Consider the following 72,089-nt stretch of genomic DNA (forward strand, 5'->3'; position numbering starts at 1 on the left):
TGCTGGACAAATTTGAATTGCACGCACATATCACTACCCGATCCGGGTTAACCGCTCTGTGCCTGCTTCTCTTTCTCCGCAGCTCGACCCTCTGGACGCGGCGCTGATGGTGCTGAGGCGCCACACGGCGAGCCACACACCCGATAAACTTGCGGAAGTGCTTCGCGAGACGCTGGACGCCGTGTCGGCCTCCGTGATAGCTACGAAGACCATGCGCGCCAAGGCGGGCCGCGCGTCCTACGTGAACCCGGAGATGCTCAAGAACCCGGACCCTGGAGCGCGAGCGGTCGAGATCTGGATGTCGCGCGCGTTTAGCGTGCTGATGGCCGAACCCGATGTCAGTGGCGCGCGGCCGCCGCTGCCGAAGCAATCCTAGCAGCGCGTCCAGTTCGCTGCCACATTCATTTTGGATAGTAAACGTTTTCTTTTCGCTTGTACCATGTTCGTGCGAGTTTTCTTTTCTTTACATGAAAGAAATTCAAGACAACGTTATGAACTGGAACACAAGCAGAAGAAATGCCCATGCCTGCCAACTATGGTGTTGCTCTGGTTTAGAGTTACAGTACATGGAGTAACCCTATTCTGGTTCTTCTGGTGGTGCCCCGTGTCCAAACCAGTGCCAAGCATCCAGTGGCGTAGCCAGTGGCATATGGTTCGGGGGTTCAACCCACACCCCTCGACGGTCGCGGAATCGAACCCCGGCCGCATTTTCGATGGAGGCGAAAATGCTAGAGGCCCGTGTACTTAAGTTTAGGTGCACGTTAAAGAACCCCAGGTGGTCGAAATTTTTGAAGCCCCCCCCCCCCCCTCCGCTAATCATAGCGTGGTTTTCGGCCGTTAAACCCTGGAAATTCTTATTTAAACCCACACTCTTCGATATTTTTATAATCTTAATTCTATGTGTGCATACCAACACGCACGGACACATGTACGTACATACAGGGGGGTCGGACCATCACCTCCTGCATGTGTGTGTACACAACCACACTTTCCTTCGTGCCAACGACAACGAGACATCTACGCACTGATCCGTGGTCACGGAGCAAGAATTCTTGAGGAGGCGAAACTGCGCTCGCTCGGGCGTCCTAATAAAGTCACGGAATCGGGCACAGCGCTCACGTGCCCTCTGTTGTGAGAGTCCGCTAGTGGAGAAGGAAAAATGTGCGCGTCCCTCTCACGGAGCTCTCCGACGAAGCTCGTCGGTTCAAGGCCATTCGTCACCGATTCGCCGTTCGCGCTTCACGCCCGAATGGATGTGTTTTTGTGCGTCCTCGTCGGCTCCAAATTATAACGGGACTGCGTTAAAGAGCTCGTTTCGCAGAAATACCGGTATCGGCGTCGGTGAGGCCAGCAGTTGAGAAGGCGACGCGCACGGAGCCCGATTACGCTATCGCGTTCTACTCTTAAAGGCGAAGCTCAAGCGCACTCCAAGTTTTTTCGGTAAATTAACGAGAAAAATGGGTCACATGCAGGAAAACTGCCAGCGCGATATATTTTGTACAACGCGCAATCTATCATTTTTGATAACGTGAATTCAATGAGTTAGGTATAATTTATTTCAACGAATGATGGGACCTATTCTATATGCCATCAATTCAGATTTAGGTTGCTGCGGCGGCCGCATTTAGATGGAGGCGAAATGCTAAAGACCCGTGTGCTTACATTTAGGTGCACGTTACAAAACCCCAGGTGGTAGAAATTTCACGTTGTGATTTTTTTGAGAACAGCAGACAAGTAAGTAGCTGGGACAGCGCGGAAAGATTGAAGGCACGTCGTCTCGTAACACTGGCCATTTCGGTTTGTCAGGAAGAACTTCGGCACCAAGCTCGCCATAATAGTAAGGTAATAATAGCGCCGCCTGTCTATGTCACTGTCCGAGAAGTGCTTCTCGCAAACGTAGTCATCAGCTGTCGGTCTCGTCTTGGTATGGCGCGAGCCCACGCTTCCAACCTCACTGGGTCACTAGGAACTTTGAAGGTAATTACTTTCTCCTTGCAGGACGCGTACCCACTGCTGCAGTTCGGCACGAAACATTTCCGCCCCATCCTGAAGAAGCACTGGTCGAAATCTAGAAAGCACTCTCCTTTGTCGCGGCGTGAAAAGCGCGCGCAAACGTCGAGGAGTCGGCGCAGCGCGCGGAAGCCTGAGAGCGCTAAAGAGAAAGAAAACCAGCAAATCGCGAAGGGGCTTCCAACGCTCAAGTTTGCGCAGCGCCGTCCGCCGCCCCAGCGGAGAGAGGGGGAAAACTCCGGTAGCTGGGACGGGTCGCTCTTGCTTGGTTTTCCCATCGCGCGCGCGGAGAACGTGCTCGCCGGGGCTTTTATCTCGCATTTTTCACGCTATGGGTGCCGTTCCTTCGTCGTACGCGAAAGCAGGCACGCAGTCCTGCTGCATTGTGAACTGTCACAAAAGTTTAAAAATGTCGAAGAGCCGAAAACTCCCTGTCATGTTCTACCGTTTCCAATGCAAGCAGTCCGAGGAGCAGAGGCGTCAAGAGTGGATTATGGCAGTTCGCCGCGATGCTTTCGCGGTCTTGTCACCTTGAAGCAGTTTTTGTCGTACACAGTATTACGAACTATTAACGGGGAGAAACGCGATGATCGTGCTCATTTGAAAGGGAAGTGCGTTTGTGAACCGAAGTTATAACAAATAGACAGCCGCTGTACGTTTCGAGATTGCGCGCTGGCTTTCCGAGTCAACCATTGGTAATGTTACAGCAGCGGAGCATTTGGGCTTATTACACCACAGTTTAAATAACGTACCGTGAGTACTAAGTGTTTAATTCAGCTGATTGTGGTACATTTCCCGTCGCGGCTCCCTGTAAACAGAATTAAGCTGTATGTTTGCACTGAGCGTTTATATTGGCCTTGCATGCGACACGCCGTGATTGCTAGAAGGCTGAAGTGTTGCGCTGCTAAAATCGTGGTCATGGGTTCGATTCACGCATACAGCAGCTGCATTTCGATGGGAGCGAAATGCACTAACACCGGCGTACTTAGATTTACGTACACGTTAAAGAAACCCAGGTGGCCGAAATTAATCCGAATCCACACGGCGTGCCTCGTATTATGTCATGCGTTCGGCACGTAATAAAAAGCCTTGCATACCGCTTTGGAAACGAGCTGAAAAAGAACCAAGGTGGCAATTAAATTTTCGATGGCTTCGCGAATTCAGATGCGCTTATTATTGGGCACAAATCTCGGCATAATCATAAAACATGCGCGATCCCAGTGGGGTATTGTATAGTATCAGGGGCGTAGCCAGAAATTTTTTCGGGGGGGGGGGGGGGGGGGGGGTCCAACCATATTTTATGTATGTTTGTGCGTGCGTTTGTATGTGCTGCGTGTACATATACCAAGCAAATTGAAAATTTTCGGAGAGGGTTTGAACCCCCCCCCCCCTTGGCTACGCCCCTGTATAGTATGATGCTGACCAAGCGAGCTGTCGAAACAACCAAAGCGACATTCGAATAAGCGAACACGGTGCGTGATCAGGCGTCGATATTATTCGAAATGAAACACGCCTCTGCAAGAAACATGCATCGTCGAAGTGGGCATGAAATATTTATTTATTTTTTGTTTGCGTATATCATTATGCTGTCAAAGGGAGCTCTAAAAAAATCCAAGGCGACATTAAACTTGCGATCCGACGTTGTTATCATTCGATGCAAACCTCGGCAAAAGTGAAACTCCCACGAAACTGAACACTGCGCATTGCGATGCAGCCAGTGACTCAACAGGGCAGATGTATGCTCTTCACACTGAACTCGTAATAAATTTAAAGCCGCACGACAAACTTGGCATCCAAGCAATTTAAAAGTTATCAATAGAAAACGCACGCGAAAGCGTGGTGGATGTTTGCTGACAGCTCCGAGTAGACACGACTGCCGCAACGAATGTGCGTTTTACCGGTAACATAATTACAGAACTCGCGCAGTCACCTCCCCATTCATGTCAAAGAAATGTGCCCGTTCAGCATCTGCACGCACGTAGCGCTCGCACAAACAGCATCGCCCTTGACGACCTGCTCGGTCCCGAAAAGGTGGTCGATCACCGTCCTCCTCTGGTAAGATTCCCAACGTTAAAAACGTTTTTTTCCATCTCTGGGATCTTTCTAAAACGTCAGAGCAAGCGACACGTGAAGCTGCACGTGCACGGCGAGCAGAGAAAACGCGTGGAAGGGTGCCTGAACGTGCGGAGACAGCGCAGTCAAAAGGCTGGTGTGGGACTAAAGTGGGGACAGGAGCGACCGGTTTTCGCAAGAAAGGCGGCGTAAACGCGTGCGACGCAGCGCCCCCTGGCCGAGCTTGGGAGGCCTATAGGATGTACACTGTCGTCCTTTATGAAAGGGAACACGCGAGCGCGCGGCCTGCGCGCTGCGGCAGCTGCGTACAGCCCCATCAACCGAGAGCTGAAGAAATCACGTCCGCTTTTGGCGGCATCGCCCGCTGCGCGACCGAAGCAGGAGCCTAATCTATCAGTGCTTGTTCACCGGCCATGACTCGTTATTTTATTTGCCAATAGATGACGTCAAAAGCGGGTGCGCTTTCTTTTCGCTGTCGGTTGATGGCACTGTAGGCAGCCGCAGCAGAGCTCAGGAGCGCGCGCTCGCGTGTTCCCTTTCATAAAGGACGACAGTGTACACGCTTCTGTCCGCGTGGCAGCAATTTTGGTGAAAGATCAGCGGCTGCTCAGCCATGTAGCAGATGCGGAGCATTGCGGAGGCAAATGCACTTCGCTCTGACGCCGTCCCCGTCAGAGCGAGTGCATTTCGCAAGTGAAGGACGACGCTGTTTACGACGTGGAGTTTGCACAATTTTCTGTCCGTTCATAATTATATACCCGTTTTATTTGGTTTGCTGTGTGTACTACGCACTCCCTATGTTTGTTACTGGATGCATGGGTAAGGCCGCTTCTCGTGCTCTAGGTTAAGAGGCCCTGGCGCTGTGTCTGCTATTAGTTGGGATACCTTAATTTACTAGCAACCATTCGAGTTATCGTGCGGTACGCAACACTCCAAAAACAAGTGGTCTTCTTGGGCTTCTTTCTTTCCCGCAACAGAAATTGACATCTATCTCGCGTGTCCTTCCTTGCATTATCGCCGTTCTCATAGCCTGTACTCCGAGTTCACGAACAGCGTGCGTACTATCAACGTGACATAGCATTATTAATAGGGAAATGACGAGCCCCCAGCTTTCAGAAAAACTTTTTTGTGTGTGCAACCTGCGGGGGAAGAGCCAATTGCTGTCAAGACATTTTATCTTGGTCCCTATCGAAAGTGCACCGTGTTGTACGGGCTGTACCTGCACACTCAGTAACAACTAGTTCACTGTATCGCCAAAAAAACTAATGGACGTGCACAACGGCTAATGCTTTTTTCTTCTTTTTTCGTAGTTGTCGTGGTCGTGCCCACTCAAGCGTGAGCTTCGCATCCATGCCTGTCGTCTGCTTTTTTCGTGCCATCTGTTTGGGAATCGGTAGAATTTCATTATTGGAGTCGACCCGCCCTTCGTGTTTGCAAGGCCATTGTGACACGAATGCGTGGGAGCCAAAGGGAGCGGAAGGGTCGTAGTGCTCAACAGTTGTACGCTTTTTCCGGCAGGGGAATGGTAAGCGCTGGCGTCGGCGCGCAAAACTTGAGCGGGAGATCCCTATTGGCAGCGAGATCGACCTATAGGTGGTAGCAGCGTCGCCGCGTTAGTGTGGAGAGGCGGTCGGAGGCGCGTATACAAATGCACACAGCGGTGCTTCGTTGTAAGCAGTTTGAGCCGATTGTCGGCGAATAAAATGCGTTGATTGCTGCTTACCGTAAATGATATACACTCCTCGTTGTTGAATCGATGCACGATGTTCATCCAACGTTCCTATTACTAGTGAGAGAAGCGCAATCTGCCAATAAAGGGAAGCTCGCCCTGGATGACATCCTGCGCTTATGTACTATATGACGTTTTTTGTTGTTTCTCTTACGTGTTTAGCTTTTGTTCTGCGTACTACGCACTGTTGTAGCACGAACTGAACTACTTAAGTGTTCACTTCTTGTTCATATTGTACACCAGCCCATATTCCCGTGCAATGAGTTTAGTAGCACTGTTCACGCGAATAAGCATATGCAGGTGAGGGTTGAGCACAGAGCTTTCATCGATTGATTACGTGCACGACAGTGATGCAACGAAGGCCCGGTTATTTTATGGAATAAGTGTCTTTTCTTTTCAAAGTAATAATGTCCGCTGCCTTCCATCAATTTATAGCAACCTCCACACAGACGCTCAAGATAATGTGAAAAAAAGGATGAGAGTTTGCATGAAAATATACGACTAAATGTAAGGCACGCCGTCGGGCTTAGCACACGGGTGTTCTGCATCAATTTCGCTCCAGTTAAAGTTGCGCGCGGCAACTCCGTTTTAAATGCGCTGCCGTGTCATTTCATTGTCTGCTTTTTTTTAGGGACAGTTTGAGTACCGAAGTCTCAGACTTCACTCAATAGAAATATTTCGCTGTAGCAGGACCACGACCGTAAAATAAAAGGACATCTTAAGTGCAGCTAAAGCTCATCATGAACTACAGTGCCGCAGTTATACACCTAACAACAACGCGAAAGTGCATGAGCCTCGTTTTTGTTTATCACCGAGTCGCTAAAACGCTGCATTGACACACAATGTAATGCTCCTCATGTTTGGGACTATGCCGACCGCACTTTACAATGTGCTTGAGCCAGAAAGTGGCATCAACACTGAAATGATTCCGGCGAACGAAGGGTACGGCACCAATACACAGCCCTCTCGAAATTCGCACTCACTGATCTTATTACAATGCGCATGCGCCGAGCAAGCCCATTTGCTTCCGTACACCATGTTAGGTATACGTACAAGCAGTTAAAATCGCGCTAACATAACAGAACAAACCGCCCTTTGAGAACGTGCAGGACGTATGCGCACATGCAAACACGGCGTGGCTAGCAGACGACGCAGGGAGCAATCCACACTAGGCGTGCTTCAGCCAGTAGCCGCCAGGCGGCGACTCCGCTCGATCTCACGGCCAATACAGCACACTCTCGGTGCGTTCGAGAAAAGAACGAGCAAAAACTTACCGCTGAGGTTTGCGAAACAAAAATAAACGTTGGGCCCAAGAAGACTGCAAATAGTTTTGGGACAAACCACACAACATTTTGCTAAAGACGTCAAAGCGACACAAATTAAATATGTCGCTTTCATACGCCTCAAACCAAATTGCAAATAGTTATTTATTTTAACGGAGTAACCACGCGTTCTGCTCCGGCTGCAGCGGAACACAAGCGCGTTTTTTGGCATCGGAAGTGTTCCTGTGAGTTCTGCTGATTGGCTTGTCATTCCCATCTGGGCTATAAAGAAGAAGAACCTCGGTGAAGTTGGGTGAGCAGCGTATAGCTGGGGGGCGCGAACTCTCCCTGATGGTTTTATTTATTCGGGGCGAAGCTTGTATTGACTGACCCGTGTAGCTGCGGGGTTTCAAAAAACTCCTCGCCCACGCTGGGAAGAATAAATGGACAAAATAAATTGTCTTTCCGGGGCTGGGATTTGAGGCCGGAGTGTATAACCGCTCCGCTGTGAAACATCAAAAGCATGCTTAGTACTTTACCGGATGTTGAAAGCAACACGGCACTATGGATTCGCTGTGGGTGGCCGCTGTCGGATACCTAAAGGCAACACTCCCTTGAAGGGGCGACATTCAGGGTCACGAGGAGGCGATACTAGTCCTTCTGTCATCGGACATCATTGCCCGAGTGAATGCACTATTATTTAGCGTCCTTCACTCGGGTCTTGAACTTTGAGGCTAATTTAAAACCTGAGTTTTTTTTGTTTTGTTTTTAACGCCACTTTTGCGTTGATACCATACTGGACACACTCCAAGCTTCCGAAGGAAGCCGAAAAAACAAAACGCCAGGCGCGCACAAACAACACAGTCGCATCGTAAGCTCGAGGGAGCGGCCTTTCTATAGAGGCCGCTCTCTTAGGGCGACTACTGCAGCAACAGTTGCGAGTGCCCACTGCGCCGTAATCGTCGTCATTCGCCAAGTACCCGTGCCTGCGCAATAATTCATTCATATTGCGATGTGGGGAAGCTACTACGCGCCTGTGAGGCAATGGTGCGCACCTGCACGCATTGTTGATGCTGTGGCTGATGATGAATAATTGTGACCCTTTTTAATGGGTGCGAAGCTTTCAACGAGCCACCCGTTACGCAGTTCACATTGTGTGACGCCTAGTGTTACTTAGAGGTCTCTGCTACACCATCTGTTCTTTTTGCGAACACTTTCAAGCACCGGCGTGGCTTGGGTTCAAGTTTCCATCACTGTGCGCGATGGCTGCGACGGACGTCACCAAAAGCGACTGCAAACGAACCGCGCTGGCAATCTAAGTAGGGAGATATGGGGGAAAGAAGTTGCGTCATGACCTGCGCTCTCTTTCGTTCTTCTTCGAACACGCCGCCTGTGGCGCATTACACTCGAGAATCGAAGCGAAAGCGCGGCCGCAAAAAACCGTTTTCGCGCGCGGTTTGAAATGCTCCACATTTGTTTCTGCCATCATGCATGTGCCGTACGTCGCCGCCACTTGGAGAATTCATTCTCTTTTTCCCCGTTTCCTGAGCATTTAATTTCGTACCGAATTCAAGTCATGCATGCAAAAGCAGAAAGAAATAGCTTCTCGCCTCTTCAACCACCGTTTTGGGAATGAATGCACAACTTTATGTAGATATTACACCAGCACAAACTACATAAGCGGACACGCCAGCAGCGGCGAAAGCGAGACACTTTGGGCACGGCCGGACCTCGCTGCTGCTACAACCTTCTTCCGGTGTTTTCGTCAATCGTAATCCAACCAGGTTCTCGAAAACGCGGCCTCGTCGAGGCTGTTTGCCTTGTTGTTCTGCACGGATAGTTTGCAAATGCGCCGATGCGAGCCACCGCCGACGCCTTGCTGCCATGTTGAATTCGCGGCCGGTTGCGTTTACTGTCACGTGAATAAGATAGTGCAGCCAAAGTACGGCTTGGCGATCCGCTTTCGCGTGGCAGAAAAAATGGTCTCGACGGATTTGTTCGCGTCCGGGCGGCGAAGGCAATTGAATTTCCGGTGAGTTTTGCCGCCTTTCGCCCACTTCGAGGCCAAGTGGGCAGAAGCGCGCGCGCCTAGGGTGCCTTGATGCCCACGCGCTCCGCTGAGGGATATGTCAAGGGAGTGACGTGTCCATAGAGCCAATGGGGACCAAGTTTGACACGATGGTAGTGCCGTCTGGATTCTAACGGTAGTTGCAAAAAACAATTAAAATGTTATCTTGCTCTCAACAGAAAAGCTTTTATCATCTTTCACATGCAATTTAGTTTTAAGAACTACGAATATGTTTGTAGCTTTTTTAGCTGTGTATAAATGAAATACGTTCAAACGCACAAGGGGCGCTTTGATATGGCGGCGGGCGTTCCGCATAGCAGACGATGCCGTCGTCGTCTGCTTCTGCGTCGCCGCTGTCCCCCCGCTCGCTCCAGCAGCCCCCTCTCCGCCCTCCCTGAATTTCTCTCGTTTCCATAACGTACACTGTGGTCAATTACGCATTAGGTACTCACCAAGTAGCTCACAATACTAGGGTAGTGCTGCCGCATACAGGTCGAGCGAAATGACAACGCTGATCACACAAACTTGCTGCAATAAATTATTTATTGCGACTGCATCGATGTTACCCCAAACGAACGACAACGTAAGTAGCGTTTTAGCATGTATACCAGTGAATAACATGCATGCATAAAGCATTTATATGCCAAAGAAAGGTACGTACTACGCAATAGCCCCACCACAGATGTCCGGAGCACAGAAGCTGCCCAGCGTTGGATGATAATACACCGAACTGCACAAAGCCTTCGCTGGTATAAAGAACGGTATACCGCTAAAGTCTCTGCACTTCTGCTGCTCAAGATTCGCACCACTTCATTCACAGTATTCAGCAAACTGTCTATAACTGATATAAACATATCCGCGTCCCTTGCACGGCCACCAGTGCTACCAGTGCGGCGTGACGTCACTGTGTGTTTTCTGGTTTGCGCTGCCACTAAAAGTGCGTCACTTTCAAATCTTTTCAGCCTTCGCGCTATACGCGCTTCTGGCAGCCTAAAATTAAATGAGAAACGGTTTTTCATGAATACTGATCTGAAGTCTTACAAATAAAATCGGCGAAAAAAAGGCTTAGATGGCGTTTCGATTACCGCTGCCGGCGGTGCGCTGTCGTCGTTTCGATGGGGGCGACACCTGAAGGCCCGGACGCGAAGCTCGCATCATGCCACCTGCTTGGTATAGTTCACTATTGGCCTCGAGGCCCACCACTAGAAACGCCGGCGCCACCGTCGGCGTGACGTGCTTGGCAGGATCACGTGGTTTCAGCGGCCGCGTCGGCTGCTTGTGGCGCACTGCCGCGTGCTTTGAAAACGAATTTCAAGTCCCACATGCGCTGCGGTCTGTTCAAATTCGGAAGGTTTCTCTCATTTTCTACTCAATTGAAACCATTGTAATAGAGTGGCTGCCTCCGAAGGCGACGAACATATGGGGCTCTACCGCTCGGTGCCGCAGTGCCGCGCTTACGCAAAGGAGCCCAGTGTCAGCTTCACTGTAACCGCGGGACAAGAAACAGCGTGAAGCATGGGTGGTAAAGCTTAAGAACCGGCAAGTACCATCGCTACGAGTTTGTGGCAACAAGCACTTCCGCGCGAAGACTTTTGTTACTGCGTCGGGCCTGCGATGTTCGGTGAGTAGGCAGACAAGCGCAACACTGAGACGATGGCCTCGCGCGCGCTTCCCGCCTGCAAAGGACTGCTTATCTGCCACAGGATGGTAAAAGCGCTACCTTTTACCACGTGCGATTCCATCTCAGAACCCTCCAATGCGAACCTCTTGATCGTCGGCCCGTGCTCAGCGTCCACAAAATCGGCTGCAGAGCGCAAGTCATTGTTTAGATACGTTAAATTAAAACAAAAACGCACAGGGTCCCTTATGCATTCGTTACAGATGACTAGAAGGCGAAAGCCATCTTCTTGTCAGTCGATGTACTGATTCTCCCGCGCCCCCCTCCAAAAGCGTTCTGCGCCTAACGCGGTTTTGCACGGCCTCCGTGACCGATCACGGAGGCAATGCAAAGTGACCAGACGTGTGAATACGTCATCATGTGACGTCACATTATGTGACGTCACAATGACGCTACTATGCGATCTGTGACGTCATGATGACGTCATATGGTGACACCATCACGTGACGATTATTTTTTTGCATCACTCGTGTTGACGACCGCCGACGGGCAACCTTTTTCGTTTGATGAGGCATGCATTGCTTCATAAGCTACATAAATTTTGCATTGCCTCCGTGATCGGCCCACCGGCCAACCCCATGTATTTTCTTGGAGCCTCATTTATTTACGTGGGAAAGATGCCACCCTGTTGGCGTTAGACACGACACTGCTGCCAAAATTGCTGGGGTGCTCGCCAAATAATTACTATCCTGTTTTGCGGCTGCTGGTTGCTGCAATAACTTCTATTTTATTCACCGCTATTTCAAGTTCATGTGGGTCCTAGTTCACAGCCGACGTTTGCAGAACAAGTCCGGCAAAACGTTACTGTATTTTCTTTCTTTCCCTAGGCGTCGCATATGCTACTACATGCTCGGTCTCGTAGACTGGTTCTTCTTCCACCAGCAATCTCGAAGTGGTGAAGCTTTGGTCTATGAATTTGTTGATGACAGAGAGCGGCAAGTTCACTGGAATGCAAACGGAACGATAATTAAGGAGCATTAAAAAAGGCGTCGCATTTGCTCACGTTTTGTGTGAGCACCAAACGAAACGAATGCGCTGAATAAAGAAACAGAAGCAGCGGCATTTGCCCGCTGAGAAGACCGATCAATACGCAGTGCGAGACAACTTGTCAAATGACATTGAAACGTACCCGAATTTAGACCGAAAAAGAAAAAAAAAACACTGAATCGTCGGGACGGCAGATACAAAGTTGCCATGCGCATCGAAGCCGCAGTTGTAAGGAAATTGTTTTTGAACTGCTCTGATAGCGTCCGCGCAACAGTAGTTTGTTTACTCACAAATTCTCATATTTTGCGGCCTAAAGTTCACAGCGCGGTGCCAAAACGCGCTCGTAGCAAAAGCGAAACCATCAGTACGAACATACATGCAGACGCTCATACATGCAGAGGCACCGTCAGTCGTCGCGAACCCGTGCGATCGCTGGCTTGAGGCTTCTTTCTGTTATGCTCCGTTTGTTTATACATGCAGTCTACTCTAACGAGATATTTCACATAGTTTGCACTCAGCGAGTCACTATCTTTCACGCAAGAAGCCGGTTCAGGGGTCTCCAACGCGGTGACAGCGTGAAGCGGGTGCTCGGTTTTCTGCAAAGAGACAGCGACTGGAGACTATCTTGTGCTTTCAGTTCGTCGAAAATGATTATTTTGACATTAAAGACACAGTTCATTTCGAAAGTACTTACAGAAATGCCCTGGAGGGCTTCCGCGAGGTGTTTTTGTAGAGCGCCGACAGCAAAACCTATGGGGAGCGCGCCGGCGGTATCCTGCCTAGCACGCAATCGAGGCGCGTCCGATAGAGGGCGACTCCGTAACTCCTCGAGGCCAATAGCTGAGGGTGAGGACAGCCGCGTCGTCTGCTACGACGGCCGCCATTGCGCCTCCCGCCGCAGCTCGACAGCATGCGAAAACGCTCTTGCGGTGTGCGGATACGTCCGGAAATAAGTGCACGCTAGTGAGCTTTCCCTTTTAAAGACGATAGTCTTTCTTGGGGAACTTAAACGCCGAAATTTTGGTCTGTCTGCCTGCCTGCCCGCCTGCCTGTCTTTCTGTTTGTCTGTCTGTCACCCGATTCAGCCACCCGGCCAAGGTTGAACCACTTGCTTACCGCCCACCCATCTTGAACTGATACAACTGTTCATACTTGTGAACGTTGTCGATTAAAAAGTAAATATTACGCATAGCTGAGGCGCAACATCACCAGGTAAGTATTAGGTGGTGTGTTCCTTTAATAGAAAACACATAGGTACATAATTCTAAAGACCCTAGTTTCTTAAGCTGCGGCTGCGCTGAAAACGTTTCTTTCTTTTTTGAGGCTTGGGCAGCTTTGATTGCTGTTGTTGCCTAAATGTTTATTAAGGGAGCATGTAATTCATGTAAGCTGACGGCCTGTGCATGTGTTACGCGCTAGAGGTAGACGTAGACTTCGTTATGTTGAAACGAATCTCTTCCTTACGCCGGAAAGACCGTCTAAAGCCTTACTTAAATTTCTCGTAAGCTCTGCATTCCAGATACACCAATAATCGTTCAAAGTATTTATATACACGTCAGCAGCAGCAGTATATATGTACCACAACACACACGTTTTAGTGTTGCGAAGCGCGCTTAAGGTGGCTCATTTTGCTAAGTTTGCAAACAATTTTACTCGTTTATGATAAATGCATCATACATGTTGCAACAGAATAAGGGCCGAGGGGCAGTATGGTGCAAATATCCTGCTAAAATGAAATGAACGCTTCTTACCATTATTGTTGCTGACATTTCTCGCTCACAGTCTGTGGCTGCTCTGGTATCGGCACTCGAGTTGCACCTTGAGTCCTTATGAAAACGATGAGTACGTTGTTGTCTAGTATGCCGTAAAGCTTTGCATACGCGCAGTATCTGTGCATTTTTCCTTCTTTTTTTGTATCTGCAGTTCTATTTTTTGCATGCACATATTATGCAGTGTTTCCAATACTGTTTTCCACTTTGCGCGGCAGATGCACGGCGTCGTTTATTTGTCTTTTTTATTAATAATAATATCGGGGGTCTTACGTGCCAAAACCATCATATGATTATGAGGCGCGCCGTAGTGGAAGGCTCCGTGAATTTTTACCACCTGGTGTTCTTTAACCTGCACTGACATCGCAAAGTACACGGGCCTCTAGCATTTCGCCTCCACCTACGTGCGAACGCCGCGGCCGGGATCGAACCCGCGAATTCGGGTCAGCAGTCGAGCACCGTAACCACTATACCACCGCGGCGAACGTATTTTTAAGGCGAAAGCCTAAATGCCTCATCGAACGCGAAATTTGACCGTCGGCGTCCAGTGTCTACGGCGTCAGCGTACCGCGGCGTCGGCGACGAGGGATGCAAAAACCATCGTCACGTGATGACGTCACCACATGACATCATAACTTCACAAAGTTTGGCGTGACGTCACATGATGCCGTTATCACATGACATCGTAGCTTGGTCAAAGTGGGCAGATCACGGAAGCAGTGCAAAACCAGGCGAGGTGCCTCCGATCTTGGAGGCAATGCAAAACCGCGCCAGGTGCGCAAAAAAATGAGAAGATGGCGTTCGCCTTCGAGTCGTCTTGAGTGAATGCATTAGAGACCCTGTGAGTTTTTATTGCACTAACTGGTTTCCATGAGGTACTCATTGTACAACTTGACTTTGTGTATTTCTACTGACATAGCGTGTCTACTGTACACAATGCTGCCCCGTCTTCTTTTTGTTTTCATGCGTCTTCTTTGTATTGACGCTTCGCGAGTACTGTTTGTTTGCGCACGCCTGTGTGATCCTTCATGGCTTACATTATAAATAAATAAATAAATAAATAAATAAATAAATAAATAAATAAATAAATAAATAAATAAATAATGCTTGCTCAAATAATTTAAATACTGAATGTGTGTGTGCGTGTGTGTGTGTGTAAACGCCTGCCGTTCCCCTATCCAGGGTACAGGTCATTTATTTGTGCGCATTAATGCTGCGCTGACAGAAGCAATTACACAAATAAAGTGCTCCATGGCAGAACTTGCTAAGGCCTGCCACTAGTCGCTTCGCAATGATCGTGCATGATTTAAAAACAAAAAAAAATGCGTATTGATTTAGGACAGGACAAAAAGGTATAGCAGTAGAACAGCGCCAGTGAATACAACAGACCAGACGAGGAGGAGGACACGTAACACAAGGCGCACTAACAACTGAAAGTTTATTCAGTATCTGCACAGAATAAATACTGCTTCACATGAATAACAGAGAAAGAAGGTTACAAAAGATATGACAGTGTACAGTGGCGTACCAAACTTGTCACGAGTGGGGGGGGGGGGGGCTCTCGAAGCGCGCGCAACACACACAAACATCTTCTCTCTCTCTCTCTCTCTCTCTATATAATATATATATATATATATATATATATATATCTATTATATATACTATATATAAAAGTATATGCGCCTTCATAAAAACAACTGTTTTTTTTGTCTACGTTTCGACGGGAGCCCCGTCTTCTTCAGGACATAACAATATTTACAGCGTGTGGTGTGTCCTCTTATAGCATGTTGAGAGTGGAAGGGAAATAACGGAGAAAAAAAAGGGGGGGGGGGAACCACAACAACGAGAACAACAAACAAACAACAATAACCAGCAATACAAAAAACGGAAAAAAAAGCAAAGAAAAGTCCGGAAGGTCAGAAGAAGGGTTTTGCCTTGTCGCGACATTGTGTTCGTTTAGGTAGCGACAACAATAGAGCCTCTGCGCACCCATCTTCCCCCAAACGGGCAATGTAATGACCCCGCGCATCTAGTATGGCCCCTTCCGGTGTGGGGCCACGGGTGGCGTTTTTGACGTCCTTCTTCATCGTTTGCCGCGTTAAAGTAATTGGTGGGGTGGACAGTGAGGGCTTTCAGCGTATGCTTTTCCGTGTCGGCCTGGGTGTAAGACCCGAAGTGGCCGGTAGTGTTGCCGCGTCGTCAATATTTATTAATCGCATTGGCTCTTTTTGGAAGAGGAAAAGATGTAGAAAAAGGTAAGGGTTGTAAAGGAAAAAGACCGACTAAAAGCTTGTTCGTGTAATGACAGTTTAAGTGCAGTGCTGTACGATGTACACAACACTGTACGACGTCCGGGACCACTTATCTGTGCATGCCGGCTGTGATTGAAGTGGCAGATGAATCCTGGTTAGTGAGATGCATAAGCTCAAGGCTGCACCGAGGAGCGCTATCATTCAAAACATTGTTATGCTCGTACTGGGCGGCAAGGGGCCGGGGACTGATTAGAGATTGGCGTTTGCGCTTTTTAATGATCGTAATGCGGAGAGGGTTCCCGGGTGTTCATTGATTCCACTTTTTATCGTGTCGAATTTGTATATAAAGTATGATTCACGTTGCTCCCTTTCTCTGGATGTTCGAAAATTGTTTTCCAAGAGTGTAACCTTGATACCCTCGAAACTGTGATCTTTCAATGCGACATGTTAGAAAGTGGAAGGCCAGGCAGGGAACGTACATGTGACCGATGGTTGTTGAACCTAATTCTAAAAGGCGTGTCTGTCTGGCCTACGTATTGCATGTTACATACCCCACATTCCAAAGGTATATGACGTTGTTTGAGTCGCAGTCGAGTGCACCACTTATTTTGTGCTTAAAATTTGAATGTGTGCTTTCCGCCACGGTTGTTGTCTGCATGTGCTTGCATACTTTGCATCTTCCTTTTCCGCAAGGGCGACACCCGATTTGGGGCTTTGTGCCTATCTTTGAATTTATTAAATGATCCCTGATACTTCTTGGCCGCCTGTATACCACACCCGGAGGGGAAGTGAAAATTTTGGATAGTCGCTTGCTCTGTTCCAATATGTTAAAGTGTTTTTTAAAGATCCTATTAATGTTGGGTGGGTTGTTTGTGAAAGTTAATACAAGATTTTTCTTGCGCTGCTGATCGGTATCTTTTTGTTGGTGTAGTAAAGTCTGGCGGTCCAGATTTGCTGCTTTTTTGATCGCGTCATCAATTATAGCTGGTGGGTATTCTTGATGGAGGAGTACCTCGCGCATACGTGCGGTGTTTTTTTGGAAATCCTCAGAGCGAGAGCAGATTCTTTTGAATCTGTGTGCTTGGGAATAGGGAATACTGGTCTTGCAGTGGCGCGGGTGGCAGCTTTTGAAGTGCAGGTACCGTTGCCTGTCCGTAGGTTTTCTGTATACACTAGTGACCAACGCGCCATCCTCTATTCGAAGGTGTACATCCAGGAAGCTTATTTCAGTGTTAGAGTAGGAGTACGTAAAAGAGATGCTGGGGTGTGCTTGGTTAAAGGCATGTGTGAATTTGAGGAGTTCGTTTTCTGAATCAGTCCAAATCATGAATATGTCGTCTAGGTACCGTTTATAGAATGAAGGTCTGATATCACAGCCTGAAAGGAAATTGGACTCTATGTGATGCATGAATATGTTAGCGTAGTTTGGGGCCATTCTTGTGCCCATTGCCGTGCCGCTGATTTGAAGGTAGTACTGGTTGTTAAATTCGAAGCTGTTCAGTTCGAGGACAAGTCGGGTTAAAATTTCAATTACCTTTTTGCTTGGATATGCGTCAGGGTTGTGGTTGCCATATGATTCTACAAGTGCCCTGATACCATCGTCATGTGGTATATTCGTGTAGAGTGAACTAACGTCCAACGTTACCAGGAATGCGCCGTCTGGAAATTTTACGTCCGATATTTCCCGAAGGAAATGGTTTGTGTCGCGCAAGAAAGACTCATGTGTGGGTGGTATGTTTTGATTAAAGAGTCAATATAGCTAGATATGGGTTCAGTAATGTTCCCGTTCCTGATATAATTGGTCGACCAGGGTTTCCCTCTTTGTGAATTTTGGGGAGCATGTAAAAACGACCTGGTGCCGAATGTGCCGTAACAAGTGCTTTTTGAAGCTGTGGATCGATCTCGTCCTCACGTCTAAGCTCCTGAAGAGCTGTCAGAATTATTTCTTTATGTTCGGTTGTAGGGTCCGAATCGAGATGTTTATAGAATTTTTTGTCATTTAGTTGTCGCTTGCCTTCCTCAATGTAATCCGATGTATTAAGAATAACAATCGCGCCACCTTTGTCTGCTGGTTTAATGACGAGATCTTCGCGGTCGCTCAACGCGAGAAGCGCTTCTCTTTCTTTCTTTGAAATATTATTCATACTTGGTTTGTACGCCTTGTACGCATGTATGACATCTTTCTGAACCGCATCTATATAGAGATCCAAATGTCGATCCCTGTTGCCGTCTGGGGTCCATTGTCGGCCACTGTTACCGCGGAAAAGTGGATTATCTTTTTGGGGTTTATCAAAGAAATATTCCTCCAATCGTAAATTTCGTGCGAAGTCGTCTAAATCTTTTAGAAGCGTGAATTCATCGTACTTTCCATTGCTAGGACAGAACGTAAGTCCACGTGATAGTACAGTCAATTCGTCTTTGTTAAGTTCTTTTTCTGAAAGGTTGATGACATTTGCTTCTTTGGGGTGTGCCGGTAGGTCTTTCTGAATGTGGGGCGGTCTGGTATTTTTGTTGCAGGCTACAGCGGGTATTACTTGTTCTGGAAGGTTATCTCGCGCAAATTTCTTTGTTTTAAGCTTTTCTATTTCTCCCGTTTTCTTCTGCTCGAATAAGTCGAGTTCTTTGGCCTCCAATTCCGAAAGAGGCAGGTTAGTTCTTGCATGCCGCTCCTCGTCCATAAGTGTCATTAGAGTCTTTTCACAGTGTTTAATGGTGACCTTAGTTAGCTCCAGTGTGGCGGATCAAGAATTTTGTTCCACTCTCTCATTTCTCCTTTAGAAAAATTATGCATCGAAGGTGATGCTGATAAGCGCAGCCCCTTCGGTGCCGTACCTGCGAGTACATATGCCTTGAGGGTACGCACATGAAGTTCGTGCCGAATCCGTTTGTCGACGAGCTTTCTAAGTTTAAGAAAATTTGGACCTGTTTTATGGCTTATTAAGGCTTATTATGGCTTATTAAGGCTTATTATGGCTTATTAAGGCAAGCGACAACTAAATGACAAAAAATTCTATAAACATCCTCGATTCGGACCCGACAACCCGAACATAAGAAATCATTCTGACAGCTCTTCAGGAGCTTAGACGTGAGGACGAGATCGATCCACAGCTTCAAAAGCACTTGTACTGCACATTCGGCACCAGGTCGTTTTTACATGCTCCCCAAAATTCACAAAGAGGGAAACCCTGGTCGACCAATTATATCAGGAACGGGAACATTAACTGAACCCATATCTAGCTATATTGACTCTTAATCAAAAACATACCACCCACACATGAGTCTTTCTTGCGCGACACAAACCATTTTCCTTCGGGAAATATCGGACGTAAAATTTCCAGACGGCGCATTCCTGGTAACGTTGGACGTTAGTTCACTCTACACGAATATACCACATGACGATGGTATCAGGGCACTTGTAGAATCATATGGCAACCACAACCCTGACGCATATCCAAGCAAAAAGGTAATTGAAATTTTAACCCGACTTGTCCTCGAACTGAACAGCTTCGAATTTAACAACCAGTACTACCTTCAAATCAGCGGCACGGCAATGGGTACAAGAATGGCCCCAAACTACGCTAACATATTCATGCATCACATAGAGTCCAATTTCCTTTCAGGCTGTGATATCAGACCTTCATTCTATAAACGGTACCTAGACGACATATTCATGATTTGGACTGATTCAGAAAACGAACTCCTCAAATTCATACATGCCTTTAACCAAGCACACCCCAGCATCTCTTTACGTACTCCTACTCTAACACTGAATAAGCTTCCTGGATGTACACCTTCGAATAGAGGATGGCGCGTTGGTCACTAGTGTATACAGAAAACCTACGGACAGGCAACGGTACCTGCACTTCAAAAGCTGCCACCCGCGCCACTGCAAGACCAGTATTCCCTATTCCCAAGCACACAGATTCAAAAGAATCTGCTCTCGCTCTGAGGATTTCCAAAAAAACACCGCACGTATGGCGCGAGGTACTCCTCCATCAAGAATACCCACCAGCTATAATTGATGACGCGATCAAAAAAGCAGCAAATCTGGACCGCCAGACTTTACTACACCAACAAAAAGATACCGATCAGCAGCGCAAGAAAAATCTTGTATTAACTTTCACAAACAACCCACCCAACATTAATAGATCTTAAAAAAAACACTTTAACATATTGGAACAGAGCAAGCGACTATCCAAAATTTTCACTTCCCCTCCGGGTGTGGTATACAGGCGGCCAAGAAGTATCAGGGATCATTTAATAAATTCAAAGATAGGCACAAAGCCCCCAAATCGGGTGTCGCCCTTGCGGAAAAGGAAGATGCAAAGTATGCAAGCACATGCAGACAACAACCGTGGCGGAAAGCACACACTCAAATTTTAAGCACAAAATAAGTGGTGCACTCGACTGCGACTCAAACAACGTCATATACCTTTTGGAATGTGGGGTATGTAACATGCAATACGTAGGCCAGACAGACACGCCTTTAGAATTAGGTTCAACAACCATCGGTCACATGTACGTTCCCTGCCTGGCCTTCCACTTTCTAAACATGTCGCATTGAAAGATCACAGTTTCGAGGGTATCAAGGTTACACTCTTGGAAAACAATTTTCGAACATCCAGAGAAAGGGAGCAACGTGAATCATACTTTATATACAAATTCGACACGATTAAAAAGTGGAATCAATGAACACCCGGGAACCCTCTCCGCATTACGATCATTAAAAAGCGCAAACGCCAATCTCTAATCAGTCCCCGGCCCCTTGCCGCCCAGTACGAGCATAACAATGTTTTGAATGATAGCGCTCCTCGGTGCAGCCTTGAGCTTATGCATCTCACTAACCAGGATTCATCTGCCACTTCAATCACAGCCGGCATGCACAGATAAGTGGTCCCGGACGTCGTACAGTGTTGTGTACATCGTACAGCACTGCACTTAAACTGTCATTACACGAACAAGCTTTTAGTCGGTCTTTTTCCTTTACAACCCTTACCTTTTTCTACATCTTTTCCTCTTCCAAAAAGAGCCAATGCGATTAATAAATATTGACGACGCGGCAACACTACCGGCCACTTCGGGTCTTACACCCGGGCCGACACGGAAAAGCATACGCTGAAAGCCCTCACTGTCCACCCCACCAATTACTTTAACGCGGTAAACGAGAAGAAGGACGTCAAAAACGCCACCCGTGGCCCCACACCGGAAGGGGCCCATACTAGATGCGCGGGGTCATTACATTGCCCGTTTGGGGGAAGATGGGTGCGCAGAGGCTCTATTGTTGTCGCTACCTAAACGAACACAATGTCCGCGACAAGCAAAACACTTCTTACTGACCTCCGGACTGTTCTTTGCTTTTTTTCTTTTTTTGTATTCTGTTATTGTTGTTGGTGTCGTTGTCGTGGTCCCCCCCCCCTTTTTGTTCTCCGTTATTTCCCTTCCTTTCTGTCCTTTCCCTTCCACTCTCAACATGCTATAAGAGGACACACACACGCTGTAAATATTATGTCCTGAAGAAGACGGGGCTCCCGTCGAAACGTAGACAAAATAACAGTTGTTTTTATGAAGGCGCATATACTTTTATATATATATATATATATATATATATATATATATATATATATGATATATAGAGAGAGGAGAGAGAGTACAATTTAAAGAATATGTGCCGTCGTAAAAGCATTCTAATTACAGTGGTAGGCTCTCAATGTGTGTATTTCAGTGTGTTTACTGCTTATACGCTTTAACAGGGGTTGGACATGATAACGGTGGTTGGCTGTGATAGTTATCAGGTTATGTTATCAAACACACGCTCTGTAAAAACGTGTCTACTACATTAAACAATATAGGAAAGAAAGCGACTTTTAAGGGTTCGTTTCCTTGGCATTATTTGTTCGTTCTAATTATATTAAACAGTATAGGAACAAGCAAGAGGTCGTACGTGATGTGCGATTCTAGTGGTGCGGTGAGAGAAAACCAAATTTGCCCCAATGCATGTTTTTCTTTGTGAAGCCATCTTAGAATCTGCACGTACTTCTTGGCTCACTCTCACAGTGCCAGTGGGGGTATCCTCATTTCCTCGTCTAGTTGTCTTGTGACTAGATGGTTATAGAAGAGGCCCAGCTTGCAGGTTCAAACAGAACATGTGGCGCATTGTTTCAAAGCGTCAGTCGAGAAAGTAGAGTTGGTTTGTTATGAAAATGAAGAATTGCAACAGATATTTTCTGAATTCTTAGCCTATCTTGGCTTAGGAGCTGATCGAGGAATGAACACAATGTTTGGTGATTGCAATGATTTCTAATGAACTCTCACAGTGATTATGCAAACATAGCAGAGGACTAACAGAAGATGCATAGATGCAATGACTATGCATTCACTGCATTTATACATTGCTATGACCTGGATCTGGTGTGACAGCTGCCGCAGCTTAAGGTGGTAGGCCACTCAAAAAAAATTTTTTAGGAGCAGCCAGCGTATTGAAGGAACTTTTTTATTCAAAACAAGCATGTCTCATTTAACTTACCCATCCAGTTATTGTGCAAAATATTTATTATTTTTGGGAGGTGATCTTTGTCAAAAAAATGCCTTAAAAGCGGTAGTCACGCCAGCCGTGATAAGTGAATAATGGGTCGCTTAATTCAGTAAAGCTTTGGAAATTGCGTAACTAAAAGTTGGAGCTATGTAATGAACTAGGATAAATATTATGCAGCAAGTATCAAGGAAGTAATGTTAAAAAGACAAAAAGGACAGGGAAAAAGAGCAAATTTAGACCGAACCTGTTTGCAAATTTAGCTGTGAATTTAACAATATTCCATCAATTTCTTTTATTAGTTCATTGCACAGATATATACGTTGTAAACTAGTATACAAAAGTTCAGTTCGAAGTACACACTGAGTAAAAAGTTATGAAAGTTGGCGTCACATGACTTGGAGCTTAATTCTTAATTTGAGAAAAACGCAAAGATTTCAGAGCTTGCAAGATGTGTGTGTCCCCCCTGTGCCCGTTTTTAGATATTTAAAAACAATTAGAAACACAAAGTCTTTTATTTAATGACATCCTCTTATGTAACAGTCACAATAAATTTATGAAGTATTTTGAATATCATTATTATAGACGAAAACAACACTTACTTTAGAAAAAAACACAATGTGGTTTCGGCTTCGCTATACGTGCTTGGGGTATGCAAAACTTGCTGTAACTTGCAAAGTAATGGCGATAGGAGGATAATTGTTGTTACAACATATTTTTGAATGTATGGGTGTGCACAAAAAACGAAAAAAAACTAAAAATCGACCTCGTGAAAAAAATTCGCTTTTGAAGGTGGCCTACCACCTTAATATTCTTTCTCGTTTCTCGTCTTGTATCATATGAGCCTACTCTTATCTCATTGTCGCTGTACTCAGTGCAAGGCTGAGTTACTTGACCTGAGTGCGCTTTCAGAAGAAATGCTGAGACCGCTCACCTATTTATGTTAACCAGGCCATGCTATTTTCGATTTGTAAAAAGGTCCCTCTATATTAACTATTGAAGTTTTTATACCTACATGACACATTCGTGTGTGCAAGTAGCTTAGGTAGAGCGTGCTATAAATTAGTGAACATTGGTTGTCCTAACAAGGAAATCTTTGTAGTGAAAGTGATGAAACAAGAACACATACATGGGTGTCGTAAACAGCTACCACAGTCATTAGCCAATCATTCTCGGATGCCATCATTGCTGAGAGCAGGATCATACGTTTCATGGCACTGCTTATTTGTGTGCACTTGGACAATGTACTATGCAGTGTTTAATTGTTGTATGAAATATGGGCAAGTATACTGAAGGGACAGCAGAATGGCCATTGAGACCCGCAACAATAAATGCGAATATTATGTTCACTGCGACAATTTGTGTTATCATCAATGTAAAGATTCGCTTTTTTATAAGTAGTCTACTCTTCAAAACATCTGACAAACAGCTATTGCCAACAATTACATAAGCTATAAGGAATTTCATGCATACATACTTCCACTTAATTGCTCCGTCAAGCTTACCACTTATGCAGAACATTATACACGGTAAGAACTTCAGGCATGCCTGGACACATTTAGTGTTTCTGGTAGAGGGCATCCGTATTTTTCCCAAATCGGGGTATTTCGCGCTACAAAGAAACGGACGCCCCGCCACGGTGGTCTAGTGGTTATGGCGCTCGACTGCTGACTCGAAGGTCGCGGAATCGAATCCCGGCCGCGGCGGCTGCATTTTCGATGGAGGCGAAAATGTCCGACGCCCGTGTACTTAGGTTTGGGTGCACGTTAAAGAACCCCAGGTGGTCGAAATTTCCGGAGCCTTCCACTACGGCGTCTCTCATAATCATATCGTGGTTTTGGGACGTTAAACCCCAGATATTATTATTACGAAGAAACGGGCAGTGATGAAATAACGTGATCGTTACCATGGACGAAAACGTATGTCCTTGGGGAATAGGGAACCATGCATGATGGAGTTATCAGCCAAGAAGTAACAAACCGATTTTAGCCTATGGATCGGCTCATTCTAAACTCGTGAAACAAGGCATCGCTAACATGTGTCTAAATATTGCACTTAAGAAATCATGCCCTCATTGTGTGCAGCAATGATTTGTAGCGTTAGCTACACTTCCCTAGCCGGAGCCGATTTCGCGTGGATCCTCATGAGCCGCGCTGCGCATGCGCGAGGATCAGTGATGTCACACAGCTGGCTCACCGGAGCCGGCATCTCACGCGCTCTCCGCCACCGCTGCGCGCGGCTCGCCTGGGTGTTCGGGAGAAGTGGCGTTGTAGCCGCGGCAGACACAGTGGCGCCGGCGCGCGCGCAGACTCCGCCACCGCCACGTGCGACTCGCTGCTGCTGGTCAGTGCATTCGAGAGGAGTGACGTCGTAGCCATGGCAGACACACTGGCGCCGGCGCACGCACAGCTATTCCCCTTCGCCTGCCTTCGCTGTGCAGTCGCCGTCTGACACTGCGCTGGAGCCGCTTGATAGCGCCTCTGACTGGCATTTGCAGGTAGGTAACGCCATGGAGGAGAGCGCCAATGCTGTTCAACGGCGCAGAAGAGCCGAGAAGCTTATCTCATCGGATCTCGAAGTAGTTGCTGGCAATTAGCGGTTCAGCGTACGAAGAATGAGCAGAAGAAAGCTAATAATTCTAGACAATCTGGAAAGCTAAGAATATTCAGCTGAACCTTTGCTAACGCTACGTATATCCTGGCATAGCCGAGCTAAGCCACTGCAAATTTTTTTAGGACAAGTAAATCGTGTAAAGGGGTCAAGCTACCCTGACCACGTTTTAGTGTCTGTGTCCGAGGTGCTAGTGAAAAGATTAGTTAAGCAATCTTTTTGTGAAGAGAACAGCGGTAAGTCTAACAGGAACAAAAAAACTAGCGGTCATCCCATACATTCATCGCATATCACTCAATTTCAAAGCTGTTCAGAAGGCGGGTGTGGAGGTAGTATTTTCCGCTCCGCAAAAATTATCCAGATCGTGCAGATTGATAGAGCCTTGTTCCAGTGCGCCTCTCGTCTGCGACGTGAACCACAGGGTTAAATTCGTTCAGTGCTAAAAGGGTGTTGTGTACAACATTCCATTTTCATGTGGAAATGTATATGTAGGGCAAACTGGGCGCTGCCTTAACGAGCGTCCAAGAGAACACAGCAATAATTTCGGGCACCGTAACAACGGTCATCTCGAACTCACTGCCAAAGGTATTCCTGCACCCAGAAATTGGAGCAGTGCACAGTCATATATCCCGCAACCATAATCAATCGGTGAGGCTCGTAGTTGAAGCAAAGAAAAGTCACAGTTTCGCCGCAAGGGCGAAGCAATGAATGCGATAGCAAGGAACTAATGCTATACGAAGTGAGGCTCGCAAATGGATACTCTCAGTTTGAACAGCGCTTCTGTTGCAAAGGCGGCCGAAGCAGCAAAGGAAACTAGCGTGCTTCAAGTGTCGAGCTGTGACATTTGATAGTTCGCGCTCATCTTCTGTTTGTTCGTTTAGCGGCGTCCCTGAGCTCGAGTGACATTCGTACGCGCCGTAACATGAGCGCGGACATCACGGTGAAAGCGTGAAACATTCCTCTACCCCTCGCCACGAGAAAACCGCGCGAGCAGACAGCGGAAGGGCAAGCTTCTCCCATGCGCAAATATAAGAAGAAGCGAGCGAGCTCGCCGACGACTTTTAAATGCGCCCGTCGGGCTCCTAGCGCCACCTCGCTGGTAATGAAGAAACGCTTATTATCGCCTGCTGTCTCTGAGTCCGTCCAGCGCTAAAGGGTGTGTATATATAACGCTCGCCGTTAGCTACGTGGAGGATCTGCGTTTCGTGGCGTAGTGGATAGCGCCGCTCGCTGCGGAGCAAGAGGTCCCTGGTTCGATTCCGCGCTTCGGAAGCATTTTTCTGAATTATTTTTCTTTGGGGCCTTTATCTATATATACATACTTATACATATACGGTGCATGACGGCGGCGACGGCGACGGCAAAATCCAGCCGAGACTGTCCATATAATTGCTATCGCAATAAAACTATTTTAGAACGCCCAGAATTGTGTGTCAGCATAGCTTCATTAACATTATCTAAGAAAGAGATTGAATTTTTGAGTGCTCAATAACGTGTAAGGCCCTGCGTCACGTGCTTCAGTGTATATAAGCGACGCTACTCCCTTTTTTTCCAATTAACAAGTTGTATGTTGCGCAGTGTGTGTGCCGTCTCTTCTTCGTCCTCGTCTTTCAAGCGCATCCACTTGAAAAGGGTTAATTGTTGGGCAACTTGGTACATGCTTAAATTCGACAAAAGCCACTAAAACGTCGATAAAGGAAGAAAACTGAGAGGCAGGAGCAGAGGCAGTGAACACAGGGGTGGCGCTAACAACTGACGTTTTTTCGAAGAAGGCGTTTTTTCGAAATAAACGTGAGTTGCTAGTGCCACCACTGTGTTCACTGTCTCTCCTCCTGCCTCTCAGTATTCTTCCTTTTTCGACGTTTTAGTGGCTTTTGTCGAATTTACGCATCCACTTCATCGCCACTGTAACGCTCATGGCCGCATAGCGGCAGAAACGAGACGCACCGCCGTAATCCCTTATGTTCACCAGCTGTCACATAATCTCAAGAAAGTGGCACTCCGCGATAATATTAGGGTAGTCTTTTCAGTGCCTGATAAGCTCGGGAAACTGTGTGATATGAAAAATCCATCTCGAGCTCAAAAAGTTGGTTGCACTAACAAGCATGCAAATATGTCGATTGCGAGAGAGTTGTGATTTGTCGTGTTCCGCTCTCATGTGGAAAGCAATATGCCGGCCAAACCAGCGGGTATGGGAATGACAGACTTCGACAGCTCAATTACAAATCAAATAAACTGGCGCCTGAAGGGTTTCTTGCACTCCACCTTCATGCATGTGGCTGCCGACCTTTTCCATCTTTGCGCAGCGCACAAAGTTGACAAGGTACAAAAGAGAAGAGGACGGGACAATCGCATGTCCCGTCCTCTTCTCTTGTGTGCCTTGTCAATTTTGTGCGCTGCGCAAAGATAATTAAGTTCCAACTCGCCCGCCTATCAGTCCTGCTGCCGACCTTTGTTTCACAACACTGTCATTCTTGTTCGATATAAAAAAGAGATCACAAGTCTGATTCTTGAAGCCGTACCTATTGATGCACCTCGTCAGTTATGCGTTAGTAAGGCATCGATTGCATTGTAGCTTAACGAGTTGGTATTCTTGCGCATGCGTTGACTGACTGTAGTTTCCTCGTTGTGGTTTCGTTTAGGTGGAGTGGCCTTTTTGTGCATGTTCTGAGTGTTCCCATGTGGTCCACTGTCTGGCCTGGAGATGGTGGTATAAAAGCTGTCTGATTTTTCAAGATAAACATGTTGTTCCTACTAGCGCTGTGTGATGTCCTTACGTGCCTTCTCCTGACCGTGTGCCCTTTCGCCCTACATCAAAGCCGTTCAAATGATTCACCAATAAGCCCACACTACGTTGTAGGATCTCATCAAGTTCCCATTTTCGCGCAATTTGCGACAAGCGGTTCTGGCTCAGTGGAGACTTCCGAATTTTTTTGACTACGACATAATCTTATTTCGCGAAACTACACTCTGAAAATTGGCCACGCATCTGCATGCTTCGCTGCAAATGTCGTCGAAAGATGATAGTCTTCTCCCGGCCGTACTACACGAGTGCTGGTCTCATCCGCGGCCAGCCGTCATGCTGTTCCCAGGGCCACTGCCAGGTGGCAGCACCAGATCGTCGGCAGAGGGCTTTTGCATAGCGTCGCATTTTCAGCGCAGCCTTAGAAACACTAGGGTCTTTAGAATTACGTATCTATGTATTTTCTTCTAAAGGAACACACCACCTAATACTTACGTATTGATGTAGCGCCTCAGATATGTGTAATATTTGCTTTTTGATCGACAATGTTCACAAATATGAACGCAGCTACCAGTTCAAAATGGCTGGGTGCTCAGGAAGCGCTTAAACTTTGGCCGGGTGGCTGAATCGTGTGATAGACAGACCAAAATTTCTGCGTTCAAGTATCCCAAGGAAGATTATCGTCTTTATAGGGGAGCGAGAATGGAGCAACGGGCTGTGTCTCCTTCGAAGCAGCGACTTTCTCCTTTGCGGACGCTTCACTCGTCACGCCCTCTTGTGGCAAGCGGCAGCTGAGAAACTTTTCGCCTCATGAAGACACGCAAATTTGGCGAGTTGGTGAGGTTCCATGGTATAAATATAAAACAGCGCTTTCTTAAACACGAGACGAAGGAAGAAGAGACACACACGGCGCTGAACTTGCAAGCGGTTTAATGAAAAAGGGACACGTACTATTTCAAGGCGAGCGCGCATGCTCATTGTCAAAGATGATTCACTTGTCAAACCGTAAGGCAAAGCCTCGTGTGAGCTTAGCCACCCCTGGTTAACAGGCCCATTTCCTTCCAAGAAAACGCCAGAGGAGGTTGCCTAACGCAATCACTTGCTTTCCTTGATATGTGGAATGCCTCAGCTACTTCTCTTGTTTAGCTGTCATTATGAACAAACAAGGTTTCTGTGTCAACAAAAAATGGTACACACTGACACTCAAAACATTGCTTGGACTAGTTACTTGATTTCATTGGTAATGAATTCTTGTGCTCAAGAAGCCTCACATTAATGCACCGGGCTGTTTGCCCTATGTATGTACGGCCGCATGACAAAGGTACCTGGTAAACAACAGCAATTTTTTACTGAACAAACTTGTGAAAATATTTATTAGGCAGCCTGACCTTCTTCCCGATGCCTCTATCTTCCTTTGCACTGCGGCTCCCACCTTGCCTAATTTATTAGCAGCAGAGAACAGCAGAATACCACTATATCTGGCGCCTACTTTCCGAAACTTGTGGGAAAGAGAATGCACGTAAGGCATTACGGCTGCCTTGCCTTTCGATTACGGTCACCCATATTACTGCGCTGCTCTAGGTCGCGTTTCGACGGTTTCAATGTTCTCGTTATTCTACTCACACATTCAACAAGAACAGAGTCATTGAAAGTGGCTTCCATGCAGCGATGCACCTGGGTCTCTAGACTAGTACTCATCTTGTGAGCACAAGACTTCTGCACTCCCATTCCTTCGCAGCCAGAGACCACGCCCTTTTTTGCAAGTTTGGAGTGACAAGGCTTGTAGCTCCGCAGTGGCTTCTCGCTCCTGGGGGTATACTGCCAGCATAGGTGGTCTTGTTGAAAAGTTAGTTCCAGATCTAAATAACGCAGTTTGTGATGCTCCGGAAGTTCATGCGTGAAATTGAGCCCGGACCCATTGTTTCTGAAGACATCAAGCACATATTACACTGCTTCTGGCCCGGGGGACTTGACAATGATATGGAAATCATCAACGTACCTAAATATGCGGACACAATTACCAGCTAACTCATCCTCTACTATCTTGTCAACCTTGCTAAGAAAAATGCTACTCAGCACGGCAGCCGCCTTTTCACCTATACAAACGCCTTTCTTTTGCATAAATGTGTGTCCTTCCGAGTCAATGTACGTATTGTTTAGGTAGAAAGTCAGGAGTTCCAGAAATGACCCTGTCGAGATACCGGAAACATCTTGGAAAAGGCGCTCGTCATTGTCGTTTTCGATGCATTTCTTAACACACTGCATGAGGGTACCGTGCGGAAGAGAAAAAAGATGGTTGGTGCCTCCGTCATAGGAATCGGAATTACACGAAAGTAAAGCGTGTCCTTGCAGTGGTAACTGAATGTTTACTGTACATTGATATAAGAGAGTTTGCACAATGTATATCGATGTCTGGCAGCTATAGCACCGTTTAACGTGGATGCACCCACCTTGATGATTGGTGGTACATCTCCATCCCGACGAATAACGTCCGTGTTAATTGATTAAACAAACCCTTGCGGTAGTTGTATGTAGTAGTTAACGGTGAAAGCGTAATCAGAGAACCAGGTGTGATAGCCAGAAAAGCGTCGCATATTGGACGCAGCATAGAGTTTCCTACAATACTTACTAGAGGGAACTCTGGCGCTAGTGTCTATGGGAGCTGCAGCGCATGACGCTTTAGCCAGCATGGGAATGATGGGTAGTACACAAATTTGTCTAAACTTCGTTCTTTCGGCTCCGTTTGGCTGCGCGTCGCCTGCATCTGCTTTGTCGCAAAACGAAGTTCAGCAAAGGTCAGCAGTTCCACTTCACCGCTTTAACTTTTTTAGGCTCACCAATTTAAATCTGGTCACGAAGTTCACAACGATCAATTCTTTTGCCCGAAAGAACACCAAAACACAGCACTAAACATAGCCACAAGTACGTTTGAAGCCACAATCACGAAGACTAGGCAAATTTGTGTACTACCCATCATTCCCATGGCAGCTGAACGATCGCAGCGCCAGAGTCCCCTCTAGTTAATGTTAGGAAACTCTATGGGCCACAGAACTTGGTCGCCATCACGCGCATGTTAAAATGTGATTGAACACCACGGCCGGACTAGAGGGAAACGCAAACCACGTCGTGCCGCCCCGGATTTTTCTCGGGGCGAGCGCGTGAGCGGGAACGTGTTGTTACAGCCAGGTGAGGCACGCGCGCGTCGCAGACCTATTTTTGGTTTATATTAACTTGATGCTATGAGCAAAGCCGACGCTTTTACGACGCTTGGACTAAGGTCGCCACCTCGCGGTGTGTTAGAGGGACACTAAAGAGAAACAATGAATTGATTTAGATTGATAAAGTGTGCTCGGAGAACTCTTGTGTAGTTTATTTCAGCAATATAGGTTTAATATTAGAGGAGAAAACCAAGTTGAAAGTTTCATTTTTAAATTTCGCGCCGAACTTTGTAATTCGTGACGTAAAAGATTTCAAAGGGCATTTAACGTATTTTGGCGCCACTGGCTCGACGAAATTTCCACAAACTCGTTATGTCAAGTCTCTGGACCCCTCAGAGGACAATGTACTTCGATTTAACCGATTAGGAACTACGTAGGCCCAAGCAGGCGCCGCCAAAAATATGTGACGTCACGGCAAATGGTGCGGGAATTCCAAGGTGGCGTCGCCACCTGTATTTTCTTTTTGCGCGTTTTCTCGCTTGTTGAGCGTCTTCTCGCAGCAAGCGTGGCGTTTTTGGTATCGTGCGAGAAAAATCGTTTTGCTCTTTAGTGCCCCTTTAAAGCATTGACAAAATTAAACTTCTATTGAAAACACGCCGAACGGGACGGACGTGTAACGCGTTGCAGGTGCTAATCGCGGAGGCCACAGTAATGTGGAATTACATTACTTTACCTCGCCATGTTCAGCTCAAACAAGGAACACGAAAACACAAGGAAGTGCACGACACAAGCGCTAACAACTGAAATTTTAATGGAAGAAACGTGTGGTATATAAGCACAAAAAAACCGAACAAAAAATCTTATCCCCCACCAGGCATGTACTCACGTATGTTGTAGATATGTAATCTCAGCTTCTGTGAGAGCGATTGAAGGCTGGCTCACGCATCTGTCTCTTGCTTTTATAATTTCAAACGCTTCAGCATATACATGGCGAGTACGTTCCAACTAGCCCAATTTGCTACCTTACTTTACCTCTGCCAAAGGGCAACACAACACCGCCGACCGGGAGAGTGGTAGACATAAAAGGCGCCTTTGTAAAGCCTCTAGAGTCTGTGACCATGGCGCAGTGGATAGCGTGCCCGGCATTGGTGGTTGCAGACCGAGCGGTCATGGGTTTGACGCCTGCTGAAGGAACATTTTTTTCTTTGCCGTCAGATCGTGTAACTTTTTTCGACGTCATTTCCGTGACGGAAATAAGTCACTGAAGTCTTGATGGACCCCGGCATAAAACATTTTTCGTGTTAAACACCAAATCTTCAACATCAACGCTGAAGCCGGAACATGTTCCTAGGTTATCATTCAATAGGTACCTAGTGATTTGACCTGAGTTTGGAACAATATACGGATGTGCCACATTTAGTGCAGACAAATGTTTGTTAAGGTATGTGGAAACAACCAGTTGCCACATGTCATGTTCGGACGCAATTGCCCTGAAGGGAACACCAGGTGTGTGAGTTTTGGTCGCAAAGAGCTCAAGTACCGATGGCTCAGAACTTTTCACCTTCTTCGCAAGGCCTTCTAAATTCGATTCTAACAGCAACGCCACTGCATTTCGTTTAACAAGGGACGGATTCACCTTGACAGGCCGAAAGTTCTTCAAAACTGAATCTCGGGCCTTCTCGGCGTCGAGTTTCTCAGGCAGGACAACAAGGAAGCCTTTTTTGTCCGATTCGACTGCGCGTAAACGTTTGTCACATAAATATTTAACCAGGGAATGAAACCGTCTCGTCTGTTCCTAAGACGACCTAGCAACTATATCGACGCAGTCTGACACAGATCGCGACTTTTGATCTTCCGAGAGTTTAGCAGACACAACCCGACCGTAATCAAGTTTCTCCACAGTCTTCATACCTGTTTCCAGGCAGAACTTTGGTCCTAAACGCAGTGCCTTTTGCTGTTAGGCATGAGCGGTGACGTCTCCTAGGACCGAGAGCTTCCCTTCGGTAGGCTGCCGCTTTGCTCCTTTTCGGAGCGTTTTAGGTACGCTGATAATTTCCTTGTCATTTCCAAGTCCACCGGGCCAGAAGCAGTGTAATATGTGCTTGATATCTTCAGAAAAAATGAGTCCGCACTCAATTTCGCGAATGAACTTCCGGAGCATCACGAACTGCGTTATTTAGATCTGGAACTAACTTTTCAACAAGAACACCTATGCAGGCAGTATGCCCCCAGAAGCGAGAAGCCACTGCTGAGCTACAAGTCTTGTCCCTCCAAACTTGTAAAAAACGGCATGGTCTCTGGCTGCCTAAGAATGGCAGTAAAGAAGTTTTGTGCTCACAAGATGAGTACTAGTCTAGAGACCCAGGTGCATCGCTGCATGGAAGCCACTTTCAATGACTCTGTTCTTGTTGAATGTGTGAGTAGAATAACGAGAACATCGAAACCGTCGAAACGCGACCTAGAGCAGCGCAGTAATATGGATGACCGTAATCGAAAGGCAGCCGTAATGCCTTACGTGCATTCTCTTTCCCACAAGTTTCGGAAAGTAGGCGCCAGGTATGGTGTTCATGTGCTGTTCTCTGATCCTAATAAAGTGGTCAAGGGGGGAGCCGCAGTTCAAAGGAAGATAGCGGCATCGGAAAGAAGCTCAGGCTGCCGAATAAAACATGTTAACAAGTTTCTTCAGTGCAAAATCGCTGTTGTGTACAAGATACCTTTGTCATGCGTCCGTACATACATAGGGTAAACAGTCCGGCGCATTAATGTGAGGCTTCTTGAGCACAAGAATTCATTACAAAAGAAATCAACTAACTTGTCGAAGCACTGTTTTGGATGTCAGTGTGTACCGTTTTTTGTTGACACAAAAATCTTGTTCTTTCATAACCACAGCTACACAAGAGAAGTAGTTGAGAGATTCCACATATCAAGGAAAGCAAGTAATTGCGTTAGCCAACCTCCCATGGAGTTATCTTGGAAGGAAATGGGCCTTTTAACCAGGGGTGACCAGGGAGCTCACACGAGGCTTTGCCTTACGGTTTGACAAGTGGATCACCTTTGACAATGAGCATGCGCGCTCGCCTTGAAAAAAGTACGTGTTGTCTTTTCATTAATCCAGTTGCAAGTTCAGCGCTGTGTGTGTCTCTTCTTCCTTGGTCTCGTGTTTAAGAAACCGCTCTTTTATATTTTTACCACTGATTTTCTCCTCAACCACGTGGCCTCGCGCGCGCGCATGCGCACGCCGAGTTACATCGTGATTCCGTACTGCGGAGAGCGGCCGCCCTCTGAGCTACGGGTATTTATTTCGAATCCTTTCGCGCTCAGTCGGCAGCCTCAGACTATCCGGCACTACCCCACCTCGTCCAGTCGCGTGCGATTACTTGCACGTAGGATTGATGCGAGCAATCCATGAGTGACGTTCATTGTTTCGTTTTATGTGTGGAGTAACGTCTGTGACGCTTGTTTTCGTTTTCTTTTTTTTTTTATCGCTCGGCGTGTGCGCGATGCGCCGCATACTTTCGCGTGCCTCGTGTTGTTTGTTTACGCTTGCGCACGATGTGCTTGTCATACAGTAAGTCCTGCTTCACAAAACAGTGTTGTTTTATTCAACTCCTTAGACTGTACACCAATAATTAGATTTTTTCGGCTTCAAAATACTTGGCAAGCGCACGCGTTTCTAGTTTTGGACGGCACTTATAGCACTTATCAATTCAACAAGCAATATAAAGAAGCATGAAAATTAATTTTTTTTCAGCATTTTAGCTAACGTGATACCACTGGACAGTGCAGGCGTGAAAGTGCGATAATATATAGTTGCTGGAGCTTTACGTGTCGAAACCACCATATGTTTATGAGGCACGCCGTCGTGTGGGACTACAAATTAATTTCGATGAACTGGGGTTTTTTAACTTGCACCCAAACATAAGCACGTGGGTGTCCTTTGCCTTTCGCCCCCATCAAAATGCGGCCGCCATGGCCGTATTTTAACGTTAAACTGCATCATAATTGCACATATTTGCAAAAAAGGTCAATGCTTTCTGTCAATTAAGCCAAAATTCTCAATCACATGCGTTTTCCATTACGCATGGCACCACTGAGAATTAGGACGGACTTATGCATGCGTGCAGTATGTATCTCTCGTTCTCAGGATTTTGCTTTGGCGTGCGAAACTCAACACAAAATGCACTTCTAATGACAGCTGAGCACAGTAGGTAATCACTAAGACTCTCACTCACCTTTGTGAAAAGAGTATTCCATATCCAACGCAAGATTAAGCGCTGCCATAAAAACAACGACACAGTTGTCGCACAATGACCACAATTTGACACGCCAGGCGAATACCTTGACGTAACTATAGCAGAGTAGTATGTAGGCACAGCGTGCTAAAACATTACAGAAAACTTGGTGTTGGTAGCGTTCTTTTCTATAATGCGCGCGGTGTAGCTCTAGTTCCTCTACTCAAGTAATTGAGCTGCCACGACGCCAAGAGCCACTGACATCGCTTTTGAAAGAACACCGTCTGGTGCGAGGCCATCTTGGCTTTGTTGTCTTGTTTCTTCGCACGACTCGCGTTTTAACGTACGGTATACACAACTGAGACGGCTGTTGGCGCATCAGAAGCATTGTCATTGACGGGCTGGCAGTTGAACGAATCCATGGCCCATCGTCATACTTGTGGTCAACGCGTAAAGAGAATGTTAACAGATGTTAACTCCAGACCACCCAACAAAGTCGACGCGACGAAGGCGACAGAATCTGGCCTGCATGCTGCGCCCTCCCACAGTAAAAATAAAAATAAAAGAAATCAGAGAGGGAAATTTTATCTGAGGCCGCTGTCGAGAGATGGCGCTACTTTCAAAATGTCGTTGCATATGTAGTGAAGAATAATGACGACGACGAAGCAGCCAAGAAAGCAAGCCACAGCGTTTGTGGTAGCCACCCGACCCGTGCTTGCGCTTGCTTGGATTTTGGCCCCTCGACGTTCCTCGTCGTTCCTTCCCATTTGTATGTGAATGAACCACGGGACATTTGGTGGAGGTGCGTGGATTCCCCGTATGAACCTGGAACTTCGCTCCCGCAAGCTCCCCCCAGTCCGTGACACCAACATGGCCAACGAGACCCCTCCCCATGCTGGACCTTCGGCCATCCACGTCACCTGCGGCGCCGTGAATCCCCAGCGAGATCCACCCATCTTCTCCGGCTCAGGTGAATCGGATGCGGAAGATTGGTTGTTGGGGTACGAAAGATTCGGCGCCAGTAACAAATGGGGTGACCAAATGAAGCTTGGCTACGTCTAGTTTTTTTCTCGCGGACGTCGCGCAGCTGTGGTATCACATCCACGAGGTTGAAACTCCAACTTGGGCAGTTTCAAGACTTCTGCTACAGAAATCTTTGGGCGGCCTACAGTTCGCAAGCTTCACGACGAGCTGCGCTTGCGTCAACGTGCGCAGCAACCTGGCGAGAACTACACGGGCTACATCGAGGATGTCCTGAATCTGTGTAACCGCGTCAACTCCGCCATGACTGAGGAGCAGAAAATCAGGCACATTTTAAAGGGCATCGAGGACGGCGCCTTTCAGATGCTGCTCGCGAGAAATCCTATTCAATAAGGATTCAATGGGGGCTAGTTGGTACTGCATCGTTCTTGTTCCTGCGCTAAAAAATGTAACAGGGGGACGACACGGGAACACAGACGTGCGCAACTTTCGTAATTGTGCACGTCTGTGTTCCCGTGTCGTCCCCCTGTTACATTTTTTAGCGCAGAACAAGAACGAGAAATCCTACCACGATCGCGGCACTCATCTCACTCTGTCAGAGCTGAGACGAGTTGCGTAGGCAGCGCGCGATCGCCCGTCAAGCCCTCACGACGCCCGACACGTTCTCAAGCTTGCAGCTAGCTCTCTGTCCACGATCAAGGACTTCATCCGTGAGGTGGCAGCGCGCCAGCTATCATTACTGCCGCTCACACACGAGCCTGCGCGGGCTTTGGCTCCGGACCAACAACACGCCATTCGGACCCAAGTTGCTGACGCCCTCCCACCGATTCTCCAACAACCACCCGTCACTGCGTCGCTTACCTACGCCGCCATCACTGCTCGCCCGCAGAAGCCTATGCCATATTCTTGATATGCCAGCCACCCCATCTCTTGCTGACAACCGTGAACGCTGCGTCGCACACCTTCGTGAGACCTTCAACTCCATTCTACCGCCGCCCAGACGCGTGGAGAACGCCGGAAAATAGGCCCGTCTGCTTCGCCTGTGGTATCGTTGGACACGTCGCCCACTACTGTCGCCAATGTCCTCCATTTGACGCCGTGGGCAGGATTGTTGCGTCGTCGTCAAGGACGCCACTAAGGTACACCCTTGACGATCAACGACCCTACGCCCACCACCGATCGACACCCCATCGACGACACTCCCCGTCACCCATGCGTCACCGACCTACTACGGTAGAGGGAAACTGATCGCTGCAGTTCCGGAGGCAAGAGTCCAACTGCCCAAGGCCTCCATCTTTTTCGCCGCAAAATGTTATCGACGTCAATGTTGAAGGGACCGCCGCACAAGCGCTTATTGACACAGGGGCCGCCGTTTCCGTAATCTGCGGGAACCTGTGCCGCAAGTTAAAAAAGGTGACCAGATCGCTCTCGGGGCTAATGTTCCGCATGGCCAGCTCACAGTACATAGCACCTTCGGCTGTGTGCACCACGCGTGTCACTATTCAAGGTGAACTCTACGTCATGGAGTTTTTCGTGCTAGCGTCATGCTCCCACAACGTTATTCTCGGCTGGGACTTCCTTTCGCGTCATTGTGCCCTTATAGACTGCTCCCGTTCAGAAGTCGCCCTTACGCCGCTGCAAATGCTGCTTCGGTGGATCCCCTTCCCGACGTTTACAAACTTGTCGCGGCTGCGGACACAGATATAGCCCCGAAGCTGTCCACCCTGGTAGCCCTGACATGCAAGGCCGCTCCAGACCGAACTGTTCTGTTCGTCCCGTCCGAGGTATTTCTCCACCGCCATGGCTTGCGACTGCCGTTTGCCGTATCCACCGTTGAATCGGGTGCTACAATTGTGCTCGTTGCCAACTCATTTACATCCTCAGTTACATTACTTCGCGGGGAATGTTTGGGCAACGTACAAGACGTTGACCTACTGCGCTCTCTGGAATTTGCTGCAAAGCAACCCGACCTCCAGCCGAATTCCATGACACCACCGGTTGCCACTCCTTCCGCTCCAGACCTTTTCCACCCTTCTGTTGCCGCTGATCTATCGCCGGCACATCGACGCGAACTCTTAGCCCTTATTCGAGAGTTCCGCTCTTCCTTTGATTGCGCTCAACCATATTTGGGTCGTAAAACAAGCATCACGCACCACATTGACACCGGTTCTAATGCTTCCTTACGCCAACGTTTATATCGAGTTTCAGCGGAAGAGCGGCGTATTATCAACAAACCAGTCGACGATACGCTCAAGCGCGGTGTCATCAAGCCATTCCAGAGCCCCTGGTCGTCCCCTGTTGTGCTTCTGCACAAAAAAACGCCAGTCATGTATTGCGTTTGCACTCGCGTATGTATGCGTGTGCGTGCGTGTCTTTCCCGCGTGTGTATGCACGCGTGTATACATGTGCGTGCGTATAGGTGTCTGACAGCGACATTGGCACAGAAAGGCGTTGGGCCCACTCATTTCGGCCAAATCAATTTAAGCAAACCACCCCATTCCTTCTTGACTGCCTTCTTTGAGCTCATCAAGACAATTATGAAAGAAATTCTAGACTATACTTTATGCTGCTTATATTATATGCGCTTAATACACCTCCGCGTTACGACAGCCAAATCGGCGACGGAGAGGTAAACCGCTCAGCCGCAAGCTGGTATACTCATTTGTTTCGAAGCTCTTCTGCTTGTATATATCGAACCTTCTTAAAAAACGCCAGCCCTGCGCGGAAAGCGCAGCACAGTCACAGCGAAAGCTCGAAGAGCGGCATTTCTAGAGCCCGTTATAAACTCTCGTGGCTACTGATTGGGATTCTGTCGCTTTCTTTATGGAGGACTATAGTGGCTGTGGATCCGCTGTAGATTTCTTCCCTTATGTTTATACAGGCTCATGATTACTGAATTGGATACGGAAAGTAGAAGAGTAGGTCTGAAAATTAATATGCATAAAACTAAAGTAATGTGAAACAATCTCGGCAGAGAACAGCGCTTTGCGATAGGTGGCGAGACACTGGAAGTTGTAAAGGAGTACGTCTATTCAGGACAGGTAGTAACCGCGCAGCCTAACCATGAGAGTGAAATAACTGGAAGAATAAGGATGGGATGGGGCTCATTCGGCAAGCATTATCAAGTCATGAATGGTAGTCTACCACTATCTCTGAAGAGGAAGGTATATAACAGCTGCATCGTACCGGTACTTACCTACGGAGCCGAAACCTGGAGACTTACAAAGAGGGTTCAACTTAAATTGAGGACGACGCAGCGAGCAATGGAAAGGAAAATACTAGGTGTAACCTTAAGAGACAGGAAGAGAGCAGAGTGGGTCAGGGAACAAACGGGGGTTAAGGATATCATAGTTGAAATCAAGAAGAAGAAATGGATATGGGCCGGGCACGTAGCACGTCGGCAAGATAACCGGTGGTCATTGAGGGTAACTGACTGGATTCCAAGAGATGGCAAACGCGCGAGGGGGAGACAGAAAATTAGGTGGGTAGATTAGATTAAGAAGTTTGTAGGTATAACGTGGCAGCAGAAAGCACAGGACCGGGTTGAGTGGCGGAACATGGGAGAGGCCTTTGCCCTGCAGTGGGCGTAGGCAGGCTGATGATGATGATGATGATGGCTGCTGATACAAGTACACTAGAAACGTACACACTGTGCCACAAATCATAATTTTTGTGAAGTTCGGAAGCACCCACGACGACATTACTCGTCATTCTGCGGAGAACCGAGGTACCATCTGTAAGGCATTATGAGCACTTTATTGATGCGACGGTTGGTGACGATGAAGAATTATGGCTGGTCCCTTTGTAATGGGTTGGAAGCTTTAAATGACCCACTAGTTACGTAATTGGCATTGTGTGACGCCCGGTTGTTATTTCACTCTCCCACCACGCTTTATAACATACGCTAACGTGAGAAAGAGATAGAGAGAGGGAATTAACTTTATTGAGACGAGCAAATGGATCATGGGAGCGTTATTGGCTTCCTTCGCAACCAATAGAAGTACACTTGCGAGGAACCCACTACGCTATAAATCATCATAATTTTTGTGAAGTACGGAAGCAGCCACTAAGCAATTTTTCTTCATTCTACGCAGAACCGTGTTACCTGCTAAACACCTGTAAGGCATTATGTCCACTTTGTTGATGCTGTGGCTGATGACGATGAGTAATTATGGCAGAGCCCTTTGTAATGGGTTGGAAGCATTCAACAACCCACTCGTTGCTCAATTCGCATTGTGTGACGCCTGCTTACAGAATTCGCGTTGTGCGACGCTTGGTTGTTATTTTAATCTTCTACCACGCTACATTACATATGTTATTGTGGTTCCTTCCCCACATGAAGCCTGTATACGGTCATTTTGGAAAGCAGTTTCAAGCACGGGTATGGCTCTAAGGTTGAATACTGGGATCACACGCAGAAGGCCCAGGTTCGAACCTTGCTCCATCCTGGAATTTTTTTTCTTCTCTGGTTTTTTTTTTTTATTTCGAGCGATAGTGGTTACGGACACCGGCGGCGGCGGCGGCGGCGGCGGCGGACAACTACGGCGCCAAAAACGGCCCTTGTTGTGATCTCATAACAGGTTTCGCTGTAAAAGGATGGATCAATCAGATTCTGTGTCGACTACTGCCGCCTGAATAAAAGTTACACCATTTCCCGCTAAAGGGGACCATAAGGCGATGCGAAGCCGGAGCACTTGCACGATTGCGTTCCGTTGGCGTTCTTTGGGCATGCTACCGACCTCGCGTCGTGGAACGCGAAGAGGAACGCTACGCGCGTCTTGTCTTCCCTCTAGCCTGGCCGTTAATTCTCACAGGGCGAGCGGGGATTGCGGTCGGCAGGCGTGCGAGATGGGGGCAGCGTACGAGAGGAGAGAGAGGGGGAGGGGACGCGCATGCGCTGGTGCTCATCGCGGCGTTGCGCTGGAGAGAATTTCGGCATGTCTAGCCCGCGTTTCAGAGGAAGAGTGGAAAGGGGAAGTGGAGATGGGGAGGGGAGAGGGAAAGGGGGAGGGGTAGGGGAGATGGAAAGTGGAGAGGGGGAGAGGGGTAGTGGACAGGGTATGCGCATGCGCAGTAAGGGTGGTCACGCCGCACACCACCACCACCGGATTGAACTCCGCCATAAGATACTTCGCATCTAAAATGACTCGGAAGGATGTATACCCGTTGCCATGCATCGACGATGCTCTCGATTGCTTGCAAGGAGCAGAATAATTCTCGTCTTTGGATTTACGCTCGGGTTATTGGCAAGTTCCAATGGCCGACCCTGACCGATCGAAGACTGCATTCGTCACTCCTGACAGGCTGTATGAGTTTAACGCCATGCCGTTCGGACTCTGCAACGTCCCAGCTGCCTTCGAACGGATGATGAACAACATCCTTCGCGGCTAGAAGTGGAATACATGCCCCTGCTACCTTGACGACATCGTCGTTTTTTCTCGCGATTTTCCGACTCACTCGCCTTCGTGCAATTCTCACTCTGCTGGCCTTCAGCTTAACACCGAGAAATGTCATTATGCTGCGCGCCAGCTCACTATACTAGGCCACGTCGTCTGCAAGGAAGGCGTTCTTCCGGACCCAGCGAAACTCCGCGCCGGGGCCGAACATCCGAAGCCCAATTCCATGAAGACGCTTCAAAGTTTTATTGGGCTGTGCTCGTATTTTCGTCGATTTGTGCGCGACTTCGCTTCTGTCATCGCGCCTCTTACCAATCTACTGACAGCCTCCAACGGGCTGTCTGCTTGGTCACAAGAGTGTGACGAGTCTTTTATGACGCTACGGCGCTTAATGAGGTCGCCTCCGATATTTCGTCACTTTGACCCTAATGCGCCTACGGATATTCATACCGGCACCAGCGGTGTCGGTCTTGGTGCAGTACTGGCTCAACGAAAACAAGGATATGAAGAATACGTCGTTGCTTACGTGAGTCGAACCTTCAAGAAAGCCGAGCGTAATTATTCCGTCACAGAGAAAGAGTGCCTCTCAATTATCTGGGTTTTGGCCAAGTTCCGCCCGTACCTTTATGGCCGCCCTGTCGAAGTAGTGACGGACCACCATGCTCTATGTTGGCTGTCATCGCTGAAAGATTCGTCGGGACGCCTCGGTCGTTGGGCGCTTCGCCTACAGGAATACGGCAATCGTGTTGTGTACCAATCCGGCCGCAAACACTCGGACGCTGATGCGCTATCGCGCTCGCCGCTACCGGCTGACACAGCTTCGTCATCGGCTTCTTCAGCTGTCTTGACGCCAAATGACTTCGCAGACATGCCGTCGGAGCAACGCAAGGATGCGGGGATTTCCCATCTCCTCGACTTTCTGACTGACCCATTAGGTCATCCAGCCTCAAGAACTTTCTGCCATCAAGCCACGCATTTCACTATTCGAGACGACCTCCTCTATCGGTGGAATTACGCGTCTGACGGTCGGAGATGGCTGCTAGTGATACCACGCCACATGCGCACGGAAATCTGTACTGCTTTCCACAACGACCCGCAAAGTGCTCACGCCGGCGCTCTCAATACCTACAACCGCCTGCGTCAGCGATACTGCTGGCGCGGCAAGTATGCATTTGTGTGCAAGTGCGTACGTGCTTCTACTGCTTGTCAGCGCCGTAAAGCTCCACCTGAACGCGCAGCCGGTACACTTCAGACTCTGCCTTGCCCGGCGCGTCCATTTGATCGCGTCGGTATCGACATGTACGGACCGCTTCCCTCGACTTTTTCTGGAAATAGGTGGATAATTGTCGGCGTAGACCACCTCACACGTTACGCGGAAACTGCATCCCTGCCCACAGCAACCGCAAGAGAAGTTGCGTTTTTAATCTTACGCAGTTTTGTCCTTCGCCATGGTGCTCCCCGTGAACGTTTGAGTGACAGAGGGCGTGTTTTCCTGTCTGATGCTATTGAAGCCTTGCTCGCTCAGTGCAACATCGTTCATCGCATGACGACCACATATCACCCGCAAACGAATGGCCTCACTGAAGGATTTAGACGCACTCTCGACGATATGCTGACAATGTACACCGCATCAGACCAGACCAACTGGGACACCGTCCTTCCGTTTGTCACGTACGCGTACAACAGCGCTACGCATGCGACCACAGGTTTTTCGCTTTTCTTTCTCTTGTACGGGCGCGATCCATCTTGCACGCTTGACACTATGCTTCCCTACACGCCTGACTCATCTGAGTACACTGCAATTTCTGGTGTTCCCAGGTACGCCGAAGATTGCCGACAATTGGCCCGTTCGCTGACAACCGAGGACCAAGGCCGTCGGAAGCTAAGGCACGACACCGACCGACCTCTCCCTATTTTCACGACAGGTGTCCTGGTTTGGCTTTGGACCCCACCGAACACCCCTGGCCTTTCGTCGAAATTACTGGCTCGATATCACGGGCCCTACCGCATTCTCACGCGTACCTCCCCAGTCAATTATGAGGTTGAACATTTGGCACCGTCCCAAGACTTACGTCGTCGTGCTAGGGAAGTCGTCCACCTGAGTCACCTCAAGCCATATTATGTCCCCGTCATACAGACAACGCCTTAGGTCGCCAGGATGGCTACGCTATTCACCGGGGGAAAATGTAGTGAACAATACAGACGACGACGAAGCAGCCGAGAAAGCAAGCCACAGCGTTAGTTGTAGCCAGCCGACCCGTGCTTGCGCTTGCTTAGATTTTGGCTCCTCGACGTGCCTCATCGTTCGTTCACGTTTGTACGTGGATAAGCAACGTGGCACATGTTGTACATTGTCTGGGGGTGGTCGTTTTTACACCAACTTAATCAACTCTCTAATTATAAGATGCATTATTATACGGCTTTAGATTAACTGATGAGCTTGGCCAATAGCTACCATGTAATTATGCCTGCGTGTCTTATGATGCAGCCATGAAATGTAGAGTTGAACAAAAATGACGCATCGCTCGTGCCACCATGGTCGGCCGTAATTCAGTGACTATATAAGGGCCTGCGTTTCGCATAGGGGTATGTGTAGAAACGGCTGTATATACGCGTCTGTAGTGAATTATTCGTGTTATGGGCTGTATACATATCAAGGAATTGTGTATTGAATTCACTGAGTGTGTGTGTACTATATGTGTCTCGCATACCTAGTAAACGTGTGTGTATTAATAAAATGTGTATCAACATTCCGGTGTCCTTGAGTAAACTATGAATGGGCCCACCTCACCTATGGGCACCGTGCGTACGTTAGGAGCCGCCACCACCGCGCGCTGCCTCCAGCGCCAACGCGGCCACGGCAGCAGATTTGGCGGGATAAGGGAGCAGACGACGCAGGCGGCGGCAAGCCACTACGCCGTGCTTTGGTGCTTCGCTTGAGGTGTTTTCTTTCGCGTTTGATTCCAAAATACGTCAAATTGTTAGCAGCTGTCAGAGAAGGAAGCGTAATCGCGTGGGCTTCTTTTCGCCAGACCTCGTGTATCCTCAGGCGAACCCGGCAACATAAAATGCATGAGCTGGGTGAAGACAACGGAGGTGATGAGCCCGTTGAGCGAAAGTGCGCACGTGTAACGCGGGCCGCCTCGCTCACTAAACAATCACAGCTTATCACCCTCGGGCTAAAGGTACGAACACACTGGCGGCGCGGCACTCTCCCGCCCGCCGCTCACCGCTCGCTAGATGCCGCTTTTCTCTCTTTCTCCAGCGGAGCGTCGAAGTCTTTCTCCCGCCGACTCAATCGCTCGGGGACCTATTTTCGCCGCTACCGCCGGCTGCCGCGCAAGCAAACCAGCAATCAGCGCCTGCTTTTCCTCCTCTTCCATCTTACACGGGCTATCGCCATAGCAACCAGACATTGTTCTCCTCACTCGCGCCACCCCTCTCCGTCTTTCTGGGAGGAGGAGGAGAGGTTTAGGAAAGGAAATGGCGCAACTTCTGCTCAGCGCCTGTAGGGGAAAGGGGGAAAGGGAGATAAAGATGAGAAGAGGGAGGACAAGGAGAGGAGGAATGCTGTCCATGACCGAGGACGCGGCGGGCGGCTACTATAGTCCTCGTGCGCTCAGTTGATGGCGCCATCGCTCTCCCGAGTGCGCAGCGCCAATGCGGCCACTTCGCGCATTTTGTCCCTGTTCTCCTCCCGGCGCGTACCTCGAAGTTGTGTGTGGCGAACGTCGATGCGTGAAAATTTGGACGCAAAACAAGCCCTGCTTGCTTTTTTGCGGCTGCGGACGGATAGCAAACGTTCAGGAATACTTGAAACAAAGTAGTTCGCTTCGGCGTGGCGACTTGTACGCCGCTAATCACGTTTACTGCGTGAGGTAAGAACTCCAAGTGCCGTCGGTCCGTCGAAAATATTCGGAAAATGCATCGCACAAATAAAAAGCGTGGAGTACGACGAGCGTTTAGAAGCCAGTAAATTTTTTTCTTGGCGTACGATAGAGAATACTTTTTATCGGCAGCCTCGCGCGTCGCTTGTCCTGTGACCGGCGCGCATTAGCAGAAAGCGGGGATAGTTGAAATGACATATTAGCAACGATAAAAAGATAGAGACCGCATGAAGTTCCCGTCTTTTAGTTTTCTAGCGTTGTTGGTACGTCAAACACTTTGCTAAATTATATTTTTGAACATCTGCAACTGTGTTTTTTGTCTAGGTCGTGCGATCATGAAGCCGATCCTGAGGCCCCTCACTCCTACAGTCGTGCACAGCCGACCAATTGGGCACTGCAGAGGAGTGTCTTGCGCCGCAATCGTTGCCACAAATCTCCGTTCAGGCGAACAGTAAATAAGAGGATCAAGGGAACCAACAATGTGTCAATATTACCTGGGGCAGTAGCGCAGCCAGAACGTTTTTTTTCGGTGGGGGTTAAATCATACTTTATGTATCTTCGTCCGTGCGCGTTTCAATGTGTGTGTGTATACATATCATAGGTCGGCAAAAAAAATGGAGCTCACTCAGACTCACTCAAGAAATATATTTTGCTCCGAGGGCTCACTCGGACTCAGACTCACTCAACTTTTTCTCAACCGGGCTCACTGAGACTCAAACTCACCTATACATTACTCAGCCGGACTCACTCATGGCTTCACCTTAGTCTGAGTGAGCCTGAGTGAGTTGACTCATTAGTCCGTTGCCGTAAAATTAGCTTTTTGGATCATAGTGTCAATCCTTTTTAACGCTAATATCTCACATAATCGGTGCTCTACGATACGCCTTTCGATCTAGCACCTTGAAATACGAGTTATCATATATCATCATTATCGTATATCAATCCAGTAAGGACATTTTTATGAAATATGCAACTCACAAGAGATATTTTTATCAAGAGCTTCCCATTAAAGAGTTTGCTGGGGGCGGTCATAGCACCCCTTCCTCTAACTCATACCTCTGATCAATAAATATTAAGGTGGCACTTGAATCCTAGTGTGCTGAGATATGTGTGAATAGACTTGAGTATGAACTTAAGCCGATATAAGGCTGATAGTAATGCTGAAGATGAGTAGATAGGACCAAAAGTCGGCAGCAAAAGGTGGAGCTCACCCGGGCTCACTCAAGAAATATATATTGCGCTTAGGGCTCACTCGAACTCAGACTCACCAATATTTCCCTCAACTGGACTCAGTCGGACTCAGACTCGCTAAAATTTTCTTCAAACCGGACTCACTCGGACTCAAACTCACCAAAATATTACTCACGCAGACTCAGACTCACGACCCGATCTGAGTCAGTCGACTCATGAGTGAGTTTGCCGACCCATGATATATACACATGCAAAATTTAAAAAAAAAATTCGGGAGTAAGGGCGAGGAAGGGTGTCAATAGCCAGTGACTTGGATAGAAATCGAAAGAAACTGTGCGAAGACATGACCTGTTTGCTTATCGGGCGCGCCGAACGGCTGCGATCCAACGTTTTCGCCGATCAGCCCCGTACGAATTCCATGGAAAATGATAAAATTGCACATTCGGTAGTTTCCCGGCCGTGTTCTTGTAGCTCTTATGACATGCGTACTCGCAAGAGCAGATAGAAGACCTTTTTCGCCGCGTACACACGCTTGCGCTGCTAGGGGTCATTTCCAACCTGCTGCGGCTAAGCGCGGTGGTACGGAGGGAACAGGGACATTTTGCCAGCAGCCGCCGCAGTGACGCTGCATATCCGATTTGAAACAGCAGCGCACGAGGCTATAGCCGGTTGGCCAGTCCAGTGTCCTCAAGGAAGCGAAGAACCGCCTTGAAAACCTGGGTGTGTTGCTGTGCAGGGAATAGGAGGTCCCTCTGTGTAGCCGCGGGAATACCCTGGCGACGGAGTGCGGCGAGCAAGGCGGCTCCTTGTGCTTGAAGCGCTGGGCACACACACAACAGGTGAGCAATTGTTTCGTCTGCCCCACACGCGCTGCACGCAGGTGACGAAGCTCTGCCTAGCCGATGACGTCGTGCCGCAGGCCAGGAGCAGCCGATGCGTAGTCGCAGTAAAAGGTACCGCTCCCTCTTGGAGAGGCCCCTGTCAGGCAGCCGGGTCGGAGGTTCCAGCCTGGCCACATGTTCGTCGGGGTGGTAGCGTAGCAACAGCCGCCTCAAGGTCAGCCTCGAATAGCCTGAGGCGACCACAGCACGGCAGAGAGCGACGGTAGAGCGATGCGCCTCCTTCGCCAGTGCGTCTGCTTGCTCATTTCCCTGAATTCCCACATGAGCCGGAACCCAATGCAGGGAGACATCGACGCCACTGGCGAGCAGGGCACGTAGCTTGGTGACCAGCAGTTGAGTTCCGAAGCCCGCCCTTTCCGGTTTCGGCACGGCCAGCAGTGCGGCTCGTAAGTCGCACGCGACAGCCACGGGACACGTGGGGGGGGGGGTCTGCTGCCAGGAGGTCCACGGCTAGGTGGAGACCGGCCGTCTCTGCGGCGGTATAGCAGGCATCAAAGGAGAGAAGACAGGCGGCCGTTCTACCGAGGGCTGGCATGACGCAGGCGGCCGTGGCGGAGCCTGTAGCTGGGAGGACTGAGCCGTCCGTGTAGACAATAAGCCTACCAGCTAGCTCTTCCTCTAGCTTGGAGGCAACCGCCTACTGTACAGCGCAGGTGGGTGAGCGACGCTTGGAGAGCCGACCTTGATCGGTAGTGACTGTCAGCGGTTTCACTGTCGGCGGAGGAGGCACAGGTCCTACAGCTCCTGTCCGTTTTTCTGGGAGAAATCGCGAGCCGGCAGTAAGCCAGCGGGCGCACGCTCCTCGACATGTCCACTCTTGTCTCGTGATTCTCGCGCCGCCAATGTGGACAGCGTGCCGCTGCTTGCCGCGCGGAGGCGCCGACGGGCGGGACGCCGCCGCGGCATGCTTTCCGCCAGTGTGCACGTACCTTAACGCGGCAGCGAACTCAGCGGCAGCTTGAAGCTCGTGATACCAGCAACTGCACTGTCACGGCCAATGAAAATGAAAAAAAAAACGCTTTCAGTCAATGAAAACGCGTCAATGAAAAAACGCTTTCCATCTGTGTGAACCTGTAGCGCTCAGGAAATATCGATTGATTATATGCTAGGTGCGCCTCTTCGTTTCACTTGGCATTTCCTACAAGGTGCATGCTGCATATTCTGCTGCACGGCCCGGGTGTCCAATCAGACCCATCGTTGCTGTAGTGCAATGTAGCATCCATAAATTCTCACTCGCAAAGAAAAAAAAAAACTACCCCATCTATTCTTAAAACTCACTTTTTTCGTCGAACAAGTGCGATCGACCGCTCATGCCGATTCCGTTCATATGCTCTAAATGGAAACCGGTAAAAACGCGTGCCCGGAGAATTCCTGTTGGTGTTATTGTACCCAACAACGCCGCAATTATTCCTCGAGTTCCGAATTCCTACGAACAGCGCTACCGACACAAAACGAACTGCCCACGAAAATACCTCAAGCCGTCACAGCGGGAGTGTGGAGCGAGCAGGGGTGCAATCGCGGAGCGATGTTTTATGTTATATTATTCTTATCGTCTACCACCTGCGGCTGAGTGATCGCGTTGATAACGCGGACGGACCGTCGGTCTCGTCATTGGAAAAGCGCGAAAAGCACGAAAAGTATAGTCATCGTAAAAGGCATCATTCATCGATTTCACCCCATTGCGAGCGCGTGAGAGCATCCCGCCAAAGCTGCGCTTCTTGCCGCTAGGGACACCTTCGCTCGGGCAGTGGAGTTACGTTTGCGCGGAGCCTATAAGGCCATTGAGTAGTATCAACGTACGCCACCTCAGTCAGAAACATCTTTTAGATGCGAAGCAGCTTTTGCTCGGGGCTCTGTCCGGCAGCAGTGGTGGCGTTCGCGCTCCACTGCGCATGCGCCTACTCTCTCTCCCACTCTCCTCCTTTACGCAGGTGTTCGGTCGCCTTAAAACTTGAAAAAAACAGCGCAAAGACAGGACGAAGGAAAGTGACACGAGGACGGGCGCTGTACTATCAACTGAATTTTTTTATTGACAAAACCAAGATTATTGTCACGTGGTCGTGACGTCGACGAAGACCGCATCGAGGTGTCCAAGACGAAACTCTTTATTCGGCCGAACTTGTGGCCGAGAAACGGAAAATTAATTTACAGCAATGCACACGGTATGCACTGATAGCGGTGAACAGAGCGTCGACCATCGATCAACTGACAAGTGGTGAAGCGCGTCGGCATTTATACGTGTGCCGTCGAATATTCCAGCCTTATCGCTGGTTGTCGCGCAAGCTCTAGAATAAGCTCGAGTGTTCGCGTCTTGCGCGCAATCCTACCAAAACGATCTACAATAATCGCGAAGCATCTCGAACAATGAGGCGCGGTTTGCACTGAGCGTTGCTGACAGTATTTGTGGGAAAAAACCGAATATAGCAAAAATGATAATAAGAAACGCACGTGGCAATGACCCCTCTGAAAATGGATCGTCCCGATGCTTAAAACAGAACACGAGGGTGGCCAATGCATGCAACAATAAATAACAAGAATAAAGCAACAAAGTACAATAAACAATATACATGTTGTGTATTCACCAGTGAATAAGGTCGGCAAGCATGAGCGCCCGTGGCGCCGCCCTTGGAAGTGGAGTGGACAGTAGCTCTGACGGACGATTCATTCCTCCTCTTGTTTGGTAACGCTTTGTACCCAGCTAAGTCAGCTGGTAATAAACTACAGTTATGCATACATAACATTTGGCGACGAGTTCACGAACCGACGTGGTGAGCGACGGCGGCTGCAAAAGCAAGCGGCAAGCGCCACACAAGGCAACGAAGGTGAGCTTCGGTGAACGTCGGCGGCAGTACGCAGAGCGAGATGCCTTCGGACAACGTTTCGGGCGAGGGTGCTTCGGAAGCTAAGCCTAGCGTCTCAAACGTGTTCATGGGCCGGCTGGGCAATATAGAAGAGTTTTCTCCTGACAACGCGGCAGCCTGGCCTACATACCTCGAACGCCTACAGTTCTATTTCACGGCGAATGATGTGGTTGAGGAGCAGCAGCAACGGGCAGTGCTGTGCAGCGTTTGTGGTCCGGCTACGTACGCCATCTTCGCACGTTGTGTTCTCCGGCGACGCCGGCTGAGACGCCGTATGCGGACATTGTTTCCAAGCTCACACACCACTTCACGCCAACGCCGTCGGTGATTGTACAGCGTTTTACGTTTCACAAACGCTGTCAGCAGCCGGGTGAAAGCATCGCGGATTTTGTTGCGGACTTGCGCCGACTCTCCGAGCACTGCGAGTTCGGTGTCACCCTGGAGGACATGCTCCGCGATCGTCTAGTCTGTGGCGTTCGTGACGAAGGGCTGCAACGGCGTCTCCTGGCTGAGACTGCGTTGGATTTCAAGAAGGCGTACGAAAAGGCCGTCGCTGCCGAGTATGCGACGAGGCAAACGGAAACCATCAGGGGAACGTTGCCGGCAGCGTCCGAGTTACATGATGATATGTGGTGTTTAATGGCGCAAGGGCCAATTGATGGCCAAAGAGCGCCAGTTCATGAGACTAAGGATATGAACAATGGTTGCGGTAAGTAGCTGTATAGGGGCCTTAAAATTCCTCGCGCTAAAGGCGGGTAAAACATATATATATATTAAAATCATGAGAGTGACGTGAAATATGTGTAGTGGAATGAATGACAAGTGGTCGCAAGAATAAAACTATGAAGATATGACATCAGCACGAATGCCTCGACAATGCCCTTGAGTCCAAGGGCCGCGAGGCAAGTGCTGTCTTTAACGTATTCACCGCAGTAGCGACCTCTGTTTAGAGGCCGTGCTACGGATCACCTTGATATATGACATGAAAACTGGGTACATCATTTAAAAAAGCAGACAGTGACTGATATGTAAAAAGCGGGTCCCTACCGATGAACATTGAAGGGTGAAGTGGAAATTGCTGTCGGTAGGGTACTGAAAAGTGCTTTTTTTCTGATAGCATCGAGTTCCTTGCACTGGATGAGGACGTGAAGGACCGTGAGTGGCTGACCACATCTATCACACAAAGGTGGCTCGCCACCGGACAGAAGGTGTGTGTGTGTACTGTATGTATGCGGTTTGACAACGTGTAGCTTATTTCGTGTATGCATATCCCATGTGGTTTGCCAAAAGACTCTGAGCTTTCTTTTGAGGACGTGTTTTAGGTCTAGTGGGGGAATAGCTAAGGATGCATTGTGACTGTTTTCGTGGGCGGATGCTGCTAGCTGGTCCGCCAACACGTTGCCTTGAATCTCGCGGTGCCCTGGCACCCAGCACACTAGGACATGTTGTTCGAGTGCGTAGATCGTGCTTAAAAGGGAATACAGCGAGACAAAGACGGGGTTTTTGTGTCTTTTTAGACTTTTTAAAGCTTTTACCACGCTTAGAGAATCTGTGTAAATAACTGCCTTTTGTAGTTTTAAGTGTTGAATGTGTTTAACGGCCGCAAGTATCGCGTAAGCTTCTGCCGTGAAGATACTTGATTCAGGGTGTAGAATACCAGAATCTGTAAAGGATGGCCCAACGGCTGCGTAAGACACAGAAGTATTGGACTTTGAGGCGTCCGTAAAGAATTCTGCACAAGTGTATTTGTGTTGTAGTTCAAGGAAGTATGTACGGATATGTGCAATAGGCGCGTGTTTCGTTACTTCCATGAAAGAAAGGTCGCAGTCTATAAGCTGCCACCGCCACGGCGGTAGTTGTGCAGCGGGAGCCAATAGACAGTGTTCGAAAAGTGGCACACCCGTTTCCTCAGCCAAGCCCCTCACACGAAGTGAGTAGGGCTGTCGCACCGAAGGACGGTGGTCGAAAAGGGCAGAACTAGATAAATCATTTATTGTGGGGTGTGAGGGGTGTTCTTTGTCTGCGTTCACTTTGAGATAGTATAAAAACGACATGTAGGATCGCTGCAGGTGGAGCGACCACTCGTTCGATTCGACGTAGAGGCTTTCCACGGGGCTGGTGCGAAAAGCACCCGTAGAAAGGCGAATGCCCGAGTGGTGGACAGGGTCAAGCAGCTTCAACGCGCTTTGTGTCGCAGACTGATATATTATCGCCCCATAATCCAGGCGCGTGCGTATGAGGCTTTTATAAAGATTCATCAGACACTTCTTGTCACTACCCCACATAGTGCGTGACAACACCTTTAGAATATTCATGGTTTTTAAGCACTTGTTCTTTATATACTTTATATGTGATATGAAGCTTAGTTTCGTGTCTAGAATTACGCCGAGGAATTTATGCTCCGTTTTCACAGGCAGCCGCTGACCATGCAGATCAATGTCCGGATCGGGATGGAGGCCTCTCTTTCTTGAGAATAATACACAAGCACTTTTTTGCGGGTTAAGGCTGAACCCGTTCTCGTCTGCCCATTTGGTAACCTTGTTTAAACCAAGTTGCACCTGCCGCTCGCACATTGAAAGGTTGCAGGATTTATAACCGATCTGCACGTCGTCGACATATGTGCAATAAAACATATTCCGTGGAATACACAGACGTAGGGAATTCATTTTTATAATAAAAAGTGTGCAACTCAGGACACCACCTTGCGGCACTCCAGTTTCCTGGACAAATATTCGGGACAAGACATTACCCACTCGAACACGGAAGGTGCGATTGGACAAATAGCTTTCGATTATGGTCAACATCTTTCCTCGGACACCTAAGTGGGATAGGTCTCTTAATATTCCAAAGCGCCATGTGGTGTCGTAGGCCTTTTCCATATCGAGGAACACCGAAAGGAAGAATTGCTTGTGCACAAAAGCGTCGCGAATTTGTGCCTCGATATGGATAAGGTGGTCAGAGGTAGATCTACCCTCTCGAAAACCGCACTGGTATGGGTCAAGTGACTTGTTTGCTTCGAGGAAATGTATAAGTCGGCGGTTTATCATCTTTTCAAAAAGTTTACACAGGCAGCTTGTTAGTGCAATGGGCCTGTAGCTCGCAACGGAGGATGGGTCCTTGCCCTGTTTTAGAATAGGAATAATAATGGCTTCTTTCCAGGACGAGGGGATCTCACCGGAAAACCAAACAGCATTATATAGGGACAGGAGGGTTTTCTGTGTTTCAGATGGCAGGTGTTTCAGCATTTCATATACAACATGGTCGGAACCTGGGGCGGAATTATTGCAGCAATTAAGCGATGCTTGTAGCTCAGCTATGCAGAAAGGTTCATTGTATCCTTCGTGTTTTGCGGATTTACGCTCTAGTTTCTCTTTTTCCATTCTTGTTTTGTATCGTTGGAAAGCTTCCGTGTAGTGTGACGAGCTCGACACCTGTTCGAAGTGTGCACCTAGGAAGTTCGCTTGGTCTTCCAAGCTGTCACCTTGTGTGTTTACTAGGGGAAGTGAATGTGCTTGTCGGCCTGCCACCCTACTAACCATGTTCCAGACTTTAGCCTCCTGTGTGTATGAGTTAATTCCCGATAAAAATTTCTGCCAACTTTGTCTTCTTGCCTGTCGGCGAGTTCTCCTGCCTTGTGACTTTATATTTTTAAAACTGTCCAGATTCTCGGCTGTCGGCGAGTCCCGAAGCAGCCTCCATGCTTTATTTTGTTTTTTGCGCGCGTTTCGACACTCAGTGTTCCACCATGGCACATGTCGTTTGCCGGGCAGTCCAGCTGTTTGTGGGATACACTTTATTGCAGCATCAATCAAAAAAGCTGTAAAGTAGTCGACAGCTTCACCTATGCTTAAAGCACGCATGTTGGTCCAACTTAAGAGCCATTTTACGAAATTGTTCCCAATCGGCTTTGTCAATTTGCCATTTGGGAAACTGTGGAGGACATTCATGAACTATAGGGGTGCTCAGAACTATAGGAAAATGGTCACTTCCATAGGGATTATTAATGACTTTCCATGTTAGAAGGGGCATAAGTGATGGAGATGTGATGCTGAGGTCTATGGACGAGTAGGTATTGTTCGCAAGGCTATAGTATGTTGGCTCTTTTTTATTCAAGAGACACGTGCCGGAAGAGAAAAGGAACTGTTCAATTAGACGACCTCGCGCATCGCAGCGGGAGTCACCCCATAGACAGCTATGCGCATTAAAGTCCCCAAGTACAAGGTAAGGTTCAGGGAGCTCATCTATTAAAGACTGAAATTCATGTTTTTGCAGTTGGTAATGTGGAGGTATATATAGAGAGCAAATGGTGACGAGTTTGTTCAAAAGAACCGCTCGAACAGCCACTGCCTCAAGGGAAGTTCGAAGTGGTAAATGTGTGCATGCTACCCCTTGATTAACTATAACGGCTACACCCCCGGTTGGCGCGATGGCATCATCCCGGTCCTTCCGGAAGATAATGCAGCTGCGTAGAAAGTTCGTGTGTTTGGATTTTAGGTGTGTTTCTTGTACACACAGCACCTTTGGTGTATGTTTGTGTAAGAGTTCTTGGACGTCGTCGAGATTTCTAAGCAGTCCTCTCACGTTCCATTGTATAATTTGTGCTTCCATATTGGATGTCAGTTAGTGCTGTGTGTACGAGAAGGAAGTGAGTGTTCTTTAGGTCGAAATTTAGAGCTCAAGTAGCAGGGCCGTCGTCGGGCCCCATTATCGGCTTTTTGGCTTTCTTAGCGCGCTCCAGGGAGCTACGCCGCTCTTTCGGTACCAGAGGCACCGTAGTTGTGTCCATTGCCTCTTTTGAGGCGCTGGACGCCCGCGTATGCGAGCTGCTGGCCTGTTTGTCCGACCTCGCCTGGCGAGGCGTGGTCGTGAGACCCGACGACCCTGGAGTCGCCGGGATCTCTGGCTTGGCAGGTGGTGACTTCGCCTGGTGTGACGAAGTCTTGGACGCCACCGATCCGGAGAGCGATGTGCTCTCCTTGGCCTCTACGGTGCCGGAGCTTGTAGTGGCCACCTGTGTGGTCAGAGTCAGAGTAGGCGGGGCAGCCTTCGCTGCTCCTACCATAGGGGCGGGTGGCGTTGGCCTCGGCACGTTGCGAGTGGTCCGGGCAACCGCGATAAGCCGTTGTGGTGCTGCCCCCCGTCGCACCACTTCGGCAAAAGATGTTCTTGCTGGAAATGACGATGAAACTCGCTGTCGTGCTTCGCGGAACCTTATGTTTTCTTTTACTTTTATCGTGAGTATTTCTTTCTCTTTCTTCCAGGCCGGGCAGGCCCTGAAGTACGCAGGGTGATCACCTTCACAGTTCGCGCAGTGAGTCCCATCGCCAGCGCAGTCATCAACAGAATGACCCGTCGTTCCGCATTTTCCACAAGTAAGCTGTCCTCGGCAGCTCTGAGACGCGTGACCAAACCTTTGGCATTTAAAGCATCGCCGCGGGTTTGGAATGAAAGGCCTTACAGGGAGTTTGACGTAGCCGGTTTCAATGTTCTCGGGTAGTGTGTTGCAGGCAAAAGTAAGGATCAAATGCTTGGTCAGTATTTCTGTGTTGTCGCGCCTTATATTGATTCGTTGGACATGAGTGACACTTGAGTCTTTCCATCCATCTAGTAGTTCTTCATCGCTGAGGCCAATCAGGTCCTCATCGGACACTACACCTTTGACAGTGTTCATACTCCGGTGTGCGCTCACAGAGATCGGGAAATTTCCGAAAGCAACAAGGTGTGCCAGTTTGTCGTATTGCTGCTTATCTCGTACTTCTAGGAGTAAATCGCCAGCTGCCATTCTTGTGACTTTGTAACCAGTTCCAATCGTTTCTCTGAGACATTTCGCAACGAGGAATGGCGACATCCCTCGTGCTGACTTAGTTTCATGTTGACTGTGTATGACATGGTATTTGGGAAATGATTGTTTCTGTTGCTGAGGTAAGGTTAGCGTTTCATCGGTGCGCCACCCTTTGAGGGAGCGATCAGTTGGTGAAGGGACAAGTGCCATATATGACTTGAAAATTTCGGCAGCGATGGTGGCCACCCACCACCGAGCCCAACAAGGGGACGCTACAAGGTTGGATAACGCTTGGAGACGCCAGCCATGCATCGCTGCTATAACCTAATATATCTAACCAAGGTTGGTTATTTACACCAGGTTAACCCTTGCCGCCCAGAAAGATGAAAGTCAAAAGAAGTGAGGAGAAGACAGGACAGATCAAAAGTGAGAGAGAAAGACGAAGATGTGAGGAGGGAGAGAGACAGGAAAAGGCGACTGCCGGTTTCCCCTGGGTGGGTCAGCCCAGGGGTGCCGTCTACGTGAAGCCGGGGCCAAAGGGGTGTGTTGCCTCTGCCGGGGGGCCTTAAAGGTCCAATCACCCGGCGTCGGCTCAACCCCCAGGATCCCCTTTTCCCCGGACACGGCAAAGCCACGCACGGCTAGGCGTGGGAGGGGGTCGAAACCCCCCCCGTTAGCTCGGGTCCGTGGTGTCGCTACACACCAAACGCCTGCTTCGGAGACGCCCCTGCGGGGCGTCCGAGTTACATCGGATGGGTCAAGCACCAAAGGCGGACAAGCCGGGCGGTAAACAAGAGCGTTCCAAGGAATCAAGAACCGGGCGGTGTTCCCTCTGCAGCGGTGACCACGACGCTACGAGCTGTGGTTTTCGCTCTGCAGTGTGTCATTTCTGCAAGCGGAAAGGTCACATTGTTCGTGCCTGCCGTCAAAAGGAAGAGGCAAGAAGCAAGGCAAAGAGTGGCAATAAGCGCCCAGGCAACTTGGGTCACTCAGGAGTGTACGGACTCTACCACATTGCTAGTGGATTACCAGCGTTTATGGCTAACGTCATTGTGAACGGACACCAGGTATCGATGGAAGTGGACTCTGGATCCGTTTGTTCTATTGTCAACTTGAGGACATTGAGCAAGCTGAGAATCTCGAAGAAGGCGCTCCGACCAAGTTCCAAGGGAGTGCGGGCGTACACACAGCAGCCTGTTTGTGTCGTGGGCGAAGTGGAAGTTCCTGTAAAGTACAACAGTAGAGATGGCAAACTACCCCTGCTCGTCACGAAAGGGTCGGGAATCAGCATCCTGGGGAGAGACTGGTTCCGACCGCTAGGCATAACACTGGAGGGACTGCACCAGCTCAGCGGAGCTCCAGCTTCCAAAGGTTCCAGTCGAGAAGTCCAACCAGCTGCACGCAACCCGAGCAAGGTGGTGACAAGCGTAAACAAATCTGCTGCAGGACTATCCAGATGTATTCAAACCTGGGCTGGGCAAGAGCAGGGGTCTTCCTGTGCGGATCTTAGTGGATGAGCAAGCCACGCCCAAGTTTCACAAGCCACGGCAAGTACCTTTCGCGCTACTGCCCAAGGTAGAGGAATCCATCGAGCAAGGCATTTACGTTCCCATTAAGCATTCCCGCTGGGCGACGCCAATTGTGCCGATTCTGAAGAAGAACGGAAAGATGAGAATTTGCGGGGACTACAAGGGAACACTCAACCCAGTCGTCAAGTGAGAGACGTATCCACTTCCAACTCCAGAACAACAGCTCGCAAGACTGGGAGGATGAGCAGTGTTTTCTCGGCTGGACTTGGATCAAGCTTATCAGCAACTCTGTGTCGATGAGGACACCGCCATGCTGCAGACCGTGACAACTCACAAGGGCCTGTTCAAGGTGACGCGATTGCAGTTTGGTGTGGCAGTCGCCGTAGCCATCTTTCAACGTTATATGGAAGGACTATTGAACGGACTGGAAGGGGTTCAGTGCTTTCTGGATGACATCCTAATTGGCGGAAGAACAGTTGCTGAGCATGACGAACGGCTGCGCAGAGTTCTGCAGCGTATCCAAGACGACGGGTTTCGCCTCAACGCCGAGAAGTGTGCATCCAGGGACAAGGAAGTGACGTACCTGGGGTACCGTGTCAACAAGGACGGAGTAAGTCCTTTGCGTGAAAAAGTGGAAGCCATCAAGCAAGCTCCGGAACCGAAGAACAAGAAGGAGCCGCAGTCGTTCTTGGGAGCCTTCAGTATTTATGGCCGTTTCTTGAAAGGAGCATCACATGTGTTGGAACCACTTCACCGCCTCCTGGACAAGGACAAGGAATGGAGTTGGACCGAGACGGAAGCGAAGGCATACCAAGATGCCAAGAGCCTGCTGTAATCATCAGCCGTCTTAGCACACTATGATGTGACACGTCCCATAAGGCTGGCCTGCGACGCGTCTCCGTGCGGGCTGGGTGTGGTACTGAGCCAAGTGGGTGAAGATGGTGTTGAAAGACCAGTGGCCTTCGCCTCGAGAACCTTATCAAAAGCAGAGCGCAACTATGCGCAGATAGACAGGGAGGCTCTGGCTTTGCTATTCGGAGTTAAGAAATTTCACCAGTATATTTTTGGTCGGAACTTTCAACTCTTGACAGACCATAAGCCATTGCTAGGCCTCCTGCACCAAGCCAAGCCGGTTCCTGCCGTATTGTCACCTCGGATGTTGCGCTGGAGTTTGCAACTTTCTGCATACAACTACGAACCTTTGTGCGTACCAGGCTCCAAGTTGCCACATGCCGACGTTTTCAGTCGTCTTCCGCTTCCTGTCAGGCATGAGCACGAGCCACCGTTGGGGGACATTTTGCTGATTGAAGCAGTGCCGGAAGTTTCTCTGGATTCCACCAAGATCGCAGCATTGACGCGTACAGACCCTGTTCTGTCGCGGGTACATCGCTGAATTTCGCAAGGTTAGCCTTCCACGAAGGTGCCCGAGGAATTCCGTCCTTTCGTGGCCAGGAAGAACTAACTGTCCACCTACCGAAATTGCGTGCTGTGTGGATCTCGTGTTGTGATTCCAAGTTCTGCACAGGCCCAGGTCCTAGACATCCTACACACCACGCACCCAGGCGTAGTACGGATTAAAGGTCTTGCACGCAGCACCGTGTGGTGGCCGGGCATCGACAATCACATAGAGCGCAAGGTAGCTGGCTGCCAAGTATGCCAAGAAACTCGGCAAGCTCCCAGTAAGGCACCCGTGCACCCATGGGAGTTCACTAAGAACACTTGGTAACGTTTGCACATAGATTTTGCCGGTCCCTTCAAGGGAAAAGTGTTTCCGCTAGTTGTCGATTCTCATTCCAAGTGGCTGGAAGTTTCCCTGATGGAATCGATGCCGACAAGAGCCGTTCTTAAAGAACTTCGGTCAATGTTTGCTCGTTTTGGCATTCCCGAAGTGTTAGTGTCGGACAATGGAACTGCGTTCACGTCAGAAAAATTCGCCGAGTTTGCAAACAGAAACCAAATTCGGCACATTACAGTCGCGCCCTATCACCCCTCATCGAATGGTCAGATAGAGAGGATGGTTCAGGAGACGAAACAAGTCCTGCGTAAGTTGTCGGAGGGAGACTGGGCCACCAAGCTGTCTCGTTTCTTGCTGGGTCAGCACATTTTACCCAGTACAACTACAGGGAAGAGTCCCGCTGAACTGTTGATGGGGAGACGACTGCGATCGGCCATTGACCGTCTCCATCCAGACTTTCACATGGTTGGATCGTCCCTTCAGCATTACTTTAGTGATGGTTCTCGACGTGTTCGGCATTTCTATCTAGGCGAAGCTGTGTATTCTTAAAGAACTTGTTGTTGGGCTAGTTGGTAGATCATTTTTAAAACTTAATTAGAGCGCAACCACACGACACATTCACACACCCACACACCCAGACCCACACACCCAGTGCGTGGTTGATGTCTGGGTGTGTGAATGTGTCGTGTGCTTGCGCTCTAATTAAGTTTTGGAAAAGAGACGCTGTGTATGCACGGAACTATCAAGGTGGCACCAAGTGGGTACCCGGGTCCATTGCTTCAGTCATCGGACCCCTTTCTTACCAAGTTCGTCTGTCCGACGGTAGCTTATGGCGAAGACACGTCGATCAGCTCCGCAACCGGGCCAGCCCACTGGACCTCGGTGAAGCTGACAGTGATACTTGTGGGAACTCAGCCAATGGTGATGACCTCGCTGTGACTGGCCAGGACCCACCACTGGCAAGATTGAGTGACACTTCACCCATATCAAGTCCACCTAGCAGTCCTGCCCCTGGACCCGACGGTCCTGATGTACCTGGAAGCCTTTCACAGGAGCACAGCTCTTCCAGCCAACTTCCAACAACCGAGGCTTCTAGATACCCTCGACGTGAGAGGAAAGCCCCTCAGCGTTACCGGGACTACGTTCCGTAAGGGGGAAGGGATGTTCTGTATTCACCAGTGAATAAGGTCGGCAACCATGAGCGCCCGTGGCGCTGCCCTTGGAAGTGGAGTGGACAATAGCTCTGACGGACGATTCATTCCTCCTCTTGTTTGGTAACGCTTTGTACCCAGTTAAGTCAGCTGGTAATAAACTACAGTTATGCATACATAACATTTGGCGACGAGTTCACGAACCGACGTGGTGAGCGACGGCGGCTGCAAAAGCAAGCGGCAAGCGCCACACAAGGCAACGAAGGTGAGCTTCGGTGAACGTCGCCGGCAGTACGCAGAGCGAGATGCCTTCGGACAACGCTTCGGGCGAGGGTGCTTCGGAAGCTAAGCCTAGCGTCTCAAACGTGTTCATGGGCCGGCTGGGCAATATAGAAGAGCTTTCTCCTGACAACGCGGAAGCCTGGCCTACATACCTCGAACGCCTACTGTTCTATTTCACGGCGAATGGTGTGGTTGAGGAGCAGCAGCAACGGGCAGTGCTGTGCAGCGTTTGTGGTCCGGCTACGTACGCCATCTTCGCATGTTGTGTTCTCCGGCGACGCCGGCTGAGACGCCGTATGCGGACATTGTTTCCAAGCTCACACACCACTTCACGCCAACGCCTTCGGTGATTGTACAGCGTTTTACGTTTCACAAACGCTGTCAGCAGCCGGGTGAAAGTATCGCGGATTTTGTTGCGGACTTGCGCCGACTCTCCGAGCACTGCGAGTTCGGTGTTACCCTGGAGGACATGCTCCGCGATCGTCTAGTCTGCGGCGTTCGTGACGAAGGGCTGCAACGGCGTCTCCTGGCTGACACTGCGTTGGATTTCAAGAAGGCGTACGAAAAGGCCGTCGCTGCCGAGTATGCGATGAGGCAAACGGAAACCATCAGGGGAACGTTGCTGGCAGCGTCCGAGTTACATCGGATGGGTCAAGCACCAAAGGCGGACAAGCCGGGCGGTAAACAAGAGCGTTCCAAGGAATCAAGAACCGGGCGGTGTCCCGCTGCAGCGGTGACCACGACGCTACGAGCTGTGGTTTTCGCTCTGCAGTGTGTCATTTTCGCTCTGCAGTGTGTCAAGGATGGCATCCCACGTCTTGTGTTAGATGTCGACGTACATGGCCAGCATGTCGGAGATAGTCTTGTTTAGAAGCTCGGTCAGGCCGTTCGTCTGTGGGTGGTACGCGGTGGTCCGGCGGTGGCTTGTGTGGCTGTATTCCAAGATCGCCTGAGTTAGGTCAGCAGTAAAGGCCGTACCTCTATCGGTGATAAGTACCTCTGGGGCGCCATGACGAAGGACGACGTTCTTCATGAAAAACTTGGCTACCTCGGCGGCGCTGCCTTTGTGAAGGGCCATTGTTTCGGCGTAGCGCGTGAGGCAGTCAGTAGCTACGACGATCCATTTATTTCCGGAAGTCGACGTTGGGAACGGCCCCAGTAGGTCCATCACGATTTGCTGGAATGGTTGGCGAGGAGGTTCGATTGGCTGAAGAAAGCCTGCTGGTCTTGTCGGCGGTGTCTTGCGTCGCTTACAGTCTCGGCATGTGCTTACGTAGCGAGCGACGTCGGCGGCAAGGCGCGGCCAATAATACCTTTCTTGTAATGTTTGGGAGCGGTCGGAAAACACCGAGGTGTTCAGCCGTCGGATCATCGTGTAGGGCCTGGAGGACTTGTGGTCGTAATGCTGAGGGCACCACGAGAAGGTAGTTGGCTCGAAGTGGCGAGCAATTCTTCTTCAGAAGAACGCCATCTCGCAAGAGAAATGACGCCAGTCCTCGCTTGAATACCTTAGGAACAACGGCGGTCCTGCCCTCGAGGCATTCCACAAGACCCCTGACTTCTGGGTCCGCTCGCTGTCGTTCGGCAAAGTCGTCGGCACCTGTGGTTCCCAAGAAACAGTCATCCTCCAGGTTGTCCTGCGGCGGTGGGTCGACGGGGGCGCAAGACAGGCCGTCAGCGTCGGAGTGTTTTCTGCTGGACTTGTAAACGACGGTTATGTCCAATTCTTGAAGTCTTAGGCTTCACCGTGCGAGGTGACCTGAAGGGTCTTTCAAGTTAGCTAGCTAACACAAGGCGTGGTGGTCGCTCATAACTTTGAAAGGTCTGCCGTAGATGTATGGGCAAAACTAGGATGCAGCCCGGATGACGGCGAGGCACTCCTTTTGTGTTGGGGAATAGTTGGCTTCCGCCTTGGACAGCGACCCGCTAGCGTAGCTGATAACCCTTTCTAGTCCGTCAGTCCTCTGCACAAAGACGGCGCCGAGTCCTACGCTATTTGCGTCGGTGTGGATTTCCGTATAGGCGTATTCGTCGAAATGTGCGAGTATTGGAGGCGTCTGCAGGCATCGTTTCAGTTCTTGAAATACATCGACTTGCGCCCTTCCCCACTTGAATTCCACGTCGGTCTTCGTCAGGTGAGTTAATGGCTCGGCGATCCGTGAAAATTTCTTTAAGAAGCGCCTGTAGTAGGCGCACAAGCCGAGAGATCGGCGTACGCCCTTCTTGTCGATGGGCGGCGGGAAGGCAGTGATTGCAGCTGTTTTCTGGGGGTCTGGACGAACACCATCTCTGCTGATCACGTAACCTAAAAACAAGAGCTCCTCGTACGCGAAGCGGTGCTTTTCAGGCTGCAAGGCGAGCACGGAGGTCTTGATCGCTTGAAATACAGCTTCAAGGCGCCGGAGGTGTTCGTCGAAGCTTGAGGCAAATACAACGACGTCGTCCAAGTACACGAGGCACGTCTGCCACTTCAAGCCAGCCAGTACTGTATCCATGACACGTTGGAAAGTCGCGGGTGCCGAGCAAAGACCAAAGGGCATTACCTTGAACTCGAACAGGCCGTCTGGTGTTATGAAGGCAGTCTTTTCTCGGTCTCTCTCGTCGACTTCGATTTGCCAGTAGCCGGTCTTGAGGTCCATCGACGAAAAGTACTTCGCGTTGTGGAGTCGATCCAGGGCGTCGTCTATCCGTGGAAGGAGGTACTCGTCCTTCTTCGTGATTTTGTTCAGGCAACGATAATCGACGCAGAAACGTAGGGTTCCACTATTCTTTTTCACCAACACTACGGGAGACGCCCATGGACTCTTGGACGGCTGGATGATGTCATCGCGTAGCATTTCGTCGACTTGTTTCTTAACGACTTCCGCTCTCGCGTCGAAACCCGGTAGGGACTCTGACGGAGTGGTCGCGCATTTTCTTCCGTTATGATACTGTGTTTAGAAAGGGGCGTTTGCCGGACCCGCGATGAGGACGAGAAACAGTCCTTGTATTCCTTCAGAAGGCATCGGAGCTGTTGCTGTTGATGGGCGGGAAGTCTTGGGTTTACGTCGAAGGATGGCTCAGGCATTGGGGTCGTCGTTGTAGCTTCGTGAGAATCTAAAAAGGCAAACGCATCGCTGACAGCCAAGATTTCTACGATGTACGCAATCATCGTGCCCCTGCTCAGGTGTCCTTTTCCTTCATGCAGCCGAGCACTGCCTCTGGCGACGCAAATGTGACGCTCTAGCAGAACACGCTGATCGCTCTCGATGACACCTTTCATGTCTTCAGCCTTTACGGTGCCGACGGGAATTATGACGCTGGATCTAGGCGGAATGGTGACTTGATCCTCGAGCACGTTCAGGACATGCTGACATGGGTTCGTATCCGGTGGTGTCGCTTTCTCCGACGATAGAGTTATCGACTTGGTTCTTAGGTCGATGACGGTGCCGTGATGGTTTAAGTCCATGCCAAGTATGGCATCCCTGGAACAATGTTGCAAGATTACGAAGCTCGCAGGATAAGTGCGATTATTGATGGTGACTCTTGCTGTGCAGACTCCAGACGGCGTTATTAGATGGCCTCCAGCGGTCCGGATTTCGGGGCCTTCCCATGAGGGGCGTAGCCAGGAGGGGAGGGGGGTTGGGAGGGTTTACACTACCCCCGAAATTTTTCAATTTTGCTTGCGTATATATACACGCACACATACAAACGCACGCACGAACATATATAAAGTATGGTTGAAGCCCCCTCCCCCCGAAAAAAAGTTCTGGCTACGCCCGTGCTACCCAAGCAGCGCTAACTTTCTTCAACTTTGCGGCGAACGGCCCACTGATGACGGAATAGTCGGCTCCAGTATTGAAGAGAGCGGTCACGTTGTGGCCGTCGATCAGAACGTCTAGGTCACTAGTAGGTCGCTTAGCGTTGCGGTAAGGTCGTGGCGTCGGATCACGGGTGCGTCGGTTTGTTCCACTGCTTCCATGTCGCGTCGTCAGATATTATTCGGTGCGCGAGGTTTCGTCGTCAGGAGTCTGTCTGGTTCGTGTCGAGTTCAGAAGGTTTCGTCGGAACGTCGACGTCGTCAGCGGAGGATCTTCGGTAGGTAAAGGCAGCAACCACACCTAAGGGCAGCAACCGCACCTCCATCGGTTGCTGCCGTTAGTTTTCCGGATACGGGCTAGGTGAACGGCCCCTTGTTGGGCCAGTGTATGGTCGGCGTTGGGGAGAGACGTGGCGGCCTGGCGACGGCGATTGGGGAGGTCGTCGTTCTTGCCACTGTGTTCCGGTGAGGTACTCGTTGATGTCTACGGCGAATGCGCGTAGCCCCATCTGTCGGTACTGGCAGCGGCGGTACGTGAGGCCGGCCTCCCCGCAGCGGTAGCAGAGCGGTCGGTTGTCAGGGGCGCGCCAAACATCGGTCCTCCTTGGCGCGTTGCGCGGGGCATAGCGCTGGGCGACAGGAGGACAGTAGGGTGTCCGTGGTGGTGGCGGCGGCGCCGTCTGGCGGCCGAACTGTGGCGATGCGCTGTCTCAAAGTTGTCGCGGAGCGGGCACGGGACGATGGACTGCAGCAGCGTTAGTCATGGCGGCCGAATGAGGCTGCGGTTATTCGGGAATTCCTAACGCGTGCTGAACTTCTTCGCGAACAATTTCGTTGATTGAGTCCACTTGAGGCTGTGGTGGGGGACCGCGCTTACGCAAGATCAGCGCAATCAGGTCGTTCAACTCCTTGACCGCTTCCACGCCTCCTTCGACCACGGCCAATCTTCCTTGGGACGCATGTCAGTTGTTGTTCAGCATATTGACACAGGTCATCATGCCCCGCTGCGCCAGCGTCCCTACCGAGTCTCCCAGGGTGACCGCGACGTCATCACTCAACACGTTGACGACATGCTGCAACGTGGCGTCATTCAGCAATCACACAGTCCTTGGGCTTCTCCAGTCGTCCTGGTGAGGAAAAAGGACGGCTCAATCAAATTTTGCGTAGGTTATTGGTGACTAAACAAGATCACACGCAAGGATGTCTATCCCCTGCCACGCATTTGTGGGATGCCGTGTCGATGGAAAGACGCATCCCAACATAAAACATAACGACTGTTTATTAACGTAGCAGTAGCAGCGGGGCGAGCATAGCAACGCTGCGCTTAGTAGGGTGGCGAAGGAATGATAACTTCCGAGCTTAGCAGCTCGGGTTTATAACAGCCGTCGGTGACGTAAGCCTCCGGTGACGCTGCGGTGGCGCTGTCCCTTATCGGAGGCGTGGTGCAGCATACGGCCATGTCACGCCGGGCTGGCTAATGACGAGGCGGTGCCTGCGCCGGTTTGTGCGCAGTGTGTCGCCACACCCCCCCGCAGAGTGCAGAGCCCTCAGGGTCTGTAAAAATCTGGGAGGCGTACCAGACGTCCAGAGCGTGTTGTGAAAGGAGCGGGCTGTGACGTCAGCGTCTGTGGATAGATGCCTGTGGATGGAGTGGCGCTGCCCGGTTCGTTCGCAGCGATGTATGCGGGCTTGAGCCGGTCAATTGAGACGCGGACGTCGTTCCCGTTCAGGCGCAGAGTGAAGTTTTTGTCGTCGCGATTGACGACCAGGTAGGGTCCGCTGTAGGGTGGCTGGAAAGGCCTGCGGACGGTGTCGTCGCGGAGGAAAGCGTGCGTGCACGACGCTAGCTCCTTGAACACGAACGGTGTAGGCTTGCTGTGGTGGGCTGCAGGTGACGGGCGTAAGGCGGCGATGGTGCGTCGGAGCCGGGCGACGAAGTCGGTGGGATCTGACGTCGTAGTACTGGATGGCAGGGCAGCGAGAAATTCACCTGGGAGGCGGAGTGGTTACCCGTAGACGAGCTCTGCTGGTGTAGCGCGGATGTCCGGCTTGAAGGTGGCGCGAAGACCAAGGATGACGGCTGGGATGGCCTCGAGCCAGGTTGAGTCCGGGTGGCACATAATGGCTGCTTTGAACTGTCGGTGGAAACGCTCGATCATTCCGTTGGCGCAGGGGTGGTAACTGGTGGTTCTTAAGCGTTCAAAAGCGATGGTCAGCCCGAGGAACCTGAAAAGATGCGACTCGAACTGCCGTCCTTGGTCGGTGGTTACGCGGCGGGGGGCGCCGAAACGAGCAATCCAGCCGGTGAAGAAGGCTGAGGCGACGTCTTCCACGGTGATTCCCTCGAGGGGCCATGCCTCGGGCCATCGAGTGTACCGGTCGATGGCGGTGAGGCAGTAGCGGTAGGGTCCAGCCAGGGGGAAGGGTCCTATGATGTCGAGGTGGACGTGCTCAAACCGACCAGAGGGTTGAGGGAATGTTCCGAGTGGTGACATGACGTGCCTGGTGACTTTAGCGCGTTGGCATTGAATGCAGGAGCGCGCCCAGGTACGACAATCCCGCTGCATGGAGGGCCAGACATAGCGGTCAGCCACGAGGCGTGTAGAGGCGCGTATGCCGGGATGGCTGAGGTTGTGGAGCTGGTTGAAAAGACCACGGCGATGGGCCAGGGGCACGTAGGGCCTGCTTCGTCCTGTCGACATGTCGCAACAGATTGTGGTTGTCGACCCTGGAATGGGGACTTGTTGCAGCTGTAGTGAGGACGTGCCCTTGAGAAGTTCCTGCAGTTCGGGGTCTGTAGTCTGGGCCTCGGCGAGGACGTCCGCTGTTATCTGCAAAGAGCTGATGGCTGCTACACGTGAAAGCGCGTCGGCGACCACGTTGTCTTTCCCGCTGACATGTTGGATGTCGGTGGTGAACTGCGCGATGAACGAGAGTTGGTTCTGCTGTACAGGCGGGAGTTTGTCGCGACGTTGAGAGAAGGCGTAGGTAAGAGGCTTGTGGTCGGTATAGATGGTGCAGTTCTGTGCTTCGAGAATATGACGAAAGTGTTGCACTGCTTCGTATATCGCCAGAAGTTCCCTGTAGTAGGCTGGCAAAGTTGTCGGGGCGGTTGTCGTGGTTTCGTCAGCTGGACTGGCGGTTGAAGGGGCCGTTTTCCGAGCTGCGAGTTTCTTGGAGAAGAACGCCAAGGGATGCCAGTGTTGTCCACGCGTTGCATGAGGGCGGCGCCGATGGCGAAACCAGATGCGTCCGTGAAGAGTCCCAAGGGAGCGTCTGGCACGGGATGGGTGAGAAGCGTGGCGGTGCAGAGGGCGGCTTTGCATTCTTCGAACGTTTTCGTTAACGTCGGTGTCCACGTGACGGGTTGGTTTCCTCGTAGGCCAGCCAAAGCATCATGGAGGGGAGCCTGGTAGTCGGCTGCGTGTGGCAAGAAACGCCTGTAGAAGTTCAGCATGCCGAGGAAACGGTGAAGGTCTTTAGCGGTGGCGGGTTGAGGGTAATTTTGCAAGTCCGAGATGCGTTGCGGCAAGGGCCGAGTTCCCTCAGATGAAACTTCGTGGCCGAGGAAGCGGACGACGGAAGCGCCTAGCGTGCTTTTTTGGATATTGACGAGTAGACCGTGGTCATCGAGGCGTTCGAACAGCAGACGAAGGTGCCTGTGGTGCTCTTCGGCGTCGCGGGAGAATACCAGTATGTCGTCAAGGTAAACGAAGCAGAAGTCGAGGCCGCGGACGACTTCGTCGATGAAGCGCTGAAAGGTTTGTCCAGCGTTTCCTCAGACCGAAGCTCATAAAGGGAAACTCGAACAAGCCAAAGGGAGTGATGATTGCCGTTTTCGGGACGTCATCCGGATTGACGGGTATCTGTGTGTAGGCCTTCACCAAGTCTAGCACGGAGAACACGTGGCAGCCATGAATGCGATGGGCGAATGCGATGGGCGAAGCGTGGCGGTGCAGAGGGCGGCTTTGCATTCTTCGAACGTTTTCGTTAACGTCGGTGTCCACGTGACGGGTTGGTTTCCTCGTAGGCCAGCCAAAGCATCATGGAGGGGAGCCTGGTAGTCGGCTGCGTGTGGCAAGAAACGCCTGTAGAAGTTCAGCATGCCGAGGAAACGGTGAAGGTCTTTAGCGGTGGCGGGTTGAGGGTAATTTTGCAAGTCCGAGATGCGTTGGGGCAAGGGCCGAGTTCCCTCAGATGAAACTTCGTGGCCGAGGAAGCGGACGACGGAAGCGCCTAGCGTGCTTTTTTGGATATTGACGAGTAGACCGTGGTCATCGAGGCGTTCGAACAGCAGACGAAGGTGCCTGTGGTGCTCTTCGGCGTTGCGGGAGAATACCAGTATGTCGTCAAGGTAAACGAAGCAGAAGTCGAGGCCGCGGACGACTTCGTCGATGAAGCGCTGAAAGGTTTGTCCCAGCGTTCCTCAGACCGAAGCTCATAAAGGGAAACTCGAAACAAGCCAAAGGGAGTGATGATTGCCGTTTTCGGGACGTCATCCGGATTGACGGGTATCTGTGTGTAGGCCTTCACCAAGTCTAGCACGGAGAACACGTGGCAGCCATGAATGCGATGGGCGAAGTCCTGTATGTGGTGGACGGGGTACCGGTCCGGGATTGTTCGCGCGTTGAGGGCACGGTAGTCCCCACAGGGCCGCCACCCTTCGGTCTTCTTGGGAACGAGGTGAAGTGGCGAGGCCCATGGAGCGTCAGAGCGGCGGGCGATTCCTTCGCGGAGCATGGCCTCGAACTCTGCTTTGGCTATGCGCATGCGGTCCGGGGCAAGGCGACGGGCGCGGCAGAAAACCGGGGGGGGGGGCCTGAAGTGGTGCGGATGTAGTGCACGGTGGTGTGTTGCACTTTGCGTGGCAGTCCGCTGGGGCGCGTCAATCCGGGAAATTCGGCGAGGATGGCGTGGTACGGCGAATGGTTGTCAACAGTGAGTACCTTGATGCTTGGCTGTTGGGCGGTCGTTCGCTGGCCTGGTGTGGAATGTCCCGTTGTCGCGTCGATGAGGAGGTCATTGCGGCAGTCCGGAAGGAGGTTGTAGTGGGCCAGAAAGTCTGAGTCGATGATTGGCTCGGCGACGTCGGCGATGACAAAATTCCAGCAAAGGTCACGGCGCAAGTTTCTGAGCTGGATGTGCAGGCGGAGCGAGCCGTACGTCGTGATTGTGGAGCGGTTTGCCGCGCTGAGCTCGAAAGACGTAGGCGGACGAGGACCTTGAAGGTGGGATCGCGGGTAGCAGCAAATGTCTGAACCGCTGTCGACAAGGAACCGCTGCTTCGTGATTTGGTCGGTGACGAAAATGCGACGGCCTCCGGGTTGGCAGCTTGCGGCCGTCTCTACGAGCTGCCGTTGGCGTTTTCCGCATGCCCAGCGGAACACGGTGGTCGACATTGCCGGGCTCTGTCCCCAAAACGTCGGTGGTAGTAACACGGGCCGTTATCGGGTTGCCGCGACGAAGTGGTGTTAAGGTCGCGGCTTTGGGGGTGGCGGCGCTGGCGCATCGGAAGACGTTCACCCAGGCGTTGTTGAAGGGAGGTGAGCTGTCGATCGATGTCGTCGATACGGCGTGCAAGCTCCGCGGTGTTCAGCGGTGCGGCGACAGCCTGGGTGGTGGGCGACAGCTGCGGCAAGGAGACCTCGACGACGCGATCAGCAATCTCCGCAAGTTCGTCGAGAAGTAGCCGAACCTGAGCCCGCAGAATTGCCTGGACGTGCGGCGGGAGTCGTTGGAGCCAAAGCGCTTGCAGGAAGGAATCCTGGACTTGCATATTGCCCGCGTGCGCGCGCATGTGGCGCAGGAGCTGCGATGGTTTGCGCTCGGCAAGCTCTGCGGACTGAAGTTGTCGTACCTTCTGTTCTTCCGAGAGCGACAGGCGGCGGATGAGTGCGGTCTTCAGGTGTTCATATAGGTTGGCCGTTGGTGGGTTGGCCAGGATATCCCGGACCTCGCTGGCATAACGTGCGTCCAGGTGGGCGACGACGTAATTGTAGCGGGTCCGGTCTTGCGTGATGCGCGCCAGGGAGAACTGGGCCTCGACCTGGGCGAACCAGACCTCGGGCGAGTCCGCCCAAAACGGTGGAAGCTTGACGGCGACACGCCAGGTGTCGTATGAGGCAGCGTGCGGGATGGCTTCTGCAGGGGCTCTGACATCCTCAGTGGCGCCGGCAGGTACGGCTAGGAGTGCGGAGACGTTGCCGGGATGTTGCTGCTGCAGGGCCTGCAGTTGATGCTGAAGTTCTTCCACTTGCTGGCGAAGAGCGGCAAGGGCTTCCGGGTCGGCCATAGCGGTGCGGTTTGTTTGGTTTCCGGGTCACCAGATGTGGGATGCCGTGTCGATGGAGAGACGCATCCCAACATAAAACATAACGACTGTTTATTAACGTAGCAGCAGCAGCGGGGCGAGCATAGCAACGCTGCGCTTAGTCGGGTGGCGAAGGGATGATAACTTCCGGGCTTAGCAGCTCGGGTTTATAACAGCCGTCGGTGACGTAAGCCTCCGGTGACGCTGCGGTGGCGCTGTCCCTTATCGGTGGCGTGGTGCAGCATACGGCCATGTCACGCCGGGCTGGCTAATGACGAGGCGGTGCCTGCGCCGGTTTGTGCGCAGTGTGTCGCCACACATTCATGACGCCCTGGATTGCCTTCACGGTGCGGAATTTTTTTCTTCTCTAGATTGGCAAGTGCCGATGGCTGAACCACACCGTCCAAAAACGGCATTTGTGACCCCTGACGGCTTATATGAATGTATTGTAATGCCCTTCGGCCTTTGCGATGCGCCCGCGACTTTTGAAAGGATGATGGACAGTATTCTCCGGGCACTTAAGTGGCGCACCTGCCTTTGCTACTTGGACGCCATAGTTGTCTTTTCTCCTAATTTCGAGACTCATCTCACCCGCCTTGAGCAAGTTCTTCAGTGATTTACAGCAGCCAGGTTGCAATTAAACTTGAAGAAATGCCATTTTGGCGCTCGCCAAGTTACAATTCTAGGCCACGTCGTCTCAAAAGAAGGAATCCTACCAAACCCTGCCAGACTACGTGCCGTTGCCGAGTACCCCAATCCCTACCCTACTACCCTACAGGAGCTCCGTAGCTTCGTCGGCTTGTGTTCCTATTTCCGCCGTTTCATCCGTAATTTCGCCTCTACTATCGCTCCCTTGTTGCAGCTTTCCGGCAGCGCTGACCTCTCGGCCTGGAATTCCCGTTGCGACGACTCATTTACGACGTTGCGCCGGCTCCTCACATCTCCACCTGTACTCCGCCACTTCGATCCCAATGCGCCTACTGAAATCCACACGGATGCTAGCGATGTCGGTCTCGGTGCCATTCTCACTCAACGCAAGGATGGCTGCGACGAGTATGTTGTCGCAACAGTACTGAAAGTAGGGCTAGTTGGTACTCATTCATGACTTCTTTTGCGCAAAACGTACACGGACACAAGGAAAAGAAGAGGCAGACAACACGACGGGCGCAAACTGACAACTGGT

At 50.1% G+C, this 72,089-nt stretch overlaps 1 protein-coding gene across 1 annotated transcript in view; it reads left to right on the top strand.

Moving 5' to 3' along the window:
* LOC119376668 (triokinase/FMN cyclase) overlaps positions 1–437 on the top strand; it is a gene marked incomplete at its 5' end in the record, with an annotated part of 7,413 nt that extends 6,976 nt beyond the window's left edge. Inside the window, 1 exon segment of the mRNA XM_037646422.1 lies at positions 83–437. Within this exon segment, the coding sequence (XP_037502350.1) occupies positions 83–376 (294 nt within the window).
* Between the last annotated feature and the right edge of the window lie 71,652 nt (positions 438–72,089).

This window comes from Rhipicephalus sanguineus, unplaced genomic scaffold (genome assembly GCF_013339695.2).
Source record: "Rhipicephalus sanguineus isolate Rsan-2018 unplaced genomic scaffold, BIME_Rsan_1.4 Seq184, whole genome shotgun sequence".
Lineage (NCBI taxonomy): Eukaryota > Metazoa > Arthropoda > Arachnida > Ixodida > Ixodidae > Rhipicephalus > Rhipicephalus sanguineus.